This window comes from Embiotoca jacksoni, unplaced genomic scaffold (assembly GCF_022577435.1).
Source record: "Embiotoca jacksoni isolate LCO1_2020_lvr unplaced genomic scaffold, fEmbJac1.0.p SCAF_150, whole genome shotgun sequence".
Lineage (NCBI taxonomy): Eukaryota > Metazoa > Chordata > Actinopteri > Embiotocidae > Embiotoca > Embiotoca jacksoni.
In genome coordinates, this window is record NW_027185286.1 from 7365 (window position 1) to 77580 (window position 70216).

At 43.0% G+C, this 70216-nt stretch overlaps 6 protein-coding genes across 13 annotated transcripts in view; 4 read left to right on the forward strand and 2 right to left on the reverse strand.

Annotated features, from left to right (window-relative positions):
* The window catches only part of rnmt (RNA (guanine-7-) methyltransferase), a 5157-nt gene extending 1789 nt beyond the window's left edge, over nt 1-3368 (reverse strand). The window contains exons 1-6 of one of the 2 annotated variants that reach the window (XR_011178273.1): nt 2105-3368; nt 1389-1555; nt 1084-1213; nt 744-869; nt 240-355; nt 1-115 (exon numbers count right to left, since the gene is read on the reverse strand). The exon at nt 1-115 is cut by the window's left edge and continues 67 nt beyond it. Coding sequence is in view for 1 of the 2 variants with exons in the window: in XM_069149882.1 (XP_069005983.1) it covers nt 1-115; nt 240-355; nt 744-869; nt 1084-1213; nt 1389-1555; nt 2105-2153 (703 nt within the window). In the remaining variant the exon portion in view is untranslated. The remainder of the gene's footprint in view (nt 116-239; nt 356-743; nt 870-1083; nt 1214-1388; nt 1556-2104) is intronic. The other variant, XM_069149882.1, reaches the window with a different exon arrangement.
* A 3896-nt stretch (nt 3369-7264) lies between these two features.
* Nucleotides 7265-13685, forward strand: LOC138198456 (GRB10-interacting GYF protein 2). 2 transcript variants are annotated; one of them, XM_069149880.1, is made up of 9 exons: nt 7265-7378; nt 8790-8851; nt 8997-9023; nt 9328-9360; nt 9927-9959; nt 11504-11536; nt 12205-12234; nt 12332-12373; nt 12805-13685. In XM_069149880.1, the coding sequence occupies exons 1-9, from the start codon at nt 7368-7370 to the stop codon at nt 13014-13016; spliced, it is 483 nt and encodes a 160-aa protein (XP_069005981.1). In that variant the 5' UTR covers nt 7265-7367; the 3' UTR covers nt 13017-13685. The 2 variants fall into 2 exon arrangements, with proteins under 2 accessions (XP_069005981.1, XP_069005982.1); XM_069149881.1 differs by lacking the exon at nt 12205-12234.
* A 7084-nt stretch (nt 13686-20769) lies between these two features.
* Nucleotides 20770-36842, forward strand: stm (starmaker). 3 transcript variants are annotated; one of them, XM_069149888.1, is made up of 12 exons: nt 20770-20862; nt 22268-22326; nt 22866-22883; nt 23182-23214; nt 24320-24355; nt 25912-25947; nt 26167-26226; nt 31455-31484; nt 32334-33440; nt 34003-34059; nt 36295-36352; nt 36440-36842. In XM_069149888.1, exons 1-11 carry the CDS (start codon nt 20852-20854, stop codon nt 36303-36305), a joined length of 1458 nt encoding a protein of 485 aa, XP_069005989.1. In that variant the 5' UTR covers nt 20770-20851; the 3' UTR covers nt 36306-36352; nt 36440-36842. The 3 variants fall into 3 exon arrangements, with proteins under 3 accessions (XP_069005989.1, XP_069005988.1, XP_069005990.1); XM_069149887.1 differs by having other exon boundaries at nt 36295-36337; XM_069149889.1 differs by lacking the exon at nt 24320-24355 and having other exon boundaries at nt 36295-36337.
* Nucleotides 36843-42661: 5819 nt separating this feature from the next.
* LOC138198461 (papilin) lies at nt 42662-58967 on the forward strand. 3 transcript variants are annotated; one of them, XM_069149890.1, is made up of 27 exons: nt 42662-42695; nt 44148-44212; nt 44294-44365; nt 46138-46173; nt 46541-46603; nt 46920-46979; nt 47328-47390; nt 47609-47650; nt 48089-48118; nt 48281-48337; nt 48435-48482; nt 50651-50695; nt 51001-51045; nt 54227-54262; nt 54465-54506; nt 55183-55293; nt 55423-55449; nt 55605-55643; nt 55777-55842; nt 56489-56530; nt 56616-56648; nt 56740-56802; nt 57359-57424; nt 57516-57551; nt 57703-57738; nt 58189-58233; nt 58585-58967. In XM_069149890.1, exons 1-27 carry the CDS (start codon nt 42685-42687, stop codon nt 58617-58619), a joined length of 1314 nt encoding a protein of 437 aa, XP_069005991.1. In that variant the 5' UTR covers nt 42662-42684; the 3' UTR covers nt 58620-58967. The 3 variants fall into 3 exon arrangements, with proteins under 3 accessions (XP_069005991.1, XP_069005992.1, XP_069005993.1); XM_069149891.1 differs by having other exon boundaries at nt 54468-54506; XM_069149892.1 differs by lacking the exon at nt 48281-48337.
* A 1700-nt stretch (nt 58968-60667) lies between these two features.
* hsf1 (heat shock transcription factor 1) lies at nt 60668-69321 on the reverse strand. Of its 2 annotated transcripts, XM_069149885.1 has the most exons (15): nt 68956-69320; nt 68369-68477; nt 67614-67750; nt 67336-67460; nt 67163-67238; nt 66458-66519; nt 66298-66376; nt 64198-64316; nt 63944-64113; nt 63722-63866; nt 63483-63554; nt 62852-62957; nt 61601-61654; nt 61366-61411; nt 60668-61276 (listed from the first exon to the last, which is right to left on the reverse strand). In XM_069149885.1, the coding sequence occupies exons 1-15, from the start codon at nt 69073-69075 to the stop codon at nt 61095-61097; spliced, it is 1602 nt and encodes a 533-aa protein (XP_069005986.1). In that variant the 5' UTR covers nt 69076-69320; the 3' UTR covers nt 60668-61094. The 2 variants fall into 2 exon arrangements, with proteins under 2 accessions (XP_069005986.1, XP_069005987.1); XM_069149886.1 differs by lacking the exon at nt 63483-63554 and having other exon boundaries at nt 68956-69321.
* A 32-nt stretch (nt 69322-69353) lies between these two features.
* The window catches only part of bop1 (BOP1 ribosomal biogenesis factor), a 7744-nt gene continuing 6881 nt past the window's right edge, over nt 69354-70216 (forward strand). Inside the window, exons 1-2 of the mRNA XM_069149884.1 lie at nt 69354-69542; nt 69732-69985. Of these exons, the coding sequence (XP_069005985.1) occupies nt 69863-69985 (123 nt within the window). The 5' untranslated portion in view covers nt 69354-69542; nt 69732-69862. The remainder of the gene's footprint in view (nt 69543-69731; nt 69986-70216) is intronic.

Sequence of the window (70216 nt, forward strand, 5' to 3'; positions counted from 1 at the left end):
TCCTCAGCATCATGTCGGCCTTCTGCTCGCTCTCAAATGAGTAATGATACACAAACTGACAGCTGCAGATGTCAAACATCAGCTCGGGGTCGTCCAGCTTCTCTGACAGAACCTCCTGCACAGAGAGGTCATAGGTCACGTACAATCAGAAGTCAGCGTGGTTGTTTTTACTTTGATCATAGAACATGTGTTCTGTGACTCTACAGTGAGGAGAACAGATCTAGTTGGTGCAGTTCTACCTTGGAGCAGTCGGCCGTGATGAACTGAGCCTCGAACATTCTGTCGTTGAAGTGACTCTTTTTCTTCATCTCTTCATAACGACTCTGGCACTGCTCCACGGACACGCCAGCGATGTCTGGAGGCACAGAGAGAAACCGGGTCAACTCAGGAGGCACCGGGACCTGGACCAGGACCCGGACCAGGACCCGGACCTGGACCTGGACCAGGAACTGGGGCCATAGATTTGGCTTAACTGGTTGAATTTAGGCACTAACCAGTGATGGTTAGGGTAAACCCATAGATTTGGCTTAACTGGTTGAATTTAGGCACTAACCAGTGATGGTTAGGGTAAACCGTCTGGGCTCCATAGACTCCCAACATAAAAAGTCTGAGGTTGTTAAAATAGCCGTTTTTTAGGCTGAAAAAATGTGGGTTAGGGTTTGAGGACTAGTTGCAGAGGTTTGAGGACTAGTTACAGTTGGAGCCTGGAGAAATGTGATGGTAACATTAGAACCATTAGTTACCTGCACAGACCAGGTGATTGATCCCTCCTCTCCTCCACTTCAGTAGGTCTCCTCCTTTTCCACAGCCAAGGTCCAACACGGACACCGGCTGAGGCCCCGCCCCCCGCACCGTCTCCAAAATCTCCCCTGTACATCAAAGAAGCTGATCAACTTTAAAGTCTTTAATGTATGTCTGACAGCTGATCAGTGCAGCTCAATAACTGGGTCACCATGGTTACGCATCACCTGATCAGCAGGTAATGATAGTTAGAACCAACATACTGATTGATCACATGTAATACTTGGATACAAATGAACACATTTAGGATCAGTGCATTGATAAACAGTATTGATTAAATACCGATCATAACACTCTTGAGCCAGTTGTTAAAGTTCCTCATGAAGAAGATTCTGCTTCGACTTCGAGCCGCCAGACCAACTTCCTGCAGCCGGTTGTAGTGAGTCGCCACCTTCACACTGTGATCGATGCTCTGACAGATCAATAACACAGAATCAATAACACGTCAACAATATCACAGAATCAATAACACGTCAACAATAACATACATCCTACATGTATGCTGATGTCACAGCTGGTCCAAACAAACTGTTACATGATTTAAACAAACTGTCAATCAATAACAAACTGTCAATCAATACATGTACCAGCTTCTTGGTGCGTGACATCTGCTCTTCATCGTCCTCTTCCTCATGTCTCCTCTTCATCCCTGCCTTTTGTCCCAGCTGTCCTCGTCCCTCCTTCACTTCTCCTCTCAGCTCTCCTCCCTCCTTCACCGACTCCGTCTCAGCAGACGGACGCTCCATCGTCCACGCTGGAGACAGACAGAGGAGGAGACAGGAGGAGACATGAGACAGAGGAGGAGACAGTGCAGGTTTAAGTTAAATGCTAACTAGTGACGTTGCTGCTTCTCTTGTTTATAATTGGCTGTTTCTTTGATCTTTACATTTCCATATTTTTAAATCATGTCACGTGACATATTAGTTGCAGTGTTTACCTGTGTCTTCAAAATGTCTCTCGAGGATAAGTAAACTGAACTGAAGGGTTTTGTTTTCCACTGCATTAGATTGACAGAGTTTAAACAGGAAGTTAGATTTAACTGATTTTAAGTCGCGATACAAAGCTAACTTTAGCTGACGCATCAGGAGCAACACAAACCTGCTCCTATGTGTTAGGAGGCTAACAGCTAACAGCTAACAGCACCGTAAGTTCATTGAAACACCGGTGTCTTCAGTCTGAGATCAACTGGAACCAGCCGCAGCCACCGACAGGATTCAAACTGTCAGCTGACAGTAAAACAAACGATTGAACTCTCCGTTATCGTTTAAACATGTTAAAAGTCAACAAGCAGAACAATACTCACGATGCTCTGCAGATAGACGCGTGCACTCTAGCAGCTTCCGGGTGAGCATGCGTCATATTCCTGCGTCCCATCCATGATAACACCGACGATGTAAACAGACACTAAAAACACGTTTTATATAGAGTGTGGTAAAAAAAAGACGTATCAGAAAGGAGGTCTGGATTATGACCGCCGATCGGGCCAATACATCGATCAAGCACATTACGTCACGTTTATCCTCAGCTGACGGAGAACGCTTATTGATATTCTATTACTTCATCTGTGACACCAAACTCCATTAAGAAATCTATTAGTATTATAATTCGTGTTCATTTGAACGTGTATCAGACACGATGAGGCATATTGTGACGATGTTTACAGTGTGTTTATTATTTATAGTGGGGCGTCACAGCGGTTCAGTGGTTTTCATGGTCGCATCACAGTGAAAAGGTTCCGGGTTCGAATCCCGGCCTTCCTGTGTGAGTCTGCAGGTTCTCCGTGTGCCTACGTGGGTTCTCTCGGTTCTCCAGCTTCCTACCACCATCCAGAAACATGAACCTCAGGTTAACTGGTGGTTCTACAAAATGTCCCTGAGGTGTGAATGGTCTTTGTTTCCGTCTGTCTCTCTGTGTCCCTGTGATGGACTGACCACCTGTCCAGGTGAACCCCGCCTTCACCCAAGGTGAGCTGGGATAGGCTCCGCCCCCCGTGACCCTGTTCAGGATAAAGAGGGTGTAGATAATGGATTATTATTTAGTGTGTACAGTGTGTTTATTGTTTAACAGGTTATAGTACATTGTTGACAAGGTTATAACAGTGTCTATAATGTGTTTACATTGTTGTCAGGGTATTGTACTGTATTGTGGTGTACCGACATGTTGGTGTAGTGACCGTGAGCGTCCAGCAGGTAGAGCTGTGAATCCTCTCTTCAGGTGTTCAGACAGAAATTGATGTTTAAACTTTCCTGTACTTTCATATTAATCCAGCAGTGAATGTAAAAATATTTGATCATGTTGTGTTTGTTTTCTTCTATTTTCTCCTTCAGATAAAGAAAACCTCAAACTGTTAAATATGAATTGTAGTCATCTTGTGAAAGGCTTTGTTTGGATTAAAATGTGGAGCTGGTTCTGCTTCACTCTGTGGTGATTGAAAGGTTTGTCACACGGAGGCTGCCATACTGCTCGATGTAAACAGGAGGAACATGAAGATAGTTGGAGCTCAAAGTAGAGCAGCGTTTCATTTAAACTCAAACATTCGCCCTAATTTAACATTATATTTTGTTTTATATTACAGCTCATTCAAAATTCTAATAAATGGCTAATAACAGAGCACCTCACAGTCTCAGTTCTTCCTGACCGCTAACAGTTGCTGGTTTGTGTTTTCAAGCCTCCTGTCTGATTTTTCAGTCGTTACTATCTCTGTTTTGATGGTTTGGAATGGGAGTGTGTTGGAGCCAGCCCTTAGTGGCCCTCGATGGTACTGCATTTCAAGGCTTCACTTCACACCCGGACACTACAAACAGTTTTATTTTCAGTCTGTGGGATTTCCGTTATTAAATTTAAAAGTACATTTAAAGAAACTGTAGTTCTGCTTTCACAGCGTTCAGTTTTTATCCATGTTGTGTTTTTGCTCTGCACGGCCACAAGGACACACAAAGACTGACACCAACACTTCAGATATCATCACAATTTCAAACCTCAGATGTGTTTTAGAGTCGTGGTCGGTTCAGATCTACAAATGTTGATGCTGAAGAGGAAGAACCACGAAGACTGAGGCAGAAAGCACTAAAACGCACTCCAGGATCAAACATCATGTCCTCAGTGAGTCACCGTGAAGCTTTCAAACACATCCCCACATGAAACGGACCGTCTGCGATGGGGATCGTCGGTTCACATTTGACCTGCAGGAACAAGATGTTTGTGTGAAGGTCCGAGCTGACCTCTCAGCAGCTTGATTAAAGTCTCACCAGAACCCTCTCACCTGATCTGTTGGTGTTTGGACTGGATGAGTTGATGCCGACAGACACAGTGGGCTTCCCCATCAGATGATCCCGGATCACTTTCATGCAGTGATCCTGTCTGGTATGTCTGTAATTCATCCTGCTAATGGCCATCTGAGAGACCAGACGTATTCCTGAGTTGGCCGACGCTCCAGCTCACCGTCTTCCAGCTCAACTTTAAAGATCAGTTAGCACGAGTCAAGAAAAGTAATAACAGTCTGAATTCTTGACTTTAATGAAAAGAGACCGACATCTCAGAGGACACGTCCTTACAAGGTCGTTGTGTTTCTGTCATGTGACACATCAGGTGGGAGTTTACCTGCCTCAGTCAGAGTGACCAAGTCCACCACACACAGAGCTCAATTCATTTTAATACCTGCAGCGCTGGTCGGTGTATCTGTGTTCTCTGGTTCTGTTTGGGTTCTCTCGGTTCTCCTTAAAGTCAAACGTCAGGTACATTTGGTTTCTGATCTCCATGTGATACTCTTCAGCTTGGAGGTCACTGTAGGTGAACGTGGGACACCGCATCTTCATCATCACTTCTGTTAAGACGTTCATTATATTGTGTAAAACAGTTCTGAAGTAATGTTGACTGGTGCAGCACAGCTGGAAGTGTTACCTGCTGCTGATATGTGTGACACACCTGACAGGTTAGTCTTATCAACACTAACTGTTCACACCGTTGGTTACTGTGATGTTACACACTCTGGTACACAGATACACACTGTGGTGCACACTCTGGTACACACTGTGGTACGCACAGATACACACTGTGGTACGCAGATACACACTGTGGTACACTCAGGGCTGTCCGTCCTCCTGTGGGACGCACTGCGACAGACAGAAGACAGAGGGACGGATGAAAGGACGGAGGGACGGATAAAAGGATGGAGGGACGGATGAAAGGACGGAGGGACAGATGAAAGGACGGAGGGATGGATTAATGGATGGAAGCTCTATAAACATGTAAATCTGACCTTACAGTGTTTCAAAGCAGCGCTGCTTTAAAAAGCTTCTTCAGCCGTTCAGTCGACTCTCCGTTTACAAAAAGACGTTTCAGACAGAAGAGCCTTTCAGACCCAAATACCACACTCGCCCCACCCACCGCCACTGCTCTGCCCCCCCCCCCCCCACACACACACACACACACACCCCGCGCACCACGCACCCTCAGACCCGCCGACAAACATTATCACTGTGTGTGTGTGTGTGTGTGTGTGTGTGTGTGTGTAGGTGGAGGTGGGTGCGGGAGGTGGGGGGTTGTTCTCCAGGGACAGGAGCCATTTTACCTGCTTTTCCGTTAAAGCAGCAAACACACACGCAAACACCTGTTAAATGTGTGTGTGTGTGTGTGTGTGTGTGTGTGTGTGTGTGTGTGTGTGTGTGTGTGTGTGTATATTGTTTCTATTGTCAGTTTTTATTCAGACAAAATAAAACGAATTAATTATTATTAAAACATTCATAACCAAGGGAAACCGTGCTCTCTGATTGGCTCCCAAGGGTAAACTAGTAAACATGGATGACAAGGATAATAAAGTTTACAAAGCTGTAGGTAACCATAGCAACAGGATGGTGAAACTAACCTACCCATTACTAATTTATCAATCAGGACATGGAAGACAAACTCAAGATGTTGTTATACTTCATCAAAAAATTTATGAAACTGTCATAACAGTTCAAACATGTCCCACCAATCAGAGAACTGAACGGCACGCAGGGTCAAAGGTCAGGACACACACCTGTAAGCACCACACACAGGTGGGCTTTTATTTTGGTAAATGCAACCATTTTAAGTCTTCATCACACATATGACTCAGTTCTTCGAAACTGGTTCAGGTCTGTAGTGGATCAGGTCTGTAGTAGATCAGGTCTGTAGTGGATCAGGTCTGTAGTAGATCAGGTCTGTAGTGGATCAGGTCTGTAGTGGATCAGGTCTGTAGTAGATCAGGTCTGTAGTGGATCAGGTCTGTAGTAGATCAGGTCTGTAGTAGATCAGGTTCCAAGTGAAGCTTCATTGTTCTGCTCTGATTGTTCTCCAGGTTCAATCAGAGGATCTGATTGAAACTCGACCGGCTGCTAATGTGTGTGTGTGTGTGTGTGTGTGTGTGTGTGTGTGTGTGTGTGTGTGTGTGTGTGTGTGTGTGTGTGTGTGTGTGTGTGTGTGTGTGTTACAGGGGGATTCCCTGAACTATGAGGACGTCATTAAATTGCACAAAGCCGGTAGAGTGTGTGTTGTTGCGTTGTGTTGCTGCTGTTGTGAGGACCACTTTGTGTTTCAATCAGGACGTTTCTTTATTTATATATATTATGTATTTGAGTATATATATATATATATATATATATATATATATGTATTATATATAAGAGTCAGAATGATTAAAGTATTTATATATATTATATATATAGTCAGAATGACAAAATTATTTATATATATTACATGTATAGTCAGAATGACAAAATTATTTATATATATTATATATATAGTCAGAATGACTAAATTATTTATATATATTACATGTATAGTCAGAATGACTAAAGTTCTGAGAATCAGAAATTCTTTTTTCAAGTTTTTCACATCTTTTTGGTGACACAATAAACTTTTTCACACAAGAATGAAAATTCAGATGGAAGTTTGAGACATCAACAAACGATGTGTTAAATATGATTTGAATTTCTGATTTAAATAAATAGAGTAAAATAAATAAAGTTTACTCCTCTCTAGTGTCGGCAGGTCTGCCTGGGTTCAGATTCAGAATTCATGTTCGGGGTCCTCACAGATCCGGAAAAACTAACCCATGCGGGAGTCTTCTTCACCTTCTCGTCAGGAACATGAACAGAAATCTGAAACTCACACACACACACACACACACACACACACACACACACACACACACACACACACACACACACACACACACACACACACACACACACACACACACATCAGCAGATACACACTCACACACATCAGCAGATACACACTCTCACACATCAGCAGATACACACTCTCACACACACACACATCAGCAGATACACACTCACACGCACAAACATCAGCAGATACACTCACACACACACACACACACACACACACACACACTGTGGTCCGTCCTCTGTCTTGGTGACATTTAGGCAGATATATAAACCGCCGCCAGACGCTCAGATCCAACGAGTCCTGCAGAGCAACACCGACATCCTGTAACACTCACCTGTCTGCCTACCTGAGTGTTCACCTGTCTGCCTACCTGTCGTACTGATCAGGGATCTGTCTGACCTCACAGCATCATGCTCACCAGGTACGTTCGTTCTCGTCGTTTCATCGTCTCACAAAGATACAAAAAAAGAAAAACAGAAACAGTGAAAAATGCTTTTTATCTTTGTGACGTTTTCAGTTTCAGAGTCACAATTTTAATTTGGAGTTAGTGTGTGTGTTAGTTTGTGTGTTAGTGTGTGTTAGTGTGTGTGTTAGTGTTTTAGTGTGTGTTAGTGTGTGTTAGTGTATGCGTTAGTGTGTTAGTGTGTGTTAGTGTGTGTTAGTGTGTGTTAGTGTATTAGTGTGTGTGTGTTAGTGTGTGTTAGTTTGTGTGTTAGTGTTAGTGTATGTGTTAGTGTGCGTTAGTGTGTGTTAGTGTGTGTTAGTGCGTGTGTTAGTGTTAGTGTATGTGTTAGTGTGCGTTAGTGTGTGTTAGTGTGTGTTAGTGCGTGTGTTAGTGTTAGTGTATGTGTTAGTGTGTGTTAGTGTGTTAGTGTGTGTTTGTTTGTGTGTTAGTTTGTGTGTTAGTGTGTGTTAGTTTGTGTGTTAGTGTGTGTTAGTGTGTGTTAGTTTGTATTAGTGTGTATTAGTTTGTGTGTTAGTGTGTTAGTTTGTGTTTTAGTGTGTATTAGTGTGCGTTAGTGTGTGTTAGTGTGCATGTTAGTGTGTTAGTGTGTGTTAGCGTGTGTTAGCGTGTGCTAGTGTGTGTCAATGTGTGTGTTAGTGTGTGTTAGTTTGTGTGTTAGTGTTAGTGTATGTGTTAGTGTGTGTTAGTTTGTGTGTTAGTGTGTGTGTTAGTGTTAGCGTATGTTAGTGTGTGTTAGTGTGTGTTAGTTTGTGTGTTAGTGTGTGTGTTAGTGTTAGTGTATGTGTTAGTGTGTGTGTTAGTGTTAGTGTATGTGTTAGTGTGCGTTAGTGTGTTAGTGTGTGTTAGTTTGTGTGTTAGTGTGTGTTAGTGTGTGTGTGTGTTAGTTTGTGTGTGTTAGTTTGTGTGTTAGTGTGTGTTAGTGTGTGTTAGTGTGTGTGTTAGTGTGTGTTAGTGTGTTAGTTTGTATTAGTGTGTATTAGTTTGTGTGTTAGTGTGTTAGTTTGTGTGTTAGTGTGTATTAGTGTGTGTTAGTTTGTGTTTTAGTGTGTGTTACTGTGTGTTAAGTGTGTGTTAGTGTCCTAGTGTGTGTCAGTGTGTGTTAGTGTGTGTCAGTGTGTGTGTGTCAGTGTGTGTGTTACTACGTGTGTTATTGTGCGTTGGTGTTACACAACTCAATCTGTGTTCGCTAACTCAGGGTCAAGGTTTGGAGGCCAAAGGCCAGCAGATTTCTGTGGTAAAATATTTTTCATGAATCTGAAATTCATCTGAAAATTTGTCTTCATGAAGAAAATCAGATTTAAATTCTGTACGAGGGCCCTGAGGGGCCACAAAGGTCCCCAGACTGAAACGTATGTTTGTGTCGTAGGAACGTTGTTCTTCTGTTCTCTCTGTTTGTCGTCCTGGTGGAAGGAGACCTTGACTCCAACGGTAAGAACCCATCTGAATAACATCTGAACAAACTCATCAACATCTATCCTGATGGACGACCTCATCAACATCTGTTCTCATTGATAATCTGATGAAAACATCTCTGACTGTTTTGGAATGTAACAAAACTGTTTTCTGTTTGCAGATGCTGGAATACAAGCCATGTCGACAGGTAAATCACCTGTCTGTCTCACCTGTCTGGTTAACCTGCCTCTGCCCCATCTGTCTCTGCCCCACCTGTCTCTGTCTTACCTGTGTCTGTCTCACCTGCCTGGCTAAACTGTCTCTGTCTCACCTGTCTGTCTCACCTGTCTCTGCCCCACCTGTCTCTGTGTCAACTGTCTCTGTCTCACCTGTCTGTCTCACCTGTGTCTGTCTCACCTGCCTGGTTAACCTGCCTCTGTCTCACCTTTCTGTCTCACCTGTCTCTGCCTCACCTGTCTGTCTTACCTGTCTGTCTTACCTGTCTCTGTCAGATAAAGATTCAACATCTGATGAAGCCCCTACAGGTGAGCCACAAACTGTCTGTGTTAAAGTGTTCAGGTGTAGATGTTTTTAAAACTTTAGCGGCTTGTAATAAGAACATGAGTACAGATGTTTTCAGCCACATGTGTAATCTGTGTCTGAATGTTGTCTGACATTTTCTGGATTCAGTTTTCAACTCAGTAATGAAGAGTATCAGTAAGACAGGTGATGAGATCAGGCACGCAGATAAACAGTTGTATCGTCTGCATATCAGTGAATCTGCATTAAAATAAAGGGCAGTTTTATATGTTCATACTGGCTCGCTGCAGGTGTAAAAAATAAAACAGAATATTTATCATCAATATAAAGTAACAATCTTCAGTTAAACTAACAAAGACTTCCTGTATAAACAAACCCAGTAATTGACACCCAGAGTTAACACTCAGTTTACTGTTTCTTCCACATGCGGCCCAGTAGGTTACAGAGACGGTTCATTAACATACCAGAGACAAGCAGGATGAGATCAGCGGCGCCACCTGCAGGCCTGATTGTGAACATCAGTTACTGTTTAACACCAGATATTCTGACTGAACTGTTGTTGTTTTTTCAGAGAGCATGAACGCTGTCTCTCCTGATCAGCCCGGTAAGACCACCGCTTACAACCTCTCCGTTATTTTCATTAGACTTGAACACATCCAGAATGTGTATTAGAAGCACTGTATGACATGTCTCTAAAAACACTGTGGCAACAGGAAGAACCATGTCTCCTCCTGTCAGAGACCTTCTCACATTCAGAGATTCGGACCCTAACCCTCACACCAACACCTCACAATTAAATAATCTGATACCAATCGATCGGGTCCTGACGGTTCAGGTTGTGAATTACAAAATATTAGACATTTATAAATGTGAAATGCATCATAGATGTTTAACAGACGGAGCATTAAAATTAATGAAGGTGTCTCACTGTGTTCAATATCTGCAGATTCAACTTCTCCTATTTCTCTTCTTGTTCTTTAGCTTATTCACATGTTAGCCTCCAACTGTTCAGAGCCCGTGCTAAATATTCAGTCATTAACATCATGTGGTGTCCTTTAAGTACAACCACAAGTATAAGCTGGTTTGTCCACAGCAGGACAGCAGGCAGTATTAAAATAATAGCACTGTGTGCATTAATACAAGATTGAAGCAGATATTTAACTGTCATCAAAAGTTACTTTCCTACTTGTTATTTGCAGGAAATGGTAAATATTTCAATTAAAACTTTTACTAAATTATACAGCAGTGGTTAGTAATACTTAACTGACATGTGCTAAAAATATCATAACTACTTGTCATGTGTTGCAGTCTCACCAGTTACATGACCTGTGGTCACGTGTCAACATGTCTGATGCAAACAGTTTATTCAATCAGGATAGTATGTTTTTTTTAATCAGTAATCTCTAATATTCACGAATGAAAATGTTCCCATTCTGACGATGTTTAAAATTTTACATTTCTATTTATCTAAATATTTGAATCCCTGAATTATGGAGGAGGATCATCAGGTAGGAACATGATGAAAATGATGATGATGATATCAGGTGACAACAACCACCTGAACATCATCTAAACATCAAATTACTGCTCATATATTTCATGTAAAACAAAGTATCTTTCCAACATTCACAATATCATGAGAAAAAAATACTGTTCACCTGTTTATTTGTTAACCTGTTTATACTGTTGACCTGCTTACTTGTTTACCTGTTTACCTGTTCATCTCTTTACCTGTTCATCTATTTGCTTGTTCACCTGTTTACCTGTTCACCTGTTTACTTGTTTACTTGTTCACCTGTTTACTTGTTTACCTGTTCACCTCTTTACTTGTTTACCTGTTTGCCTGTTTACTTGTTTATCTGTTCACCTGTTTACCTGTTCTTCTGTTTACTTGTTCATATTTTTACCTGTTCACCTGTTCAATCATTCACCTGTTTACCTGTTCGCCTGTTCATTAGTTCACCTGTTCACCTGTTTACCTGTTCACTCATTCACCTGTTTACCTGTTCACCTGTTCATTAGTTCACCTGTTCACCTGTTTACCTGTTCACCTGTTCATTCATTCACCTGTTCAACTGTTTACTTGTTCAACTGTTTACCTGTTCGATCAATCACCTGTTCACCAGTTTATTTGTGTTAATGTTTCAGACACCCTCAGCTCCAGCTCAGAGACAGCAGAAGGTGAGAACAACTTTCTGATTTTATAGTCTGAGACCAGAAAACTTCATCTATCTGAAAATGAATTTTACATGAAGCTGAATGTATTTTAAAGTGGATTTTGTATCTTTACCTGAAAATATCTTTGTTTAGAGTTAAAAACTCATAATTTTTAACAGGATAGGTTTACGTTCTCTCAGACAGTCTCCTGAATCTTCAGATGTAAATGTGAAGTGGGAGGAGCTTCCACATTTTAACCATTTCAACATTTCTTGAATCCAGCATCAGATATCAATGTTCTCGTGTCCTGCTTATGTAAGTCAGTAAACAGTTGAGTTGGCTTCGGATTAGTGCAAATTTGGTAACAGAACACTGTGATTTTCAACATGATCTGAGGAATACTGGCATATTTAAAGGATCAAAGTAGATTAAATAACAAATGGTTAAAGTCTGAGAAGTTACAAATCTAAAGACTGCCTCCAACAAATATCCAGTTTTTAACCGCGTTAACATCCTTGTGATGTTTTTATGTCAGGAGTAAAACAATCAGTCAACACTGCATAAAACATTCTGTCTCTGAACTGCAGTCTCTTTAAGACTTTAAGTCAATCAAACTTAACTGTCATCATGTCAAATGTATTGATCCATTCTGTACTGATCCATTCATTCATTTGAATTGAAATTTTTTGTAGCTCCAGCGGCCAATCAGCTGACAGCATCTGGTACATCCTGCTCTGTTTTTTTTATCTTCCGAATATCTGATCAAATCTTTGTTTGTTGATTGATTGATTGATTGATTGATTGATTGATTGATTTCAGAACCAGCTGTAGCTGCTGCAAACAGTGTCGAGGAAGACGATGGTGAGACAAAAACACACTGAACATTGTTATGCGTCAGTATGTTGACGTTTGACCCTTTCGGCATTCAGAGTTCTTCTTGGCTGAGTGTCGACGATAGTGACACTCATATATATATATATATATATATACATTGTATTTGCAGCCGAGTTATTGACACACCTGTCACATGGGTACATCTGCACATAGCAGCAATTCTCAGGCAGACATTTGCTGCCCTCCTTTGAGTCTCCCCTGTTGAACAAAGGAATAACATGCACAAAAATAAGAATAAATACCATATTTGCAATGATTGCAAAGTCAAAACACGTGTAAGACTTTACTGAGTAAATCTCTGTCGGGCACATATGTTTGAAATACCTGAGCAGGTCAAATTAATGTTCACCTCCATCTGTTTGACAAAAGTCTGCCTCTGTTTAAAATGTTTTTTGCAGAAGACGAGAGTGCCGACTCTGATGAAGGAGGGAAGAAAAAGTTCAGCTCACGTTTAGCTAAACCACAGAGCCCCGCGCACATTCAGCAAAGCCCCGCCCATGTCATTCAAACCCCCGCCCTCCTGCCGCAGCCAATCATTCCTCAGCCAAAAGCTTTGGTGAGGAGCCGAACATCCAAGAGACGATCCAGGACCAACCGGCGCCAGATCTAAAACAGCAACACGCAATGCACACACAGACAACACACACACACACATACAAACACATGTGATCATGTATTCAAACACAAATATACAGTACTGTATGAACACACATGTGGAGGGTCAAGTTGAAACACGCAGCAGGTTCAAACTCAAGTCTGCAGACACAGAGCCATCTGATTGGTCAGCTGATTGGTCATGTGATTGGTCACCTCATTCGTCAGCTGATTGGATGCCCAGAATGAGTCCAGGTATCCAGGTGGTCTTTATTGGGGCAGCACGTTATTTTTAAAACAAAATAAATTTACTTTCTGCGAGTATTTAAATTTTTTTTTTTTTTAAGTGATTTTAATAAATACAAATGTTTTGTGACTCTTTAAGTTCAAAGACTGACTGATAGATTGTCTACTCTGGCCTTTTATGTACTTATATACACATCGGCCCCTGATATGTGGACGGGTTTTGACCCCTGATATGTGGACGGGTTTTGACCCCTGATATGTGGACGGGTTTTGTCCCCTGGACTCCAGTAGACCTCAGAGTATTAAACCTGCTCAGTTTATCTGTTTCCTGTTTTTTACTTTCATTCTAAAGTTTGTGACTGAAACATGTAAACAATGTGATGTTCACTTCCTGTTTGTTCCTTTTATCTTATTTTAATAAAGTTAAACTGAACATGAACTCCACCTGACCTCTGACCTCAGCTCTTTCTGCCCAGTGTTTCTCCTGCAGCTGGTTTCTACAGCTCACAGATATCAGCTGCACCTTTCTGCACATGCTCAGTACACACTTACGTGCATGACATCATCAGAGGACATGTGACTGACCTGTCCATCATCATAGGACATAACTGACCTGTCCATAATCACAGGACATGTGACTGAACTACAGTCCACTACATTCATGGTCAGGTAAGATGTATCATGGTGTGCTGGACAGTTTGTCTTGCTTCAGACGGAGACAATAAGAAATAAAAGTGTCTCATCTTCTGAGTGTCTACAGCGTCTGTCCATCTCTGCTGTAGGACGATATCAAAGTACAGAATCTCCATGACATGAATCTAGATCTCAAAAAGACAAAGAGGACTGTGTGTCTCTGAACATTGTCCTCCACAAGAGACGTCTTATGTTCTACCATAACTGATGTCACTGATTGGACAGGAGGTGGCGCTTTTTTACCTTCTCTGTTATCTGTTATCAGGACTAGGTTAGGTCGGCAGCATCAGTTACCATGGCGATACAGCCCACTAAAAAGTGAACGGACTTCGTAGTCCTGAAAACCCGGAGTTAAAGCTAGAGTTATCATGGTAACAGAGTCCAGATCTTGAGAGTCAGTTTCGGTCACATCGCTGGAAGATCATACAGTGTTTATGTTGTTGTTGTTTACAACCTGAACTTTAATATAAAACAAACAGGCCAGCAGGTTGTTGAGTCACATGATGGAAGCTAAGACATAGTTCTGGTCTGTAGCGCCTCCCAGAGGAGAGAAGATGAATTGATTCATGTTAAGTCCAGAGGGACATTTACTGACTCTAGATGTGTCTACATCCTGGATGGAGGGCATGTTCCTGTAGTCCCGGATGGAGGGCAGGTTTCTGTAGTCCTGGATGGAGGGCAGGTTCCTGTAGTACCGGATGGAGGGCAGGTTTCTGTAGTCCCGGATGGGGGGCAGGTTCCTGTAGTCCCGGATGGAGGGCAGGTTTCTGTAGTCCTGGATGGAGCGCAGGTTCCTGTAGTCCTGGATGGAGCACAGGTTTCTGTAGTACTGGATGGGTACTGTATGGGTGGCAGGTTTCTGTAGTCCTGGATGGAGGGCAGGTTCCTGTAGTCCTGGATGGAGGGCAGGTTTCTGTAGTCCTGGATGAAGGGCAGGTTCCTGTAGTACTGGATGGAGGGCAGGTTCCTGTAGTACTGGATGGGTGGCAGGTTTCTGTAGTCCTGGATGGAGGGCAGGTTCCTGTAGTCCTGGATGGAGAGCAGGTTCCTGTAGTCCTGGATGAAGGGCAGGTTTCTGTAGTCCTGGATGGAGCGCAGGTTCCTGTAGTCCTGGATGGAGCGCAGGTTTCTGTAGTACTGGATGGGTACTGGATGGGTGGCAGGTTTCTGTAGTCCTGGATGGAGGGCAGGTTCCTGTAGTCCTGGATGAAGGGCAGGTTCCTGTAGTCCTGGATGGAGCGTAGGTTCCTGTAGTCCTGGATGGAGCGCAGGTTTCTGTAGTACTGGATGGGTACTGGATGGGTGGCAGGTTTCTGTAGTCCTGGATGGAGGGCAGGTTCCTGTAGTCCTGGATGGAGGGCAGGTTTCTGTAGTCCTGGATGGAGCGCAGGTTCCTGTAGTCCTGGATGGAGCGCAGGTTTCTGTAGTACTGGATGGGTACTGGATGGGTGGCAGGTTTCTGTAGTCCTGGATGGAGGGCAGGTTCCTGTAGTCCTGGATGAAGGGCAGGTTCCTGTAGTCCTGGATGGAGCGTAGGTTCCTGTAGTCCTGGATGGAGCGCAGGTTTCTGTAGTACTGGATGGGTACTGGATGGGTGGCAGGTTTCTGTAGTCCTGGATGGAGGGCAGGTTCCTGTAGTCCTGGATGGAGGGCAGGTTTCTGTAGTCCTGGATGGAGCGCAGGTTCCTGTAGTCCTGGATGGAGCGCAGGTTTCTGTAGTACTGGATGGGTGGCAGGTTTCTGTAGTCCTGGATGGAGGGCAGGTTCCTGTAGTCCTGGATGGAGGGCAGGTTTCTGTAGTCCTGGATGGAGGGCAGGTTCCTGTCGTACTGGATGGAGGGCAGGTTCCTGTAGTACTGGATGGAGGGCAGGTTCCTGTAGTACTGGATGGGTGGCAGGTTTCTGTAGTCCTGGATGGAGGGCAGGTTCCTGTAGTCCTGGATGGGTGGCAGGTTTCTGTAGTCCTGGACGGAGGGCAGGTTCCTGTAGTCCTGGATGGAGGGCAGGTTCCTGTAGTCCTGGATGGGTGGCCGGTTCCTGTAGTCCTGGATGGGTGGCAGGTTTCTGTAGTACTGGACCTGATTCCTGAATCAAACAGACTCTGAACTGGTTCAATCTGACTGATCAGAAAATGCAAACATAAACTGAAACATCATTCTCTATGTTGATACTGAAATTAGATTAAGGAGGGTATACTGTGTGTGTGTGTGTGTGTGTGTGTGTGTGTGTGTGTGTGTGTGTGTGTGTGTGTGTGTGTGTGTGTGTGTGTGTGTGTGTGTGTGTGTGTGTGTGTGTGTGTGTGTGTGTTGAACCATATTTGTTTGGTTGAAGTTTGTTGCTGCAGAAACGAAACAACAGCCGTTAGAAAACAAAACAGACCTTCAGCCTCCTCCTCCTCCTCCTTCTCTTCCTCTCTCCAAATGCAGCCGTATTTTATCACTCCCCTCCGACACACACACTCTGGCAGATTTATCTCGGTCTTTTCTCTCTTTGTTTCTGTCCTCAGTTGAACTCAGAGCTAATTCTGAAGAAAGTTTCTCGTTTCAATTTGTTTTATTTTTAGAAAATAAGAAAGAATGAACATCTGTCTGTAACATCTGTCTGTAAATGTCGATAATGTCCGTCTGTAACATCTGTCTGTAACATCTGTCTGTAACATCTATGAGTCTGTAACATCTGTCTGTAACCTTTGCTTGTAACATCTGTCTGTGACATCTGTCTGTAACATCTATCTGTCTGTAACATCTGTCAGTGACGTCTGTCTGTAATGTCTGTCTGTAACATCTGTCTGTAACATCTGTCTGTAACATCTGTCTGTCTGTAACATCTATCTGTCTGTAACATCTGTCAGTGACGTCTGTCTGTAACATCTGAGTCTGTAACATCTGTCTGTAACATCGGTCTGTAACATCTATGAGTCTGTAACATCTGTCTGTAACCTTTGCTTGTAACATCTGTCTGTGACATCTGTCTGTTAGTAACATCTGTCTGTAACATCTATCTGTCGGTAACATCTGTCTGTAACGTCTGTCTGTAACGTCCGTCTGTAACATCTATCTGTCTGTAACATCTGTCTGCAACGTCCATTTGTAACATCTGTCTGTAACGTCTGTCTGTAACATCTGTCTGTCTGTAACATCTGTCTGTAACGTCTGTCTGTAACATCTGTCTGTCGGTAACATCTATCTGTAACATCTATCTGTCTGTAACATCTGTCTGTAACCTTTGTCTGTAACATCTGTCTGTCGGTAACATCTGTCTGTAACATCTATCTGTCAGTAACATCTGTCTGTAACATCTGTCTGTAACATCTATCTGTCTGTAACATCTGTCAGTGACGTCTGTCTGTAACGGCTGTCTGTAACATCTGTCCGTCTGTAACATCTGTCTGTAACACCCATCTGTAACATCCGTTTGTAACATATATCTGTCACACCTATCTGTAACGTCAATCTGTAACAGCTGTCTGTGTATCTACAATAAAACAACAAAGAAAGTAATGAAACGTCAGTAGGAAGTCGATCAGTTTATTTGTGTTTGAGGAACTAAAAGAAGAAGAAAAATTTCTGGTTTGGTAGGTTGAAGTGTTTTTTCCCGGAATGTGACATACGAGGAAATACTGCAAAAAAAACACACACACTGACTCAGAGTGATGAGAACACGCTGACCGTCACATGTTCCTCAACACACTCATGAAAATTCATCAAATGGAAATATGACCAGTGTCTTGGTCCTCAGTTCTGGTATTGTTCGGGATCTTGTTCCTGGTCCTGGTCCTTTTCTTGGTCCTGTTCTTGGTCCAAGTCCTGGTCCTGTTCTTGTTCTTGTTCTTGTTCTTGTTCTTGTTCTTGTTCTTGTTCTTATTCTTAGTCCTGGTCCTGGTCCTTTTCTTGGTGTTGTTCTTGGACCTGTTCTTGGTCCTGCCCATATTAAAACTGTTTCCTGTCAGTCCCAGTCTGTGGATTCCTACCTGCTCTGAAACCCAGTCGAAGTCATTCCAACTTGTCCAACAAGGTTTGAGACGACTGTGTGAATGTGAGTCATTATATAATAAAGGTATAATTCAGTAATTAATTGTGTTCAAATGTGTTTTAGTTACCGAGGAGACAAAACTGCGACACAAAATCCTCCAATAAATTAAACTGTTAATCACAGAGAGACTGAGGGGAATGAGGGGAATCAATACATCTCAGATATTTAATGTTGAGTATATTTTTACATGATAATCATATTCCTCTCAATCAATCAATCAATCAATCAATCAATCAATCAATCAATCAATCAATCTTCCTCCTGAGGTCCAAAGTGTCACTTTTCATTATTTCTGGATAAAGTCTTTATGAAATTCAAATGAATTTGTTGACTGAAGATGAAATCGACTTTTTGTTGTTTCACATATTGTTTTTTTAGCAGTTAGTGAAACACCTGAAACAAGTGACATGTTCAGTTCTGTGTTTTGTTTGGTCAGTGTGAAGGTCATTTGACAGGGTTCAGGAGGTCAGGGATTCCACTCATGTTGACAAAACTGTCAGAAAAAATCCCAATAAATAAATAGAGTTTTATCTGAAGCTGTGAAAACACTTTCAGTTCAACATGCTGGTGACATGTTTTTAACCGGCAGGAAATATGTTGCTCTTAATAGACTGCTTCTCAGCAACTCTTTGTTAAGATTGTCAAACCAGTTCACCTCTGAGAACAACTTCATACCAGGAATATACCACACACACACACACACACAGTGTGCGTCTAATTTCCTGGTAGGAAATGTGACTCCAGGCAGTTTACAGTCGGACTGATTAACGTCTTTGATTTGTGGCACATTTTCTACATTCCTTTTTTAAAAAGGTTGGGACTCTGTATTAACGGAAAAAAAAAACCTGTGATGATTTGTAAATCACATAAACTCATATTTAATTGAAAATAGACAAAAGACAACACATCAAATGTTGAAACTGAGAAAGTTTATAAATTTCTGAAAATATTTGCTCATTTTGAATTTAGTGGCAGGAACACATCTCAAAAAAGTTGGCACAGAGTCAACAAAAGATAAAAGAAACACCTGATAGAACATCTGACGTCTAATGAGGTTACCATGGCAACAGATCAGTAACATGATTGGGTATAAAAATATCATTTCAGAGAGGCAGAGTCTCTCAGCAGTGAAGATGGGGAGAGGTTCACCACTCTGTGAAAGACTGTGTTGGAAAATAGTTCAACAATCTAAGAATAATGTTCCTCAATGTAAAATTACAAAGATTCTGTTGCTGAAATCACTGCATGGGCTCAGGAACACTTCTGAAAACACTTCTTTTCAGGGAAGGTCTTGTTTATTTCAGCAGAACAACGTCCAAACCACATTCTGCACGTATTCCAACAGTATGGCTCTCTAGTAGAAGAGTCCGCTGATAAACTGGCCTCCTGCAGTCCAGACCTGTCAATCATTGAAAACATCTGGAGCATCAGGACATGAACAATACAACAAAGGAGACCCTGAACTGTTGAGCAGCTGAAATCCTCTGTCAGGCAACAATGGGACCACATTTCACTTTTAAAACTCCACAAACTGGTCTCCTCAGTTCCCAAAGGTTTCCAGAGTGTTGTTAAAAGAAGAGGTGATGCAGCTCAGTGGTGAACATGATCCTGGAACAACTTTATAGAGATGTGTTGCTGACATCAGATTCACAATGAGAAAATATATTTGATATAAAACAATAAAATGTCTCAGATTAGATATGTTATCCTTGGTCTATCTTTAATTAAAGATGAGTTTCAATGAATTATTTCCATGTTACGGGGTTGTACAAAATTCTGATCAGGAAGCCATACTTGGAAGAAAATTTGCTCCAAACCAGGTTTAAATTTTGTCTGAATATAGTTTAAATCGGTTTTAAATGTGCTCTAAATGCAGAGTTAAACTGGACTAAGTTTAGTTTCAGTGCTACATTAGCCAATTCTGTGTATTGAGCCTGGTTTGTCAAACCTGCTGTGTGATTAGGCTTAGAAACATTTTGTGGGTCGCATTATTCAACATTTATCTTTTCAGTTGTCAATTACATTACAAAGTTTTTAATTACATATGATTCAAATATGATAAACTAATAAATGTGAAGCTAAATCTCCAACACACACACACACACACACTCACACACACTCACACACACACATTCTCACATTCACACGCACACAGACTGAATAAAGGAGCGGTGAAGTGCGACGAGTCATGATGATGCTGTTCAGAGAACTGAAGTGAAGGTGAATTGTGGGAAAATTCGGTAACCATGGCGGCAGGTTCTGGAACGAGGAAGAGTTTTAAATCTAAAGTGTTCAGTAACAGAAGATCAGATGTATTCCAGCATTTAGACCCGTCCTCAAATGGACAGACCAAACCTGATGGATGGAGCAAAGGAAAGCAGTCTGCCGAGAACCTGAGAGACGTTCAAAAGAAAAGTGATGTGGAAAAAGAGAAAAACACGAGCGCGATGTGACTACTTTAAATGAAAATAAAGTAGCATGTGTGTTAAAATAAATGATATGAGTTTATGGACATTTGAATCTCAAACTAAATCAAATGAAAATGACCTCAGGGACCCAGAAGTTAGTCATCCAATCCAAACATTCAACTTTGATCAACACTGTAGAACTGAATGAGCGTATTTAGAGGATTAAAGTGAAGACATGCAGGTGATCAGAGGGAGGGATGACTGGAGGAGGAGGAGGAGTGAAAAGAAGGAGAAGGAGAAGGAGAGGGAAGAGGAGGAGGAGGAGGAGGAGTAGTAGGAGGAGGATATAAAGCTGCTGCCCTGTTTCGGCTGAGTTCAGAAAGTCGACAAACACTGAACATTGGTCTCCTTAAAGTTGGATTTGTGTCGACCAGTGAACAACAACAACAACAACAACAACAACAACAACAACATGCTGCGTTGGTGAGTTCCTCTATATTCTTGTCTAAACTTCATTCAGCTCAGTTTGTTAATTTATTCTCAGCTGCAGATGGAAGACAGAAAGAAACGCTATCACCTGATGACTTTCTGTCAACTTTCCATTTTGGGACTTTAGACTTTTTTCCTCTTTGACATTTCAAATTAAAACATTTTTTTGACTGATTGGCAGGTTTAAACATTTTAAAATTTGTTCAGTAGGGAGCTGAAAACATTGTTCTCCTGCTGACGTCTGTTCAGATTTATGAGTTGTGTGCTGAGAACAAAGCTGCTGCATGACAAACAGTCTTTCACTCTATGAACCTTAAAGCTGTGTGAGCCGGTGTTGTCTTGCAGCTCGTCTCTCTATACGTTGGAAAGAAGAGACGCTTTGTTGTTGCTCCGCGGATGGAACACAAAGAAGCAGTCATTTAAGCCGTCGGGCTGCGGACCGGTTTCACCTGACTGCACCTGAGATTCATGAGCTCACATCCATCACCTCATGTTCCCTTCAGGTTCCATCAGGTTCCATTAGGTTTCCATCCATCCATCCATTATCAATACCCGCTTTATCCTGAACAGGGTCACGGGGGGCGGAGCCTATCCCAGCTCACTTTGGGCAAAGGCAGGGTTCACCTGGACAGGCCGCCAGTCCATCACAGGGCCAACATGTAGAGACAGACGGAAACAAAGACCATTCACACCTCAGGGACATTTTGTAGAACCACCAATTAACCTGAGGTGCATGTTTCTGGGTGGTGGGAGGAAGCTGGAGAACCGAGGGAACCCATGCAGGCACAGAGAGAACATGCAGACTCCCCACAGGAAGGCCCGCATTCAAACCTTTTCGCTGTGAGGCAACAATGATAACCACTGCACCGCCCACCCATTAGGTTCCATCATGTTTCATTAGGTTCCATCAGGTTTCATTAGGTTCCATTAGGTTCCATTAGGTTCCATCAGGTTCCATGAGGTTCCATTAGGTTCCATCAGGTTCCATTAGGTTCCATCAAGTTCCATCAGGTTCCATCAGGTTCCATCAGGTTCTATTAGGTTCCATCAGGTTCCATCAGGTTCTATTAGGTTCCATTAGGTTCCATCAGGTTCCATCAGGTTCCATCAGGTTTCATTACTAATTATGTTTACAAACAAATTATGTTTACAAACCAAATTTATTTGCATGTTCATACAAACTTTGTTTACAAACAAATATGTTTACAAACAAGCTTTGTTTACAAACTGTTTAAAAAATGCTATGTTTACACACAAACAGTTTTTATATTCTCAGGTGTTTGAAATATTTTTCATTATATTTTGTATATTTCAAGACGTTGTTGTGTCATGAAGGAAAATAAGATGCTAATGTGTGTGTGTGTGTGTGTGTGTGTGTGTGTGTGTGTGTGTGTTGCAGGTGTGTTGTGGTGCTGCTCTCTGCTCTTGCTGCTGTTTCTTTCGCGGCTCCAGTCCAAAGTAAGTTGTGACATCATCATTAATCAATACTGTTTTTATGATTAGTACACAATTTTGTTCATTTATAAATTTTATATTGATTATTTACTTCAGTCATGTTTGAGAAATGCTTATTTATATATTTATAAATGTAAGGGCATCAATCACTGTAAATATTTTGCTACATTATTATTATTATTATAATTGTTATTCGTGTTATCATAATTGTTATTATTATTATTGTTATCATTATTATTGTTAATATTGCTATTATTGTTGTTATTATTGTTGTTGTTGTTATATTATTGTAATAATATTATCATTATACAGTTTACAACTCAAACTAATTTTGGTTTATTTGTTTTTTTCGTGTTGTTTTAAAGTTTATTGGTTTTTACTTTTTCCATATTTAGCAGCTGTTGTTTATAATAATATAATTTTTAAATAATATTGGCCAGTTATGACTTTGGTAAATGACAGTATGGTGCAGACATACAAATATTAACAGTGTCGACGATAATCAGTCTCATCTCATGTTTGTTGTTTATTTTTGCTTCCAGAGGAAACAACAGATGACGGTAAACATCAGTTAATCAATCTGTCTTTGGTTCAGTTGGAACTTTGACCTTTAACCCTGTGATGTCACACCCTCTGGTGACATCAAAACCAGTGGAGTCATAAGAAGAGAGGAGCAGCCAATCAAAATACAGCATTGCAGTGATGCTGCTTCAGACTGTAAAGTGCAGCCAGCTCCCCCTACAGGCCGGGGTGGTCATTACAGGGACAACCTGAACAAACCAAACTCACCAAAGAATGTTTACTTTTACATCTGGAGCAAAATAAACGCAACAAATGTGTTTTTCTCTTCTGTTTCAGAAAGAAGTGCAGCACTGCTGGCACACCTGAACGGTAACACACACTCACACACACACACACACACACACACACACACACACACACACTCACACACACTCACTCACACACACTCACACTCGCACACACACTCACTCACACACTCACACACACACACACTCACACACACACACTCACACACTCACCCACAAACACACTCACACTCAAACACTGACACTCACAGTCACACTCACATACTCACACACACACACACACACACACACAAACACACTCACACACTCACACTCACACACACACACTCTCACACTCTCACACACACACACACACACACACACACACACACACACTCACACTCACACACACACACACACACACACACACACACACACACACACACACACACTCACACTCACACACACACACACTCACACACACACACTCACACACTCACCCACAAACACACTCACACTCAAACACTGACACTCACAGTCACACTCACATACTCACACACACACACACACACACAAACACACTCACACACTCACACTCACACACACACACTCTCACACTCTCACACACACACACACACACACACACACACACACTCACACTCACACACACACACACACACACACACACACACACACACACACACACACACACACACACACTCACACTCACACACACACACACACACACACACACACACACACCCTGAAGCAGGGTCACCATCCAGCATCTCTGTATCAGATTCAGTCAGACGACGTTGAGTCCTCCACAGTCTCACCGTCAGCACATCTTCTACATCATAAAAAGCTCCGCCAACTACTACTCAAATTGATTCGGCAGTTGGCGGAGCTTTTTGATCTGTTATCTTGAACTCAAACTGCTCTGTAGCAGGTTTGGTCTGCAGCATCAGATACCATGGTGATGTATCCCAGTAAGAAATGAAGCTTCATAGTCCTGAAAACACAGGGTTAAAAGTTACCATGGTAACCTCCGATCCTGCTTCAGAGGACAGATCTCAGAATAGTTGGTGAATCACAACTTAATCCCAGATACAGGTTTAGAGAAACAGCCCTCAGATGTGTTTGTGTTGATTCGGTTGGTGTTGTTGTTTTTGTTGTTGTTGATGCTTTAGGAGGCAGCACAGATCAGCCTGTGACCGCCCAGCCAGGTAACATACAAGTAATATATGACACACATGACATGACACGCATGTTTATATATACGTCTGTCTCCACAGACACTCCTGAGAGCATAGAACAACCTGTCTGTCTGTTCACCTGTCTGTTCAATTCAATTTTATTTTAATTCAATTCAATTCAATTCAATTCAATTCAATTCAATTCAATTCAATTCAATTCAATTCAATTCAATTCAATTCAATTCAATTCAATTCAATTCAATTCAATTCAATTCAGTTCAATTCAATTCAATTCAATTCAATTCAATTCAATTCAATTCAATTCAATTCAATTCAATTCAATTTTATTTCTATAGCGCCAAATCACAACATAGGTTATTTCATGGCACTTAACACATTAAAGTCCTTACAGCAAGACTTTACAACATTATACAGAGAAACCAACAATTCAACAATTCCCACATAAGCTAGGAGGGAAAAACTCCTCTTTAAGGGAGAAAAACCTCCAACAGAGTGAAGAAAAACTCCCTTTAACAGGAAGAAACCTCCGACAGAACCAGGTTCAGGGGTGGGCGGAGCATCTGTTAACAGAACCAGGATCAGAGGTGGGCGGAGCATCTGTTAACAGAACCAGGGTCAGAGGTGGGCGGAGCATCTGTTAACAGAACCAGGATCAGAGGTGGGCGGCCATCTGCCTCAACCAGTTGGGGTGAGAGGAGAGCAGAGAGAGAAAAGGACAGCATAGAGATAGAAGAGAAGAACTGTTGGTGGAGACGACAAGCGCAGAGCAGAGACATGCAGCTCCATGACGGGACATCTGGAAAAGAAAGAACAGAAACTACGTGAGCGAAGGAACTGAATGGAGACAACAGATAATAATAAGAAACTATGGGAGAGAAAAAGATGGTGTGGTATGAGTCAGTTAAAGAGTAGGAGGAAAGAAAAGAAGCTCAGCATGTAACGAGGTCCCCCAGCAGCCTCGGCCTATAACAGCATAACTAAGGGTTGGTTCAGGTCTACCTGAGCCAGCCCTAACTATAGGCTTTATCAAAAAGGAACGTTTTGAGTATAATCTTAAAGCTAGAGAGGGTTTCTGCCCCTCCAACACAAACTGGGAGCTGGTTCCACAGGGGAGGAGCCTGAACACTGAAGCTCCGCCTCCCATTCTACTTCTGGAAACTTTAGGAACCACAAGTAGACCAGCGTACTGAGAGAGAAGTGCTCGGCTAGGATTATATGGTTCTATAAGATCTCTAAGATATGATGGAGCCTGGTCATGTAGAGCTTTGTAAGTCATCAAGAGAATTTTAAATTCTATTCTTGATTTCACAGGAAGCCAGTGAAGCGAAGCTCAAACTGGAGAAATATGATCTCTCGTTAAATCCCGTCAGTACTCTTGCTGCAGCATTTTGGATCAGCTGCAGGTTTTTAATGAGTAATTTGGACATCCTGTTTGTCTGTTCATCTGTCTGTCTGCTCACGTGTCTATTTGTTCATGTTTCTGTCTGTTCATCTGTCTGTATGTCTGTCTGTTCACCTGTCTGTCTGTTTACCTATCTTTGTATTTACCTGTCTGTGTTTTTCAGTTCCTGTAGAATCAGATAAGACGACTGAATCACCAGGTCAGTACATCATTCACACCGGTTCACACCGGTTCACACATTCGGTTTAGGTTTAGTCTGCAGTAGGTTTAGTCTGCAGTAGGTTTATTCTTCTTTAGGGTTAGTCTGCAGTAGGTTTAGTCTGCAGTAAATCTTTGTTCCCTCTAACTAAATTCTGCTGCTCACCAAAACAGCACAGGACAGCTTCTCTACTGAAGATGATTTCTATTGATTATTTAGAGACGTCAGCCAGTTCAGACGACAACGATGACATAAACTCCATGATGGACAACACTGAAGGTGAGATATCAGCTCCATACATGTCAGTCTGTGGTGATGTTTTATGTTTATTAATTGAATTGAATTGAATTGAATTTTATTTATATAACACCAAATCACAACACAGGTTATTTCATGGCACTTAACACATTAAAGTCTTTACAGCAGAACTTTACAATATTATACAGAGAAACCAACAATTCATCAATTCAACAATTCCCACATAAGCTAGGAAGGGAAAAAAACTCCTCTTTAAGGGAGAAAAACCTCCAACAGAAGAAAAACTCCCTTTAACAGGAAGAAACCGCCGACAGAACCAGGATCAGAGGTGGGCGGAGCATCTGTTAACAAAACCAGGATCAGAGGTGGGCGGAGCATCTGTTAACAGAACCAGGCTCAGAGGTGGGTGGAGCATCTGTTAACAGAACCAGGATCAGAGGTGGGCGGAGCATCTGTTAACAGAACCAGGCTCAGAGGTGGGCGGAGCATCTGCATCTGTTAACAGAACAGGCTCAGAGGTGGGCGGAGCATCTGTTAACAGAACCAGGATCAGAGGTGGGCGGAGCATCTGCCTCCGGTTGGGGTGAGAGGAGTTCAGAGAGAGAAAAGGACAGCATAGAGACACAAGACATCAACTGTTGGTGGGTGGACAATCACAGAGCGGAGACATGCAGCGCCATGACGGACATCTGCAGAAGAAAGAACAGAAACTACACGAGCGAAGGAACTGAATGGAGACAATAAGAAGAAACTATGGGAGAGAAAAAGGTGACATTAATGAGATGTGATAGTGAGATATGAGTTATAGAGATTTAAAGAGTCCGAGGAAAGAAGCACAGTGCATTATGGGAGGTCCTCCAGCAGCCTGGGTCTACAGCAGCAGAACTGCAGGCTGGTTCAGGTTCACCTGAGCAGCTCCAACTACAAACTTTATCAAAAAGGAAAGTTTTGAGTGGAACCTTAAAGCTCGAGAGGGTTTCTGCTCCTGAACACAAACTGGGAGCCTGAAAACTGAAACTCTGATTTATATCCTGCTGGTGGAAACTCTGGGAACCACAAGTAGGCTGAGAGAAGATCTCTGTCAGGATGATGTGGTTCTATAAGATCTGTCAGGATGATGTGGTTCTATTAGATCTGTCAGGATGATGTGGTTCTATAAGATCTGTCAGGATGATGTGGTTCTATTAGATCTGTCAAGATGATGTGGTTCTATAAGATCTATCAGGATGATGTGGTTCTATAAGATCTGTCAGGATGATGTGGTTCTATAATATCTATCAGGATGATGTGGTTCTATAAGATCTATCAGGATGATGTGGTTCTATTAGATCTGTCAGGATGATGTGGTTCTATAAGATCTCTGAGATAAAATGGAACCTGGTCGTGAAAAACTTTGTAAGTCAGCAGGGGAATTTTAAATTCTATTCTTGATTTCACAGGAAGCCAGTGAAGAGAAGCTAAAACTGGAGAAATATGATCTCTCTTGCTAAATTACATTACAATACATTAAATGTCTTTTATCTGACGCTTTTATCCAAAGCTACTTACAATAAGTGCATTTCAACATGAGGGTACAAAACCAGAACAACAAGAATCAAGAAAATACAATTTCTTCCAGAAAGCCAAGCTACAAAGTTCGATCAGTAAGTTCCATTTTAAGATACTAAAGTTCTACTGTTCAAGGTAAAGTCTGAAGAGGTGTGTTTTTAGTTTGTGATGGAAGATGTACAGAGTTTCTGCTGTCCTGATGTCGTTGGGGAGCTCATCCCACCATTTAGGAGCCAGGACAACAAACAGTTGTGATTTTGTAGAGTGTTTAGCTCAGTGAGGAGCAACAAGCTGATTGGTAGAAGCAGAGCGGAGGGAGGGGCTGGGATGTAAGGTTGAACCATGTCCTAGATGTAGACTGGACCCGATCTGTTCGCAGCATGGTACGCAAGTACCAATGTTTGGAAACGGATGCGGGCAGCTACTGGTAACCAGTGAAGGGAGAGGAGGAGGAGGAGGAGGAGGAGGAGGAGGAGGAATGGAGTAGTGTGAGTGTATTTCGGGAGGTTAAAGACCAGTAGAGCTGCGGCATTCTGGATGAGCTGCAGAGGTCAGATGGTACTTACAGGTAGACCTGCCAGGAGGGAGTTACAGTAGTCCAGACGTGAGATGACCAGAACCTGGACCAGAGCCTGGACCAGAGCCTGGACCTCCTTCTGAGTGGGAAGAGGACGTATTCTCCTGATGTTGTGCAGCATGTATCTACAGGAACGTGTTGTTGCAGTGATGTTGGCAGTAAGAGAGAGTTGACTGTCGAGTGTCTCTGAGGTTCTTAGCAGTCAGGGTCGGGGATAACAGAGTTGTCCAAGGTAGTACCGTCAGTACTCTTGCTGCAGCATTTTGGATCAACTGCAGGTTTTTAATGAGCAATCTGGACGTTCTAACAACAAGGAATTACAATAATCCAGCCAAGAAGTAACAAACGCCTGAATTAGTTTTTCTGTGTCACACTGAGGAAGGATTTTCCTGAATTTATTAATATTACGTAGATGAAAGAAGGCAGTTCTGGAGATTTGCTTTATCTGGTGGCTAAAGGACAAATCCTCATCAAAGAGGACTCCAAGGTTCCTCACACTGGTGCCCGAGGCCAATGTTCCTCACAGTGGTGCCCGAGGCCAAGGTTCCTCACAGTGGTGCCGGAGGCCAAGGTTCCTCACAGTGGTGTTGGAGGCCAAGGTTCCTCACAGTGGTGCCCGAGGCCAATGTTCCTCACAGTGGTGCCCGAGGCCAAGGTTCCTCACAGTGGTGCTGGAGGCCAAGGTTCCTCACAGTGGTGCTGGAGGCCAAGGTTCCTCACAGTGGTGCTGCAGGCCAAGGTTCCTCAGAGTGGTGCTGGAGGCCAAGACGACATCATCCAGAGGAACTAAGAGATCAGAGAAAGAGTTTCTGAGGTTTTAAGGACCAAGTACAATAACTTCTGTTTTGTCTGAATTTAGAAGCAGGAGATTGTTGGTCATCCAGGCCTTTATGTCTTTCAGACATTCTTCAAGTTTTACTTACTTATTTGTTTCATCTGGTTTTATAGAAAGATTTAGCTGCGTGTCATCTGCATAACAATGGAAGTTTATGTAGTGTTTCCTGATGATATCTCCTCAAGGAAGCATGTACAGTGGGAAAGTATTGGGCCGAAAACTGAGCCTTGTGGCACTCCATCACTAACTGTAATTTGTCTGCAAGACTCATTGTTGACATGGACAAACTGAAATCTATCTGATAAGTAGGATTTGAACCAGTCTAATACAGTTCCTTTGGTCCTCATAACATCTGCAGATCTCTGTAATAAAATTGTGTGATCGATCATATCAAAAGCAGCACTGAGGTCCAGAAGAACAAGTCCATTATCTGTGGCTGTTAGAAGATGTTAGTAACTTCCACCTGTGTTTCTGTGCTATGATGAACTCTAAAACATGAACATCTTCAGAAACAGATCATTCCTCTGGAAATGAGCACAAAGTTGATTCACAACAATGTTTTCAAGGATTTTAGAAATAAACGTCAGGTTGTAAATTGGTCTGTAGTTTCCTAAAACAGCTGATCAAGAGTCGGCTTTTTAAGTGAAGGTTTAATTACAGCCACTTTAAAAGCCTGTGGTACATAGCCGGTTACAATAGATAGGTTGATCTGATCTAATATGGAAGTATTAATTAAAGGGAAGACTTCCTTAAAAAGTTTAGTTGGGATGAGATCTAACAGATAGCTAGAGGATCCAGATGAAGAAAAAATTCTAGTTAACTCAGAGAGCTCAACAGGAGAGAAATGTTCCAAGTTTACATCTGGTCTTACGGTTGCTTCCGAGGCTGCTGTTGCTTAGCAACACATCAGTGACAGTAACAGGAAGGGTCTGCCCGATTCTCTCTCTGATAGTGAGACTTTTATTGGTAAAGAAGTTAATGAAGTCATTACTGCTGAGAGCTGAAGGAATAGAGGGATCAACAGAGCTGTGACTCTTTGTCAGCCTGCTACAGTGATGAAAAGAAACCTGGGGTTGTTCTTGTTGTCCTCTATTAATGATGAATAATATAAAGTTCTGGCCTTACCAAGAGCTTTCTTATATAATATTAGACTCTCCTTTCAGGCAGGTGAAATTCTTCTAAATTAGTGGAACTCCATTTCCTTTCCATCTTTCTAGTCGCTGCCTAGCAGAGCGTAGTTCTGAGTTGTACCATGGAGACTACTTCCTCTGGTTCATGACTCTCTTCTTCAGAGGAGCGACATCATCTAGAGTTGTAGCAGAGATACTGCAGTGTTTTCTACCAGATGATCCACTTGTGTTTGATTAAAGTCAACGTAGCTGCTTTAACACACCGTCATCGAAGAGGAGAAACATGAAACTGCTTCCTTAAACTTGGACACATCATCATCAGACAAACATCTGCTGTGATGGGATTTATTCACACATGCTGTCCTCCATTACTGGAACTTCACATGTTAATAAAAAGTAGTCCGACAAAACAGGGTTTTGAGGAAATATGATTACATTTTCAGCAGCAGATGGAGGGTGTGGTTACCACAGTGAGAAAGTTCATTTACATGCTGAACCAACTGATAAATGGCTTCTGTAGATGTAAAAAAAAAAAATAAAAAACTGAGGACCACCAGAGACCAAACCAGTCTGTCTGTTAGTGTATGTCTGTGTATACTGATATGTATACTGATCTAGATGGTATTTACTGAAACTAGTACCACTCATACTGATAATGGCTCTGCTACTGCAACTTACATTATTGTCAATGACAACTATTGTTTCTACTGCTTGTACACCCACTACTATGATAACTACTATGACACCTACTTGGTACTTGTACATACTGTTACTAGTTACAACTATTACTGCTGCCACTGGTGATACCATGATACTAGTACTATGATACTAATACTATGATACTAGTACTATGATACTAGTACTATGATACTAGTACTATGATACTAATACCATGATACCAGTACTTATACTGTCTCCACAGAAGCAGCTGAACCTGCTGAAGTTAATGTCATTTTTTATGTGCCGTCTGGTTTCTTTCTTCCTTCTAGCCTTACAGATGTTGATGTTGTCAGATGTTGTCCATTTCAAGACTTCTGTCTTCTGACAGTAAAACAACTGAGTGAGACTGAGAGGAAGAAATGAAACCTGAGGAAAGAACGAGAAATTTCAATTCACTAGAAACATAGAAGGAAACAGGTTTTTGTGTTTTGTTTTTCAGCTCCGTCAGAGTCGGCCGAGTTAACTGAAGGTCAGTGTTGTTTTATTTGACATAATGTCTCTGTTGGATGGAAAACTGAAGCATTAAAAACAGGACTCATTTAGCCTTTTACCCTCTTTGACTCTGGGTTGGTAGAAAATGTTATTATATTGTAGTGATATTCATAATCAGGATGTGATTAACATAGAACCATAGTTATTATGAATAATATAAGGAAGTAATAAAACGTACAGGCTGAATTAAAGGCCCGTCTCTATGTTAGCTATGTAAGTATGATAGAGGTCATGTAGGTGTGACACCTGAGAACATACTACATGCTAGGGTTCATGTGACTACAAACATTTACTTTCTACTTGTTCATGTTTCCTCTATAGATGATGAATGATAAGCGGTCCTGTCATTATGGGGACGTTTCTTAAATGTGTTATTCTTTAAAATCACTAGATCACCACTTGGTTTCCAGCTTTCACATCTGCATTTTTAGTTTGTAGATATAAAGTTAAAAGTTTTTCAATGTGATACTGTTGATCATTTATTAAGGCATCTCTTCAACATGATGACATCCTGTAGAGACAAACGTGCATCACATGACCTCCACAGTCACAGCGCTGAAACCAGCTCATATGGTTTCAGATGTGTTGAAGCTCGGCATATGTTTGAGCACCTTCAAAATAAAAGCACCAGTGGACCAGCTCCTGCAGCTGGTTGGAGGATAGACAGTTAAAACTGTTATGAAAGCAGAAGGAGGAGTCCTACATTTAAAACACTTCTCTGTGTCCAATGTTTTATTTACACAGGATTCAGACTGACCACAGATTACTCAGCCTCATGACGAACATGATCAAATATTGATAATCGTTACATATTTGTAATCCACAGATACTAAAGATTCTGCAGTCGTAACAACAGATGACAGCGCTGCCACTGACGACAACTCTGAAACTGAAGGTGACGCAACCACAGGATACAAGGAGGACGAAGGCCTCGATGATGACAACATGCCAACAGAAGATGAAATGGAGGGCGAGGATGCTGGGAGTGAGGAGCCGACAGGGGAGGACATATCCAATGAGGAAGGAGATGAAATCAGCGAACAAGAGATTTCAGAGGAGGAAGAACCAGAAGAAGGTGAGGAGGATGAGCCTACAGAGGAAGACAGCAATGAAGGCGATGATGACAGCGTGAATGACAAGGCGGACGGTGAGACTCCAAGTCAGTCTGACAGTGACGGCAGTGATGTGGACAGCAACACTGACAATGAAGATGCAACTGATGAAAACAAGGAGGACGTTGAAAAGGAGACAGAGGACACCGATCATGATGACTCTGCAATAGAGAAAGAGGAGACTGATAAGGAAGATTCTGCAAAGAGTGGAGAGGTTGACCAGGATGAACCTACGAAGGAGGATGAAGTTGACCAGGATGACTCTGATGACTCTGATGAGTCTGATGAACCTAAAAAGGAGATTGAGGTTGACCATGATGACCAGGATGACTCTGATGACTCTGATGAGTCTGATGAACCTAAAAAGGAGATTGAGGTTGACCATGATGACCAGGATGACTCTGATGACTCTGATGACTCTGATGAGTCTGATGAACCTAAAAAGGAGATTGAGGTTGACCATGATGACCAGGATGACTCTGATGACTCTGATGACTCTGATGACTCTGATGACTCTGATGAGTCTGATGAACCTAAAAAGGAGATTGAGGTTGACCATGATGACCAGGATGACTCTGATGACCAGGATGACTCTGATGACTCTGATGACTCTGATGACTCTGAAAAGGAGGTTGAGGTTGACCATGGTGAACCTACAAAAAAGGAAGTGGACACTGATCACGATGAGGAAGACTCTGACATGGTGGAGGTGAGCCAGGGTGACTCTGCAACAGAGGATGAGATCAAACAGGAAGTCTCAGATAAAAAAGAACCAGAAGGACCCGGAGAGCCAACTCCAGATTCTCTCGACTCCCCTGAAGGTAAATTGTGTTTCATGACCTCATGTACTTTATCTTTAAGAACTTAAATGTTCAGGAACAAGAAGGTTCAGATACAAACTAGAAATCAAGATTCAAAAATTAAAGGTCATAATGAAAGATGTCCAGGTGAAGAATTCAACTTAATGCCAATTGAAAAATATCAAATATCAAGATAGATATTTAAAATAATAAATTAAGATTTCAGTGATAAAGGTCCAGAACTGAAAAGTGAAGATAGAAAACACCACAAAGAATTAAAGAATCAAGATTTAAACTTCACCTTCATCATCTTAAGAATTGAAGATGTTTATGTTGAAAATTTGGATGGTAACTGAGCTACACCTTCATCGGCCGACTTGAAGTGGTCCAGAAAAATAATTCAAGACGAACACGAAGTGAAAATAAAAAGAGAGTGAGAACTCTGAGTTTCTCAGAATAAACAAGGTCCAGATGACTGATTTGGTTCCAGAAGTTAAAGATCATGAAGTCAAATCTCTGCATTAATCTCGGAGAAGCGACGTTGCTGCAGATTTTCATTTTCATCATGTTGTTTCTGTTGCAGCGACACCTGCTGACCGACCTGACCAATCTGATGACTCCATGCCCATCGCCACACAGGGTAAAGTTCCTCCTGTGATATCACACTGCCTTATAGCCAATCACATTTGAGATCACGGGTTGTTAGTTCTCAGTCACCCTGTGGGTCCGCCACCTGAAGGGATGGGCATCGGTGGCAGACTGGGCCAACCGGTCCTTCCAAGGCTGCCTTACTGCAACCGTCTGTTACTCAGACAAAGACTCTGGCGGCTGTTTGTGCACATGCAGCAAACAGCAGTCGAGAGTATTCAACCTGCCTGCAGTCTGTTAGGGGGGCTAGGGTTTTGAGTCCTCGAAAGGGAACCACCTGGGGGGTCTGTGGTTCTTCTCGGGGACTTCAGGGCTGCATCCTTACCCACTGCTACGGGTACTGATGGAGGTGGTACATCCCATTCTGAGGGTAACAGTGGAGAAACCTGGAGGGGTGATGATGGACTCCTGGGAGAGACACAGATTATTCATAACAAACTCCATGTTGGAGCATGAGGAGGTTCTGAAGTTCATTTGGTACAGGTACAGGTAGGCTCATTGTTGTGGTTGAATCTTCTGATATGTGGCCGTATGCATTGTTCACTGGTGTAGAGATGAGCCGATAGATCCCAACATGAGGGTGAACCTAGGTGTCTGGGAGGGACCCCTGTCTGGGGGGTCGGGACCTCCCACCTCCAGAGGAGCGTCTTACACATCCAAAGGGAGGTTGGGCATCCAAGTGGAGCATGTTGACATCCTTCACTATTCACTAGTGTTTGAGATCAGAAGAACCTGCTGGTGGACGTGGGGGTGGGGGAAGTCCTCAGGGATCTTCTGAAGCAGCAGACCGGTACTGGCATACCAGCAGGAGGTGGGAGGAGTATGGAAGAGACCAGGGAACAAGACTTACCCGAGGCTGTTCTCGGTGGGAGGGTGACTAGACATATCGTCAGGCAGCGGAAGCAGCGTGTTGAGACACTCCTGAGCTGGACCAACAAGGGTTCTGTTGGAGAGTCTAAAGCCTCGCGGGGACTGTCATCATGTCTCTGAGGTTGTTAAGAAGCACCTCCCTGGGTGGATGAGATGCTAAAGGCTTTGGCTTGGTTAACATGCCTCCTCAATGGGACAAGGAGGTTGGGGACAGCAGCTGTGGACCGATACATTAGGATGGTGGTTCCCGTAGAGGGTGCTCCTAATATCGAGGTGTCAAGACTCTCAGGCTGAGAAAACCAGCTCCGGCTGACTGTCGAACCTCAGATTCAGGAGGACCAATGAGGATCCGGTCCTGGTCGTACAACAGATAACCAGCTACCCTTAAAGGCATGGAGGACTCTTTGCTTTCCAACACAACTGTAGTTGTGTTCATATTCTTGGCAGAAAGTCAAACACGTTTCCGGTGGGTGTCGTCCACCAGCAGGTCGTCACCAAGTCACCAAGTCTGTTTATGATTTGAATGGACCGGATCTCAAAGGATGATGTCATGACTGTCAGACTGTCATGTTCAACATGTCGTGGGGAGGTCAGCACCTCAGAGTCTGCGGGTCGGTGAATTGTTCCTGAAGCTTCAGTATGTCGGGTCAGACTGACAGGTGATTCGGTGCAGCTTCAGCAGTAAAGCAGGAGTTGTATCGGACTGTTTTGGTAAAGACAAGCTGAGTTGGAAGGTGAAGCTTTCGATGTAATGGTCGGTCTACGTTTGAACCCTCACCGATGATTCTGATCTTTGGGTCATCAGTGAGTTTCCTCTGCAGGACTCAGTCTCAGAGACAGGGTCAGGAGGTCTGAGGAGAACCGCTGCCTCTTCAGTTCAGGTGGTTCAGGTTCTGATCAGCATCCTCTCGGACTCCTCCCATTGAAGGTTTCTGGACCCGTCCAGCTGGTAGGAGACCCCGGGTCGGAACCAGAACACACTGGAGGGATTATAGACCTCATCTGGTCTGGGAACGCCTCGGATCCTCCAGGAGGAGCTGGAACATGTTGGAGAGGAGAGGAGAGGAGAGGAGAGGAGAGGAGAGGAGAGGAGAGGAGAGGAGAGGAGAGGAGAGGAGAGGAGAGGAGAGGGAGGTCTGGACTAACTTGGTCCGCCTGATACCACCGAGACCGGACCGGGTCATAGGAGCAGGGATAGAGATTAACCAAATAAACTGGATTCAGAGTTTTTGGCAAACTGGTATCTTGTATCTCTGAGAGAAATGTGAAGGGACACGAGGATTCTTTAGCTTATTTTTTATTTAAGGGACAAACTGATGTAAAACTGTCTGTTTAAATCTGTCTTTTGTCCTTCTAGCGCCAGTGTAGATGCTCGGCCTCTGGATGCTCAGCGGCGGCAGGTATCATCACACGATGTAATTACTGAACACCGATCGAGTCATTCCAGTCCAACATCAACATTAATAGTTAAGAAACTGTGTTTGTGTCTTGTTCCCTGACAGAAATAACCCCACCGTCCCCACAGTGGAATACAGTTGCCATGACAACAACGATCCATCAGCTTCCTGTTTGTTTTGACTCCCCAGCCGGCTCCTGATTGGCTGTTTGTGGCTGCTTTAGATTTCCTTAATGATATCAAACAGAAATGTGTCGTCCACCAGTCGACTGTCTGCATCTCTGTGTCCTTTAACCTGTCTCACTGTCTTCCTGTCTGTCTGCAGAACCATTAAAACCAGCTGCTGATCTGAGATCTGCTCTGTGTGTCTGATTTCACGCATTAACGTGTACATACAGACCATCGTTTACATCGCAGACACTATTGACTTTTTTTTAAAAGGAGATGAATGACGAGCACTCATTGATTGTACACAGAGAAACTGCTAATAAAGTTTGAACTGTCAGAAACTCACGAGTCGTTATTTCAATGTTGTTTCTGTGAACTATTTATAAAATTATTTCAGATATCGATCTTTAATAAACTAAATGTGTAAATGTTAAACTATTTCTTAGGTTAAATTTTATAGAGACAGTTTGTTTTTTCTTTGAGGAACATTTAGAATAAAACTGGAGATCACCGATGACCTGCAGTGTGAAGGTCACATGACAGATGGAGACCGCGGAGGGCGTCAAAGTTTGTCTAATATTACTGGTTCACTAAAAGGAACATTTATAATTTATAACAACAAATATGTGAACGTGTCCAATATTTATTCTAACTTCTCATATCAAACATATTTTACATGTCATTGGTTGTTAACTATGTTGTTCTTGGTCATCTATTTTGAATGCAGCCTGCGGATCCATAGGTTAGCATAGTTAGCATTGTTAGATAAGACATTAATAAACATTCCTATAACCAACTTATTTCATCTTTGGAGATGAAGTGTTCCTGTAGGACAGAAAAAGAAAAGAAGCTCCAGACACAAATGTCTGTGAAAAAAAATCAACTAAAATGACATGAAGTCTGTCAATTAACCCGTTTTTTTTTTTTTTATCTTTCTTTTCTGTTTAGTTCATAAATCAAACAATAATTGAGAAAAACAAAATAAATTTCCTGGAAATCGTGCCTTGGACTGACTATTATTATTGTCTGTAAGTTCAAAAACCAATGACAATTAAAACTGCAAGCAGTGATGTACGGGCCCTTGCACTCCGGCGCGCCGCCTCCCCGACGTGCAGCGCGCGAGGGACCGCGAATACCTGCTTAAAGTTGCCGTTTGGCCATGCCCACTCGCGACTCCACTAGAATACGAAATGTTTTGCTGGGAGACATATGTGTATCCACTTTCATGAATTTTTGAATATGATAAAACCTCCAAAAAGGCAAATCACTTTACGTAAGAAGAAGAACGTCCAAGAACAAGAACATTTTTACGAAAAACAATAGGGCTTTCGCACCGATGCCCTAATTATAACAATGATAATCAACTAATTTGAAAAAATTCCTAAAAAAAATGATGGAAAAGACCAATCAGGGTTGGAAGCCAGAGATTATTACAACCACTTTTTACTAAACTAAAACTACTATATGTAAAATTTCAGAAAAAACACAGTGTGCAATCCTCATTAAAATCTTCAGTGCTACATCTTTTTTTTCTATTTCTCTATTAATGCACATTTTACCAAAACTGGACATTTATTTTGAAAGACAACTTATTTCTAGTAGGTCAAACCACTGCAGTTATAAATATCCAGGAAAAATAATTCATAGTTACATTTCTCGTTGTCACCCAAAAAAAAGACATAATTTATCAGATAATAAAAACATCAGGTTCAATATCACTTCAGACTGAAAACAACATTTTTAAATAAAACTTCATAAAACACAGTTAATACATCAGTGTCCGAAGCTCCGCCCCTCAGGTGTCACCTGGAATCACATGACTGAACAGAAACGTGTCACGGAAAACATCAGTCCGTGCCCTCGACACCTGTCAATCAGCATTTAGTTGCTACTTTGGACCTGCGTTTTCACCTGTTAGGTGGGCGGGGCTTCAGTTCCATAAAGCATTCTCTGTTTTACAGGAAACCACGGAGAGCCAGTCGGACCACATTCCTGATGTTTTCACGTTTTCATGTTCTCACGCCAGCCGCTGTTCGTCATCATTCTTCCGTGTGTCAGGTTTGCATTCACACCCTGCAGCACATTCTCCCAGCACGCTTCCCGCAAAACATTCACCGCAACAAATTCACCGCAACACGGTCACCGCAACAAATTCACTGCAACACATTCACTGCAACACATTCACTGTAACTCCCATTTACCTGCAATCCGTTCACCAGGTTTTTCTTGTTTTTCTCAATTTTCTCTCGTGGTATCTCACCTGTTGTGTCACATGTTGTCTAACCTGTTGTCCCATCTGGTGTCTCACTTGTGTTTGGAGTTATTTTTGTTATTTTGTATCTGCTGTCTCACTTGTTGTCTCACCTGTTATTTTACCTGATATGCTATCTGGTTGTTACTTCCTATTGCAGCTCCAATCATCATTTCAACCAATACTTCCACATTTGTTCATTTCATATTTGACAATAACGTAAAGGACTGTTAGGCCTGTTGATGCTGACACCTGCAGCTCATTCCAGGTGAGTTGGAGGGGGCGGAGCCACATTCCCTTGTGCCACAGGTTGGTGGTGTGGAAGGCTGACTCCAAGATGCAGACGATGAAGTTTCTCTGAAACGATGAATGAAAACTGACCTGCAGGTCCTCAGAGGTTAACTGACTCACACACACACACACACACACACACAAACCAAGTGTGTATGTATGTATGGGGGGGGGGGGGCTTTCCAGATAAAGGGTGTTTGTTTCAAAAAGAACCCTGATTGGTTAATGGGGGTCGTGACCAAGGCCGATGGAGCCTGACATGACTGTGTGTGTGTGTGTGTGTGTGTGTATGTGTGTGCGTGTGGTGTGTGTGTGTGTGTGTGTGTGTGTGTGTGTGTGTGTGTGTGTGTGTGTGTGTGTGTTTTTGTGTGTCATGTAAAATAAAACTGTGTGGAGGTGAGTTTCACACGAAGGCAGCTGATAGGTGGATATCTGTGAGAAGAGATTTACCTTTACCTGAGACACACCTAAGCAGAGGATGAGGAGGAGGATGTTGGTGAGATAAACATCAGTGTGACAATTCCCCCTCAGAGCACGTTGAATTTAAAGGGTTCTTCTTCATTGTTGCTTCAGTTTGTGTGTCTGATCAGCGGGTTCTTACTGCTTGACTCAGCGGGTTCTTACTGCTTGACTAAGCGGGTTCTTACTGCTCGACTAAGCGGGTTCTTACTGCTCGACTAAGCGGGTTCTTACTGCTCGACTAAGCGGGTTCTTGGTGCTCGACTCAGCTGGTTCTTACTGCTCGACTCAGCGGGTTCTTGGTGCTCGACTCGGCTGGTTCTTACTGCTCGACTCGGCTGGTTCTTACTGCTCGACTCAGCGGGTTCTTACTGCTCGACTCAGCGGGTTCTTACTGGTCGACTCAGCAGGTTCTTGGTGCTCGACTCAGCGGGTTCTTGGTGCTCGACTCAGCGCGATCTTACTGCTCGACTCAGACTGTCCCACAGCTCTTGGTTTCAGGATCAAAGTCCAGGTGAGTTCCAGTCATTCAGAACTAAGCCGGACCTTAAAGTGCCCCTAATTCCTCTTCTGGAACTGATCCCAGAGTCCAAACCAGCTCCAGCTCGGTTCTGGTTTCAGGACGCTCTGCTGCAGATGGATGCTGACTCATGTTCTGCCCTGATTCCCACGGACAGCAGGAACTTCACTTCAAAATAAAAGCACAGAAGGTCATCAGGTTTTCAGACACACAACACACACAGACACACAACAGACAAATAACACACACAGACACACAACACACACACAACACAGACACACAACACAGACAGACACAGTAGAATAGGAGGCAGAACCGTCATCTTTCAGATCTATGGGTTCCTGTGGAACCGGCTCCCAGTTCTGGTTCTCCAGTGGAACCGGCTCCAGTCCTGGTTCTTCAGTGCAAGAGGGAGAACAGATGTTAACAGATGTTCTCCACCCCCGGTTCTGCTTCTGTTGGACGGTTGTTCCTGTTTAAGGGAGTTTTTACTTGTTGACCTGTTGGTTCCTCTGTGATGTTCTAAGGTTCTGTTGGAAGAACTTTACTATGTTCGAAGCTTTGAGGTAACATTATAAAATAAGATAGTGTCACAGACGTGTTCTTATCAATATTATTTTTTAGCGTGTTGATGGAACGTCACGGTTCTGTCTCACAGTTTCACGTGTTTTTTTTTCTCTCTAACGAGAATCTCTCAACTTTCAGCTGAACAATACGAGTCTGTTTTTAACCAAGACGTTAATTAGAAGTGAAACCTGAGGAGAAGGAGAAGAAGAAGGAGGAGGAGGAGGAGAAAGAGAAGAAAGAGGCAGGAAGAGGAGGAGGAGGAGGAGGAGGAAGAAGAGGTGGAGAGATGTACATTAATACAGTTTAATCTTCTGTTGTTCATAATAATAATAATAACAGTAATGTGTGTGTGTCTCTGATCGTGAACTAGAACCCAGGTTACAGTCGTAACCGCCTACGTTTCCTTTCACAATCAAAATATTGTTACCAGATCTTTTCAGAATAAAGGAACATGGATCCGTGGTGACTGGGGCTAACCTCTGATTGGTCCTTTTTTTTTATTAAACTGTCAATCATGTTGTTTTCTACAATTGCCAACTAAAAAAACATAAAAATATATTATAAATGTGTGAAATTTACTTTATCAAAGGGTCACTTGAAACATATGGAACCGAAATAAGTTATTACTCTGTTTACTTGCAGCTCACCTGGTGGGATAACGGAGGACACGTCACAGGAGGACAGACAGGAGGAAAGACAGGAGGACAGACAGGAGGACACGTCACAGGAGGACAGACAGGGGGACAGACGGGAGGACACGTCACAGGAGGACAGACAGGGAGAGAGACAGGAGGACAGACAGGAAGACGTCACAGGACGACAAACAGGGGGACAGACAGGGGGACAGATAGGAGGACAGACAAGGGGACAGAGAGGAGGACAGACAGGAGGACAGGGTTAGCATCACTAACAACAAACAAAAAATGAAACACATGATTAGAAATAAAACATTTTCAGAAATTACAGATAATTGATCAAAGTTCACTGAAATAACAAACAACCAGTACATCCTCTCCTGCCCCAGTGCATGATGGGGTGCCCTGCAGCATGGATATACACACTGAAAAACTTTAAAGTAACAGTAGTATCTATTCAATGTTGGGGAAAGCAGTAAATGCAGTATTCGTAGTATTTGTACTTACTGTTAGCAGTGTTTGTAGTACATGTAGTTTTTATTAGCAGTAGTGTTTGTAGTATTTGTATCTTTTATTAGAAGTACTATTTTTAGTACTTGTAGTTTTTATTAGTGTTTGTAGTATTTGTATATTTTATTAGTAGTAGTGTTTGTAGTATTTGTAGATTTTGTGGTTTTCTTAGCAGTAGTGTTTGTAGTACTGAGGTTTTCTTTGCAGTAGTGTTGTAGTACTGAGGTTTTCTTAGCAGCAGGGTTGTAGTACTTGAGGTTTTATTTGCGGTAGTGTTTGTAGTACTTGAGGTTTTCTTTGCAGTAGTGTTGTAGTACTGAGGTTTTCTTTGCAGTAGTGTTGTAGTACTGAAGTTTTCTTTGCAGTAGTGTTGTAGTACTGACGTTTTCTATGCAGTAGTGTTGTAGTACTGAGGTTTTCTTTGCAGTAGGGTTTGCAGTATTTGAGGTTTTCTTTGCAGTAGTGTTGTAGTACTGAGGTTTTCTTTGCAGTAGTGTTGTAGTACTGAGGTTTTCTTAGCAGTAGTGTTTGTAGTACTTGAGGTTTTCTTTGCAGTAGTGTTTGTAGTACTGAGGTTTTCTTTGCAGTAGTGTTGTAATACTGAAGTTTTCTTTGCAGTAGTGTTGTAGTACCGAGGTTTTCTATGCAGTAGTGTTGTAGTACTGAGGTTTTCTTTGCAGTAGGGGTTGTAGTACTTGAGGTTTTCTTTGCAGTAGTGTTGTAGTACTGAGGTTTTCTTTGCAGTAGGGTTTGCAGTATTTGAGGTTTTCTTTGCAGTAGGGGTTGTAGTACTTGAGGTTTTCTTTGCAGTAGTGTTGTAGTACTGAGGTTTTCTTTGCAGTAGTGTTGTAGCCCCGCCCCTCCTTCTCTCTGCATAAATATGCGAGCTTGAAGGAGCTGCAGCTCTTCAGCGTTGCTTTAGTTCAACAGAAAACCTCTCAGACAGCAGCATGCTGCCACCGTGAGTACTGCTCTTTACACTACTAACTGTACTGCAAATACTGCTGCTCATACTGCTGATTATACTGCCAATACCAATAACTATACTCCAAATACTAATAACTGTATTGTAAATACTACTATTCTGCAAATACTAATAACTATAATGCAAATACTACTATACTGCAAATACTAATAACTGTAATGCAAATACTACTATACTGCAAATACTAATAACTATCCTGCAAATACTGCAAATACTAATAACTATACTGCAAATACTAATACTGCAAATACTACTATACTGTAAATACTAATAACTATACTGCAAATACTAATAACTGTAATGTAAATACTACTATACTGCAAATACTAATAATTATACTGCAAATACTTATAACTGGACTGCAAATACTACTATACTGCAAATATTAATAACTATACTGCAAATACTAATAACTAAACTGCAAATACTAATAACTACACTGCAGATTCTACTATACTGCAAATACTAATATCTATACTTTAGATATTAATAACTGTACTGCAAATACTACTGTACTGTAAATACTAATAACTGTATTGCAAATACTAATACCTATAATCTTAATTGTTTTTAAATGTCCTTTTCTTTTGCCGTCTGTTTTGATGCTTTTAATGGTTTTATGTGAAGCACTTTCAATTACTTTGTTGTTGAAATGTGATGTACAAATAAACTTGCCTGGCCTTACCTATAAAGCAAATACTAATAACTATACTTCAAATACTAATAACTATACTGTGAAATATAATAACTATAAGGGAAATACTCATAACTTTAGTGCAATTAATGATGCTTATAGTGCAATTATTTCTGATTATAATGTAATACCAATTATACTACAAATTCTACTCATTATACTGCAAATACTCCTAATTACACAGTAAATACAACTAACAATACAGCCAATACTGCTGCTTATACTGCAGATATGACAGTTTATTCTGCAATTACTGCTGATTATACTGCAAATTATACTTGTTATACTGCACATACTGCTGAATATACCACTGATTATATTGTTAATACTGATAATCAGTACCACTGTTGTAGTACTGAGCATTACGTTATGTATTTAAAATATATTTGTTGTCATAACTTTGCTTGATCCTGATTCGACACAGATTATTTGATAGATTTATTGACTAATATTTATTAACAGGTTGTCTTTCAGATCCGATCACCCTTAATGTTTACTGTTTGAACGAACCAATTAGTATTCAGTGTTCTTCATCCATATGCTGACAGCTGTTTGACAGATACAAGTTTTACCTTTCTGTTACGGGATTATTGAATACATAGATTTTGTGTTTGATGACAGACATTCTGGTTTTAATTTTCTTGGTCTGGTATGAAATGATTGGAGGAAACTGTTGACTGGTGATCAGTATTTATTCGATCTGATTAATGCACAAATCTGCTCTGTCATAACAGAAACCTATTGATAGTGTCGATGGTGGTCTTTCTGGTGACAACGGTTTCTACGGCTCCTCTGGAGGGTAAAAATAAACTTTTCATTCAAACTGATTAGAGTTTTGCATTTTTCGCGTGGAGATGAGAGTTTCTGTTGTGTCTTCTAGAGAAGGAGCAGGAGGAGGTGGAGGTGGAAGCCCCAGAGGAGGGGGAGGGGGAGCTGTCCGAGGAGGAGGAGGGTAGGCCTGTGTGTGTGAGACCTACTTTTATTATGAAAAAGTAGATTCCTGTTAAAGTACCCGTTAAGTTTGATATCAAAGTTTCTCCTGCAGACAAATAATAGTGACTGAGGACTGTAGAGGACATCACCTTGAAGGTTTTTTTGGTTTTCTGACATTTTTAGATCAATTAATCAGTGAATTCATTGATTAATTGAGAAAATAATTGAAAATAATAATGTTCTGCTGCTTCTGACCTCCAGTGGATGGATGAACAAACCATTAACTGTAACTTCAACCCAAAGTAATACTGTGCAGAGTCTAGTGGTGAGGTTAGAGATGTGGTGGTGAGGCTGCTGTAACCATGACAACCACCGATCACTAACCCTGACCACGGGTTGATGCTGTAACCACGACGACCACCGATCACTAACCCTAGCCAAGGGTTGATCCTGTTACCATGACGACCACCGATCACTAACCATAACCACAGATTATATCTGTTTCTCCCTCATTAACTGGGTGTTTTTTGTTCCAAAGAAATGTAATGTTTTCATCTTTACTTTGAAGACCAACAAAAAGCAGAACTGATCACCAAAGGTTTTCTTAATTTCATATAAAATGTCTGATAACATTACCTTTGACTGCAACGCCCCCTTGGGACAGTGCTGCTGGTACTGCAGCTGGTCTCTGAGCAACGATGCCATCTTCCAAATAATGTACTTCCCTGAGTACACTTACTTTTGTACTACATATTAGTACTCTGACAAGTTAGTACTCTGACATATTAGTACTCTGACATGGTTAGTACTCTAACAGGTTGTTACTGTTACATGTTAGTACTCCGACACATTAGTACTGTTACATGTTAGTACTGTTATATGTTAGCACTGTCACATGTCACATGTCAGTACTGTTACATGTTAGTACTGCTACATTTGTGGTACTTGAATGTTGACAGGTTGATGTCTCACACTGTCGTTCTTCACTGGCAGTAAATAACTGTAACACCTGAACATATCACCTGTCAACACTCTACAGCTTTAATTATTTGACACCGAATTCTACACAGTAAACAAAGTGTGTTGTATGTGTCATAAATATTCAATTTATTATTAAAAAATCAGCCACAGGTCTGACTACACATACAAGGTCGGTCATTAAGTTCAGAGAGTTTTCCACAAAACATGTGGATCAATGACTGTGAATACTTCCTACACTCTGAACTTATTGATCCTCCGTGTGCATCGCTTTGCTGCGTTCAGGAACACTCTGAACTTATTGATCGACCCTCGTATACAGAAAACCGGACAAAGCAGGAATAAGAAACAGAGTTATAGATGTAGATGTATGTTCATGTGATTTTGTGCATGTATGAGAGAAAGTATGACTTTTGCAGGGATGAGATGAGGAAACAAGGGAAGAAAGGGTGAAATTAAAGTAAGACTGTTTTAAAAACCCTGAATCGTCAGTAATCAAAAAGTTTGTCTGTTGAGATCAGAGATCTCAGCGTCACGTCAAAGTCTCTAAAACACCGGCAGACGATTGGTGTCAGTGCGAGGCCCCGTGATGACACTTTAAACCTTCCACGAGAAGCAGCTCGGATTTATTCACAGAAACTAACCTGGTGGTTTCCTGTCGTCACTGGTCGGTGTGTTACAGGCTTCGATCTGACAATAAACGGTCATAAAAGAATGGATATTAATGATGATAAGAAATCAACAGGTAAATATAAAAGCTGTTAAACGTATCTTTAATTAGAGAAATAAGTGTTGGATGTCTTTTCTTTCCAGATGATGATGACTCCAAGAGTCAGGATAAGATTGAGGGTGAGAGGCTAAAACACACTGTGACCTTTGACCTTTAACTTTACCTCCTAAACCTGCATAAACACAAAGAAATCAAAAGTTTAAACAAAGTTCTTCTTAAAAGTCAGAGGTGATATAACTGAAATCAAGTTATCTCCGTTTTAGCATATTGTGATGTGATCATATGACTGAACTTTATTCTATTTTAATGAGTAGCAGTAAAGAAACCTTCATTTAGACTCTTATTTAAAGTCCAGAAGACTTTAATCACACTGATCCTTCATGAATGTGGTTTTCATAAATTCTCAGTTTTCATTCATCTGATAGAAACAGAAGTTTCATTCATGGTGAACACCTGATACCCCCCTCCCTTCCCCCCTCCATGCAGGAGCTCTTGGCCTGCAGCAGCAGCAGACCACCATGGTGGCGGCAGCGGTGGCCGGAGGTTCAGGTGAGTCGACCCCGATCAGTTTTCCCTCGTGAACAGTTTGTTTGTTCCTGTTCAGGTTTAATACAGATTTCTGGCTGGTTTTCAAACCAGAAACCTGATCCAGGATCAGGATCAGCCCGGACATTCTGCAGGTGTCAGGTTACTGCAGGTCAGGGGGAGGAGCCACAGCACCACCTGCTGAAACTGATGTGAACTGCAGGAAGAACACTGAAACTGAACTAATGATGATGATGATAGTGATGATGATGATGAAAACTGAGACTCTTTGAAGTGTGAACTTTGTCTTTAATGAGATGAAATGTGTCTTTACCTTCAGCATCCATCGCTCAGGCAGCAGGGGGAGGAGCTCCTGATGGAACAGCTGGAAGCTCTGCAGGTACACAGGATTATTAAACTACAACATGGAGAGCAGCGTCACAGAAGCCAGCAATTGGTTGGTGTTTGGTTGGGGGTTTGCTGGGGGTTGGTTGGAGGTTGGTTGGGGGTTTCAGGTAACTCTTACTTCCTTCTTCATTGGTCAGGTGACCAAACGGACCTGAAATCAAAGGTTCTTGATGCATGCTCAGTAATCCAGCTAGAAAATCACAAAGTTCGATCAGGTCGTGTGAGGGAGACACCTTTCACAAGAGCTGCAGAGTCATGACCCCAGAGGGGGATCGATATCTTATAATCCATTTAACTTTTCTTTAATTAATTAAACACACTCATCAGGTTCTCCTTTCAGGTTCTATGGGTTCTGCAGCAGCTGAAATGTTGGTTCTCTCTGCAGGTCACACGCATCCTGCAGGTAAACAACAACTGATTTAACGGATCATAAACATTTCGAAGAGTGTAAATCACATGTTTCGTCACCTCCTTATGTCAAGTAACTTCCCATATTAACTGGACAGACTGTTCACCTGTAGTGAGTCTCTTGTATTTGTCATTTTGTATTTGTGTTTATTGATGTAACAACAACAATAATAATACAATTAATTAATAATATTAATAAATCTGTGTTTTCAGGAGCTGAACTACCTGCAGCTTCATCTCAAGCAGAAACAAACGGTAAAACATGGGAAACATTACTTCACTCAGTCCCTTCTGTCCAGGTGATTCAGCAGCAGCTGTTTGGTCCACTCAGCTTAATGTGGCTCTCTGATTGTTCAACAGCAGAGAAACGAATCTTTTTAACATCATGTTAAAATCTGTACGGAAACGGCAGAATGAACAGAAACCTTTGAGATTCTTCTCGGATCAAATTTCTCAGACAGAAAATGGAAACAGAGACGAACTGCCAGCAGACGACTTCCATCTCAGAGCTTTCGACCACATCGCCAGGCTTTCTTCAGCTACGTGCTCAGCTGTTATCATGTAAACTGAGTCACACTTTGGTGATGGTGCTTCCCTTCATGACTTTGACTGAGGGAACCAAGAAATAGGAATCACTTAGTGATCAGGCAGAAAAGAAAAGATGAATATTTCAACGTGTGTTTGTGTTCGCAGGTTCTGACGGAGTCGACTCCGAGTCCAACGGTGAATATCTTAATAATCACTATCAATGCAGGCTGATCAATACAGGCTGATCAATGCAGGCTGATCAATAACTCAGACACACACACAGGTGGTGTCTCATGACACGCAGAAAAAAGACATAAATGTGTCAATAAAGTTGATTATTGATTGTTGTTTGTTCAGGTAACGGACAAAAGCTCTTGAATGGAGGAGGAGGAGGCGGAGCCGACAGTCAGACAGGTGTGTCTGACTGTGTGTGTGTGTGTGTGTGTGTGTGTGTGTGTGTGTGTGTGTGTGTGTGTGTGTGTGTTTACCGCTTTCTTTCTCGCTCTTCCAGATGTTTTGGGATCGCTTGGGGGTGGAGTTTCTCATCTGGATTATACAGGTGAGTGTCCAGGTGTCTGTGTATCTGTGTGTCGTCATTTCTTCTGCTGTCTGTATCGTGTAGGTTCCTCTTCGACAGATATGATTATTGAATACTGATAATTGATCCTTTCCTGGGTCGACCCGGGTCTCCTACCAGCTGGACCCTCTAGTGGAAGGAGTGCAGGAGGATCCTGATCAGAACCGGAACCACCTCACCTGAAGGAGCAGCGGTTCTCCTCGGACCTCCTGACCCTGTCTCTGAGACTGAGTCCTGCAGAGGAAATTCATCTCACCTGCTTGTATCGAAAGTCCCGTTCTTTCAGTGACGACCCAAAGATCAGAACCCTCGGTGAGGGTCCGAACGTAGACTGACCGGTTCATCAGCTCTTCTTCACCGGAACGGTCCAGTACAACACATTCTTTAATCCACCTGTCAGTCTCCCGCTCCATCATCACTGTGAACAAGACCCAACATACTGAACCTTCGCTTCAGGAACTCCATCCCAACCTGAAGGAACGTTCCACCATGTTCTACCAGAGAACCAGAACCTCAGAGTCCGAGGTCCTGGTTCTCATCCCATCCACTACACAGTTGGCTGCAAACCAGCCAACAACATGATGAAGGTCATGTGAAGTCCACAAAAATCACATCATCTGCAAAACACAATGAATCAATCTTGAGACCACAAACCAGACATCCTACTCAGTCCACGAAGATTTCGAACCGGATCAGTGACGATGGGTGAGGATGGGAGAGGCCACACCCACCAGACACGTGTCTGACTTATTGCTGAGAATACAAACTCTATGGTTGTACGTGGATCCAACCATGACCTCTAAAGGCCAACCATGACCCCTAAAGGTCAACCAGGATCCCTAAAGGCCAACCGTGACCCCTAAAGACCGACCACGACCCCTACAGGCTGACCATGACCCCTAAAGGCCAACCATGACCCCTAAAGACCGACCATGACCCCTGTAGGCCGACCATGACCCCTTAAGACCAACCATGACCCCTGTAGGCCGACCATGACCCCTAAAGGCCGACCATGACCCCTAAAGACCGACCACAACCCCTGTAGGCTGACCATGACCCCTAAAGGCCAACCATGACCCCTTAAAACTGACCAGGACCCCTAAAGGCCGACCATGACCCCTAAAGACCAACCATGATCCCTAAAGGCCGACCACGACCCCTACAGGCCGACCAGGACCCCTAAAAGCCAACCATGACCCCTAAAGACCGATCACGACCCCTGTAGGCCGACCAGGACCCCTAAAGGCCAACCAGGACCCCTTAAAACTGACCAGGACCCCTAAAGACCAACCATGACCCCTAAAGGCCGATCACGACCCCTAAAGACCGATCACGACCCCTAAAGGCCAACCAGGACCCCTAAAGACCGACCACGACCCCTGTAGGCCGACCATGAAACCACAGTAACCCAACAAAGTTGAAGGGTTGGTCCACTGCTCCACAGCCAGAACCGAATCTTTGAGCAGTGAAATCCTGACAGTTCGAGGATACCCTCCGTTCCCGCTTTTCACTTCAGGAGGACTGTGGGCCAGCTGGAACCACAAAGGCCTTCTTCACCTTGACGACTTGTCTCACCTCCCGTTTTCCCCAGCGGGTCATGGGTTGCCATGGCAACAAGCACCAACAGGCTTTGGACCACAGCTTTTAGCCCCCATGTCTACAGTGGAGGTCTTGAACGTGGTCCACTCTAATTCCATGTCCCTGACCCCTGGGATGCTGTAGGAGCGCCTCCAGAGATCTCCAGGACATACCTGACTAACCGTTCCACTGGTCCACTGGTCCACTGGTCCCCTGCTCCACTGATCCACTGATCCACTGATCCACTGGTCCACTGGTCCACTGGTCCCCTGGTCCACTGGTCCACTGATCCACTGGTCCTCTGGTTCCCTGGTTCCCTGGTCCACTGGCCCGCTGGTCCACTGGTCCCCTAGCCCGCTGGTCCCCTAGTCCGCTGGTCCCCTGGTCCCCTGGTCCACTGGTCCCCTGGCCCACTGGTACCCTGGCCCACTGGTCCACCGGTCTAGGAATAATGTGGGAAAAAAGGCTGAAAACACAAAATCCTTAAAGTGTTTTTAAAAGAGGAGTCCACTGGTTTTCATTTCTGTCTTCTTCTTCTTCGTCTTCGTCTTCGTCTTTTTCTTCTTCTTCAGGAATCATTGACCCGTCCAGCCACGACTTCCTGCTCGGCCTGATGGGTAAGTTTTATCTGATGACAGAGTTGTAATTCATTTTGAAGCTGCGGTGACGTCAGATCCATATTTTTCTAAACAAACTCTGAAGCACTTTTATATGAATATACAGCTGCTCCACTGAGAATTTGAATTATTTCTGTAATTCTACCAAACCGCTGCAACTTTGATTCAGAGATAAATACCACCTGTGCAGGTGTTCAAGCTGAACAAACACAAAGACGCTGTGTCAAAGGTCAGAGGAAGTTATTTATTTCACTTTAATGTTTGTTTGTTTGTTTGTTTGTTTGTTTGTTTGTTTATGTTTTCAGGTGGGAGTGATCCTTTCAACCCAGATGGGCATGTCAACATCCCAGGTTTGATATCAGATCTTATTAGGTTTAGATCAGGACAGGTGTAGATCAGAAAAACCTCCAACAGAGGGAAGAAAAACTCCCTTTAACAGGAGGAAACCTCCGACAGAACCAGGATCAGAGGTGGGCGGAGCATCTGTTAACAGAACCAGGCTCAGAGGTGGGCAGAGCATCTGTTAACAGAACCAGGCTCAGAGGTGGGCAGAGCATCTGTTAACAGAACCAGGATCAGAGGTGGGCAGAGCATCTGTTAACAGAACCAGGCTCAGAGGTGGGCGGAGCATCTGCCAGAGCAGAGACATGGAGCTCCATGACGGGACATCTGGAAAAGAAAGAACAGAAACTACGTGAGCGAAGGAACTGAATGGAGACAACAGATAATAATAAGAAACTATGGGAGAGAAAAAGATGGTGAGGTATGAGTCAGTTAAAGAGTAGGAGGAAAGAAAAGAAACTCAGCATGTAACGAGGTCCCCCAGCAGCCTCGGCCTATAACAGCATAACTAAGGGTTGGTTCAGGTCTACCTGAGCCAGCCCTAACTATAGGCTTTATCAAAAAGGAACGTTTTGAGTCTAATCTTAAAGCTAGAGAGGGTTTCTGCCCCTCCAACACAAACTGGGAGCTGGTTCCACAGGGGAGGAGCCTGAAAACTGAAGCTCCGCCTCCCATTCTACTTCTGGAAACTCTAGGAACCACAAGTAGACCAGCGTACTGAGAGAGAAGTGCTCTGCCAGGATTATATGGTTCTATAAGATCTCTAAGATATGATGGAGCCTGGTCATGTAGAGCTTTGTAAGTCATCAAGAGAATTTTAAATTCTATTCTTGATTTCACAGGAAGCCAGTGAAGAGAAGCTAAAATTGGAGAAATATGATCTCTCTTGCTAAATCCCGTCAGTACTCTTGCTGCAGCATTTTGGATCAGCTGCAGGTTTTTAATTAGTAATTTGGACATCCTAACAACAAGGAATTACAATAATCTAATCTAGAAGTAACAAACGCAGGAATGAGTTTTTCTGCGTCACGCTGAGGAAGGATTTTCCTGATTTTATTAATATTACGTAGATGAAAGAAGGCAGTTCTGGAGATTTGCTTTATATGATATCTAAAGGACAAATCCTCATCAAAGATGACTCCAAGGTTCCTCAGAGTAGTGCTGGAGGCCAAGACGACATCATCCAGAGGAACTAAGAGATCAGAGAAAGAGTTTCTGAGGTGTTTAGGACCAAGTACAATAACTTCTGTTTTGTCTGAATTTAGAAGCAGGAAGTTTTTGGTCATCCAGGCCTTTATGTCTTTTAGACAGGGTTCAAGTTTTACTAACTGATTAGTTTCATCTGGTTTTATAGAAAGATATAGCTGAGTGTCATCTGCATAACAATGGAAGTTGATGCAGTGCTTCCTGATGACATCTCCTAATGGAAGCATGTACAAAGTAAAAAGTATTGGGCCGAACACTGAGCCTTGTGGAACTCCGTAACTAACTCTTGTTTGTCTGGAAGATTCATTGTTGACACGGACAAACTGGAATCTGTCTGATAAGTAGGATTTGAACCAGTCTAATGCAGTTCCTTTAATCCTCGTAACGTCTTCTAATCTCTGTAAGAAGATCGTATGATCAATCGTATCAAAAGCAGCACTGAGGTCCAGAAGAACAAGTACAGAGACGGGTCCATTATCTGAGGCTAATAAAAGGTTGTTAGTAACTTTCACCAGAGCTGTTTCTGTGCTATGATGAACTCTAAAGACTGAAAATCTTCAAACAGATCATTCCTTTGTAAATGGTCAAAAAGTTGATTCACAACAATGTTTTCAAGGATTTTAGAAATAAACGTCAGGTTGTAAATTGGTCTGTAGTTTCCTAAAACAGCTGATCAAGAGTCGGCTTTTTAAGTGAAGGTTTAATTACAGCCACTTTAAAAGCCTGCGGTACATAGCCGGTTACAATAGATAGGTTGATCTGATCTAATATGGAAGTATTAATTAAAGGGAAGACTTCCTTAAAAAGTTTAGTTGGGATGAGATCTAACAGACAGCTAGAGGATCCAGATGAAGAAATAATTCTAGTTAACTCAGAGAGCTCAACAGGAGAGAAATGTTCCAAGTTTACATCTGGTCCTACAATTGCTTTCAGGGCTGCTGTGCTTAACATCACATCAGTGATGGTGTCAGGAAGGGTCGGCCCGATTCTCTCCCTGATAGTGAGACTTTTATTAGTAAAGAAGTTAATGAAGTCATTACTGCTGAGAGCTGAAGGAATAGAGGACTCAACAGAACTGGGACTCTTTGTCAGCCTGCTACAGTGCTGAAAAGAAACCTGGGGTTGTTCTTGTTGTCCTCTATTAATGATGAATAATATAAAGTCCTGGCCTTACGAAGAGCTTTCTTATATAATATTAGACTCTCCTTCCAGGCAGGTGAAATTATTCTAAATTAGTGGAACTCCATTTCCTTTCCATCTTTCTAGTCGCTGCCTAGCAGAGCGTAGTTCTGAGTTGTACCATGGAGACAACTTCCTCTGGTTCATGACTCTCTTCTTCAGAGGGGCGACATCATCTAGAGTTGTAGCAGAGATACTGCAGTGTTTTCTACCAGATGATCCACTTGTGTGGGACTAAGATCAACGTAGATGTCTTCCACTGCTTTAACACACGGCATCGAAGAGGATAAACATGTAACTGCTTCCTTAAACTTGGCCACGACATCATCTGACAGACATCTACTGTAGTGGGATGTATTCCCACATGCTGTGTAGTCCATTATTGTAACTTCAGATGTTAATAAGAAGTGGTCCGACAAAACAGGGATTTGAGGAAATCCTATTACATTTTCAGTTTCCATCTCATAGGACAGAACCAGATGGAGGGTGTGGTTACCACGGTGACGGGGTTTATTTACATTCTGAGAAAAGCCAATAGAATCTAATAATGAGCTGAAAGTAGAACTGAGGCTGTCGTTGTCCACGTCAACATGAATGTTAAAGTCTCCCACTATCATCACTTTATCTGAACTCAGCACTAAATCTGATAAAAAGTCAGAATTCAGTTAGAAACTCTGAATAAGGACCAGGAAGAGACCGAGACAGGTGTAAATCGGTTCAGGTGTAGATCCGTTCAGGTGTAGATCAACACAACACCACGGCTGATAAATTGTCTTGTTGATTTTCATGTCTTTTTTCTGACAGATCACATGACTCCACCCACTCATCTGGACTCTCCAGGTATAATATAATTTATCATTTATCAGAAGTACTAATGATCATCTTTCACATTGATCAGATTTATTATTGATCAGATTTATTATTGATCAGATTTATCATAGATCAGAATTATTATTGATTGGCTGTATTATTGATCAGCTGTACTATTGATCAGATTTGTTTGTTTGTTTGTTTGTTTCAATGATCTCTTCGGGCGTGACAGCAGCTCCATCTGCAGATCAGAGCAGTCTGGACTCACCTGCAGGTACTGACTCCGCCCTCACAGGTGTCAGGTGTTTAAGGATCAATAGTCAAACATAGCTCAAACTTTGTTGAACTTAATTGAATTATTGAGTTTTCAGTGACTCTCCTACTTTAATTTTGGGTGGTGGATCAGCCGGAGGGATGCTCTGCTGTGATTGGTTGTTACAGAATTTGAACCTTTCCGCATAAATGTAAAAACTTCAAAACAAAATGTGACTCACCCAACATCCTCCTCAGCCGTGACATTTTTCAACATCTTTAGACTCAGAATGAATATTGTATCCCAACAATGTCCATCTGAAGTTTCTGCTTTTGTTCCCGACGTTGCAGCAAAAATAAATCACGGCATCGTGATTCTTGATTTGTATCAGCATATTAATTATTAAATGTATTTATTATAAATATTATTATCAAATGTTGACCGCTGTTACACTAATTAACAACATTAAACACATGAAACCGGTCATGTTTTTAATCAGAGGTGGAGAATCACTTATTTAGGCTCAGGGGTTAACCCTGCAAGGCAGACTGAGATCCTGGACACAAGAAGAAGCTCCGCCCACTCTGGTCAATGACCAATAGAAAAAACACAGACACGAAGGCAGAGGGGGAGGAACACCTCCGGCTGATCCAATCTAGCACCAACCAGTAATATTTTCTGCTTCCTGGTGATAAAGATGCAGGTCATCACTCCGACATCAACCAATCAGGTCCAGACCACACCTCTCTTGATGCAGGACCCGACCAATCACTGTTAAGTTCTGTCTCAGGCTCCTCCCACTCTGCAGGTAAAGGAAAGAGTTTTACTCTGAAAATCACATTTACCTGCAGCGTTTATTTAAGGTAACAACTATCTATTGTGTGTTAACACATAACCAACATCATCATCAATCTATACATTCTATATTTTATTGTAGATGGAGCCGACTCACCTGATGCGAACGGTAACACCTGTATCTTTATTTCTTTTTCCTTTTCTGTTCAGTTAGAAGCATACTGCTCTGAAAGTTGTTGTTCATCAGTCCTGTAAATATTTATATATTTACATATATCAACTTATCAAGTGTTTCTGACACCAAATCCACTTTGTCCTGTTTAGGGAACGGTCGACAGACTCTGTTGATGGACACGAACAGAGGTAAACCTTCACCTGTTGTACACAGAACACACCTGGACACACCTGGACACACCTGGACACATCTGGTCTCAGGATTTCACGTTAATTGTCGTTGACCAGGTTGCCTCTGATTTCTCTGCTTCTGTTTCTGCAGCCGTGACAGATCGACTGGTTTCCTTCAGTGATCTTCAGACTCAGAACCTCCAGACCGAGCTCACAGGTACAGTCTGATACCTTGATTATCATCCATCCTCGTCCATTAAGTAGTAATTTCACTGTGATTCTTGTGAACACTCTAAACCCTGCACAGTCTAAACCCCGCCCACTAATATTTGGGAACCAGTTGCAGGAAAACAGTCAGTGACATCGCTAACCGGTCTTCACTGTTCTTTTAACGCTCATCCAAACCAGGTCGGTCCGGTTCGGTCAAAGTTGAATGAAACTTGGAGAAAACTGTTTTACTAAACAACGTGCAGATTGACGTAAAGAGTCTACGACAAAAGTTCCATGAGTCACAGAGTTGTTCACGATAAACTTCTGGTTCCTTCTATGACAGATTGGGCGGAGTCCGAGCAGTTTTAGTTCTACTGATTTAATTTCATTTGTTCAAGATTGGTGAAAAATGTCAACAAAAAATGAAAACAACTCCATTTTGAATCGTTCCTGTGGGTCCAAGAATCACCACATTTACTCAGTTTGTACGAAAACAATACAAATGAAACCAACACAAACAGTCATTCACAATGATGTCACACGATATACGTGGATTTGATGCATGTCGTCCTAAAGCTGTCAATAATACACAGGGAAGTGTTACCTGCAGTATACCACTGAGTCAGTAAATGTGATGATGATGATGTCACCAGGTGGAGCAGAGTCGGTGACCGGTCTTCAGATCGACCTCACAGGTGAGTCCAACCGACAGATCAATAAATCAATGAATTGATAATCAGTTTCTCACTGATTGAACTGACTGTGTCCTTATTGATCCAGCTTCAGGTCTTGGACTAGGCCGTGATGTCACAGGTAGAGCTTGTTGCTATGACAACCACAGTTCAACACCCAACAATAGCAGATTGTTTCAACTTACTTCCTATCACATGATCATTCGTTACAGAGTCGTCGCCCATCATCCTTCACACAGACACTGTAGACGGACTCACACACACACTGAACTCAGGTACACTTTTCTGTCTATTAACCTGTCTGTCTGCTCACCTGTCTGTCTGTTCACCTGTGTGTCTGCTCACCTGCCTGTCTGTTAACCTGTCTGTCTGTTCACCTGTCTGTCTGCTCACCTGCCTGCCTGTTAACCTGTCTGTCTGCTCACCTGTCTGTCTGTTCACCTGTCTGTCTGTTCACATGTCTGTCTGTTAACCTGTCTGTCTGCTCACCTGTCTGTCTGTTCACCTGTCTGTCTGCTCACCTGTCTGTCTGTTCACATGTCTGTCTGCTCACCTGTCTGTCTGTTCACATGTCTGTCTGCTCACCTGTCTGTCTGTTCACCTGTCTGTCTGCTGACCTGCCTGCCTGTTAACCTGTCTGTCTGTTCACCTGTCTGTCTGCTCACCTATCTGTCTGCCCACCTGCCTGCCTGTTAACCTGTCTGTCTGTTCACCTGTCTGTCTGTTCACCTGCCTGCCTGTTCACCTGTCTGTTTGACTGCCCACCTGTCTGTCTATATACTGTATCTGTTTGTCTGACACGCTTCCTGCTGTCTTTATTTCTTTATTTAGTTCCAGGTATTTACTCCCACACAGACCTGGTTACTGTGACAACAGACTCCACAGGGACAGATACAGGTAAGGCCTGCACTCCAGTATGGCTGACCATGAAGCAGCAGACAGGTCAAAGGTCAAAGGGCAGGCATTGTAAACTGTCTGTGTGTTTTAGTTCCAGCAGATCCAACAGGAACGCCACTTGACTCCAGTAAGTAACATTTGTTTTCACAGAAGAACAGTTTCAGTCCAGTGTTCTTCTTCTGCTGTAGAAATATGAGTTTGTGTGTGTGTGTGCTTCTGTGTGTGTTAATACACACTAAATACACACGGAGTATGTTTTAATATGTGTTTGTTCACAGGTCATCCAGCTGTGACGGATCACACACAGATGGCTGGTAAGTTTTACAGATGTTCACAACAAGAGTAGATTTCATCTGAAACCAGTTAAAAAAAAAACTAGTCTGAAACCAGTTCAAAAAACTAGTCTGAAACCAGTTAAAAAAAAACTACTCTGAAACCAGTTAAAAAAACTACTCTGAAACCAGTTAAAAAAAACTAGTCTGAAACCAATTAAAAAAAAACTAGTCTGAAACCAGTTAAAAAAACTAGTCTGAAACCAGTTAAAAAAAACTAGGAGTCTGAAATAAGTTCTGGTTTGGGCTGGTAGATCTGGTTCTGGTTTGGGCTGGTAGATCTGGTTCTGGTTTGGGCTGGTAGATCTGGTTCTGGTTCTGGGTTCTGGTTGAAGGATGATTTATAGGATGTTGGTTGAGGAGGTTTGTGTCTGAGATCAGGTGCTGAAGGCTTGTTCTTTCGCTTTTCTTGGTTCTGCTTGTTCTCTGCAGGTTCAATCACTGAACAGTACAACCCATCTGGTCAGGGTCCTGAAGGTTCGTAACACTCTGACCTTTGACCTCTGCAATAGAACATTAAAGTACATTACAATGTTAAAGTAATGAATGTCAGTAAAAGTAATCACTTATTGTCATTGCTGTTTTTCAGTTGTTTCCGTATTTTCAGTTTTTTCTGTATTTATTTATTTTTCTATTTATTTTTTCTGTATTTTTTTTTCTGTATTTTCTGTCAAACTGAATTTCACATCATCACAGATCGACATGAAAACAATTTCTGTAAAACAGACGAACAAATATTCCCGACTCAAGATGAAGCTCCGACTTTTAATGTAAAACTCGATCGATAAAAGGAACATGAGAATCAAACGTCTTTGTTTTGTGTTTCAGGTGCAGAAAATGTGGAACTGGAGGATACCTGCTGACTTCCACATCAAGCCACGAGTTCGATTCCTGCGCTACAGATTCCAGTGCACCGCCCAATCAGCATGGCCCAGGAAATCTGATCCCTCCCACTAGCTATAGGCTCCGCCCACTGAACAGCAGCAGCTCATTGGTGTTTTTTAAATATTTAAAAATGTTGTTTATAGACATTTATTTTGTTTTAGAGAATCGCTGAGAAGGGAACTGAATACAAAATAAAGTTTCAGCCGAATCTCAACTGTTTGGTGATTCTGTTTTGACCTGATGACATCATACAGGATGTGACATCATCTTCATTGTAAAATGTGATTTTAAACTTTCTACAATAAATGTTTTTGTTTATTTTGAACATCAAACAGAGAACTTGTCTTTTATCCAAACTTGATCATCGACAGGAAGTCACAGATTAATTGTATGTCAATTTTATTATCACCATGACATCATCATCCCCTCTGTATCTAAATGATAGGATCAGCTGTGTTCAAAACATTTGTTTTGCAGTCACAATATTTTAACATTTTCTCTGATCTTTGACCCCAAAATAAAAACAAAATAAAATGCTGAATCACAGAACCGAATTCATGAAAAAAAAAAAGCAACTGTCTGTCCTTCTACATTTAGGCATACATGTAACACGACAATTTATGTGTGTACCAGTGTAACTGAACTACGAACCTGGTATCACAGCTGTCTGTGATCAGTGATGAACTGAACTCTGGATTCACACCTGGACAGGTAACGACAAGGAGACAGAAAATTGATGTTGACAGATGAGGAAAACACTTCACCATTCAGTCAGGTGGACAGTAAACAATGTGTAACATGTAGAGTGTAATCAGATTAACATGTAATCAGATTAACATGTATAATTAACATCTAGAGTGTAATCAGATTAACATCTAGAGTGTACTCAGATTAACATGTATAATTAACATCTAGAGTGTAATCAGATTAACATCTAGAGTGTAATCAGATTAACATGTAGTGTAATCGGATTAACATGTAGAGGGTAATCAGATTAACATGTAGAGTGTAATCAGATTAACATGTACAGTGTTATCAGATTAACATGTAGAGGGTTATCAGATTAACATGTAGAGTGTAATCAGATTAACATGTAGAGGGTCTACTATATCAGGTGAGTCAGTCTTTACTATATCAGAATAATGTATAACTGAATAAATACAGCACATAGAAACACTAAACTGCTCAGCTAGCTCAGTCTGGTTGGAAAAAAGACATCTGATGAACAAAGATATCTGATGAAAAAAGATATCTGATGAACAAAGATATCTGATGAACAAAGATATCTGATGAACAAAGCTATCTGATGAAAAAAAGATATCTGATGAACAAAAACCAAACCGGTCCAGCTAGCCGCTGCTAGGATTGTAAGTGCGTGATTATCCGTGGTGTTACGGTACGGGTGCTCGGAGCAACCAAAAAGGACCAAAAGAGACCCGACTTCACCAAATGGGTCATTTAATAGAACTATAACAAGTAGAAACTACATTATATTACATAGTATATTAAATTCAGTTCTAATTCTATATAGGAGGTGGAGTGATGTTTCTAGTGATGAGCAGGGTGTGATGTCATCATGACCACCCAAAGAACCCGAACCACCCGTAGGACCCGAACCATCCGAAGAACCCGAACCACCCGAAGATCCCGAACCACCCGAAGATCCCGAACCACCCAAAGAACCCTAACCACCCGAAGAATCCGAACCACCCATAGAACCCGAACCACCCAAAGAACCCGAACCACCCAAAGAACCCGAAGATCTCGAACCACCCAAAGAACCCGAACCACCCGTAGGACCTGAACCACCCAAAGAACCTGAACCACCCAAAGATCCCGAACCACCCGTAGAACCCGAACCACCCGTAGAACCCGAGCCACCCGTAGAACTCGGACCACCTGAACTGACCCTCACGTTGGACCACCTCAACACTGCAGGTACCAGTCTCTTTCTTGTCCAGCTGCAGCACAGGTGAGTTGGTTTCCATGGTAACGAGGTGACGGGAGGAAGACAAACACTCGTAACTTAAATATTCAAATTCTTCTTTATATTTATATTTTACACATGAAAACAAAGAAAGCCATAAAATGTGACTTCCACATGCAGAACACGGAGAACCGGGGTCACATGCTCCTGACGGTCTCTGATTAGACCGACAGGTCATCATGTGACTCCGGATCTCTGAGCATCACACTTTTTCTTTTTAACAGCAAACAAACAAACAAACGATTTAATTTAAGCAGCAAAGAAGAAAACTCTAAAATAAAAAGAGTAGAAGAAGAAGACGGGTATATAAACGGGTTAATATCAATCAATGACATCTGCATAATAAAAACATGACCTTTGACCTCATGATTGATCTATAACTGATGGATTGATTTCATCATCTATTGCTCAGTGTCCTGTTGCTATGGTAACTAAGGAGTTGTCACATTCCTGATGAGGTCAGAGGTCAGAGGTCAGAGTCTAGGTGGGCGTCACTCAGCAGGGAGGCTCCCGGGTCATCAGTGGGTGGGTCATGGCTGAAGAAAGGCTGCGCCTCCAGCTCCAGTAGGGACGGCAGGTCGGCCCCGCCCTCCCCGAGGCTGATTGGTTCAGACATCTGAACAGGCGTGTATTGGACCAGCTGTTTCCCTGCACCAATCAGAGAGCAGCATGGTGTCACCATGACAACAGGTATGTTGTGAGGAGTAGCTGTCTCTATAAAGGTGTGTGTCTGTTACCTGTGTGGCTTTCATCACTTCCTTTAGGAGCTTCTTCAGACAGCAGCTGACAGGAAACAGTGACATCACAGTCAAACAGGTGTGACATCATCAACAACACAAACACCTACACAGAAATGACCTCACACCTGTGCATCCACCTGGGCCCTCAGGTAACCAAATCATCTGCTCTTATTCTGAAAATCACTCAGACAGAAAGTGGATACAAAATGAAAGTCAGAAATGTTGAACTCACCGTGTCCAGACTGTCCAGGTCAAAGTCTCCGGGAGGACAGGAAGTACTGAAGAACTGAGGACACACACAAACACAGAGTTAACAGGGAAACACACACGCGCGCGCGCGCACACACACACACACACACACACACAGAGTTAACAGGGACACACACAGAGTTAACAGGGACACACACACACACACACACACACACACACACACACAGAGTTAACAGGGACACACACAGAGTTAACAGGGACACACACACACACACACACACACACACACACACACATACAGAGTTAACAGGGACACACACACACACACACACACACACACACACACACACACACACAGAGTTAACAGGGACACACACACACAGTTAACAAGGAAACACACGTACACACACACACGCGCACACAGAGTTAACAGGGAAACACACACACAGTTAACAGGGACACACACACACACACATACAGAGTTAACAGGGACACACACACACACACACACACACACACACACACACACACACACACACAGTTAACAAGGAAACACACGTACACACACACACACACACACACACAGAGTTAACAGGGACACACACACACACACACAGTTAACAAGGAAACACACGTACACACACACACAGAGTTAACAGGGAAACACACAGAGTTAACAGGGACACACACACACACACATACAGAGTTAACAGGGACACACACACACACACACACACACACACACACACACACACACACACAGAGTTAACAGGGACACACACACACACACACACAGTTAACAAGGAAACACACGTACACACACACACACACACACACAGAGTTAACAGGGACACACACACACACACACACAGTTAACAAGGAAACACACGTACACACACACACAGAGTTAACAGGGAAACACACAGAGTTAACAGGGACACACACACACACACACACACACACACACACACACACACAGAGTTAACAGGGACACACACACACACACACATACACAGTTAACAAGGAAACACACGTACACACACACACGCGCACACAGAGTTAACAGGGAAACACACACACAGTTAACAGGGACACACACACACACACACACACACACACGAAGTTAACAGGGAACCACACACACACACACACAGAGTTAACAGAGAAACACACGCACACACAGTTAACGGGGACACACACACACACACACACAGTTAACGGGGACACACACAGAGTTAATGGAGACACAGACACATTAAGGAGACAGACTGACCTCGATGAGCGGAGACGAGTCGAAGGTGAAGCTTTGTGAGTTCAACACATTCTGAAGGTTCTCCAGACTGTTGTCAATACTGTCCACATGATCAAACAGCTCTGACCTGAGAGACAGACAGGAGGACAGAGACAGGTTTGTTTCTTTGTTTGGTTCTTTAGATAGTTACTGGGACTACTTTCAGCGGTGGATTGATCCACACTTTGTTTGGTTCTTTAGATATTTACTGGGACTCCTTTCAGCGGCGGATTGAGCCACACTCGGTTTGGTTCTTTAGATAGTTACTGGGACTACTTTCAGCGGCGGATTGAGCCACACTTTGTTTGGTTCTTTAGATAGTGACTGGGACTACTTTCAGTGGCGGATTGAGCCACACTCGGTTTGGTTCTTTAGATAGTTACTGGGACTACTTTCAGCGGCGGATTGAGCCACACTTTGTTTGGTTCTTTAGATAGTTACTGGGACTACTTTCAGCGGCGGATTGAGCCACACTTTGTTTGGTTCTTTAGATAGTTACTGGGACTACTTTCAGCGGCAGATTGATCTAATGCACATGAGAAAAGAAAACTGTCAAGCGTCTTCACAGGTATCGTTCATAATGTTATTGATCGTTAAAGATTGATTGATTCACTTGTCAGTTTGTGTCGATACGAAGCGCCAAACGTCAGGTGAGAGTCCACCTGCAGAGGGAGAGGGGCGGGGTCTGAGGGAAACACAGAAGGTTTAGTAACACACCTGATCAATAACAGATCCTGAAACCAACGAATGTTTGATCAGTGATTGGTTGATCTGTACCTGCAGTCACCTGACAGTGTCACACCTGTGTCCAGGTGAACACGGGCGAACACGGGCGAACACGAGTGAATTTACCTGTCGATACAGGCAATGGTCTGACACTTCTGCTGGTGTGAGGCGGGGCCAGAGTGTGATGTGGTGCCAGAGGCAGGTGATTGTCTGGTTGGGGCTGGTGGGAGGAGCCCAGTGGAGGCAGAGCTCATCACAACAATGGGCGTGGCTACAGAAGAGACGGTCTGTATTTATTTGCTGACCTCACTGATAATCTGATCAATATACCGACCCAGGTGTTACTACCTGCTGAGGGGGTGGTTGGAGGAAGCTGCGTCTCGTTGTCCTGGAGGATGGAGTTGATGAAGGTGGTGGGGGAAAGGGGCGTATCCACAGTGACAACTCCCTCCAGAATAGGACACACCTCCACCTCGGGACTGGACGGCTCCTCCTTGATGTCCACTGATTGGCTCTCTCTGCAGGTAAGTCAGGCAGTATGATGGACGTCTGAATGATCAATCACTGACTGAGTACAGGACATTGCTCTGATTGGTCCTCACCCTGGGTCTGTCCAATCACTGACCACATCGTCTAAAGGGGGTGTGGCCACCTCTGTGATGTCAGAGATGATGGGCCCTGAGGTCAGCGGGGAGTCGGCTGAGAAGAGACTGGCTGCAGCCTGCAGAGACGGGAGACAGACATGACTCACTGACGACCAATCACTGATCAACACACTGTGATCTGTGGTCTCTAACTGTTACCTGTCCTGTTACCTGTTAACTGTTACCTGTCCTGTTAACTGTTAACTGTTACTTGTCCTGTTACCCGTTACCTGTCCTGTTACCTGTTAACTGTTACCTATACTGTTAACTGTTAAGTGTCCTGTTACCTGTTCTGTTACCTGTTACCTATCCTGTTAAGTGTCCTGTTACCTGTCCTATTACCCGTTACCCGTCCTATTGCCTGTTACCTGTCCTGTTACCCGTTAACTGTCCTGTTACCTGTCCTACTACCTGTTACCCGTTACATGTCCTGTTACCTGTTCTGTTGTCCGTCCTGTTACCTATCCTATTACTTGTTACCCATCCCATTACCTGTTAACTGTTACCTGTCCTGTTAACTGTGCTGTTACCTGTTAACTGTTACTTGTCCTGTTACCCGTTACCTGTCCTGTTACCTGTTAACTGTTACCTATCCTATTAACTGTTAAGTGTCCTGTTACCTGTCCTGTTACCCGTCCTGTTACCTGTCCTATTGCCTGTCCTGTTACCTGTTACCTGTTACCCGTTACCTGTCCTATTACCTGTTCTGTTACCTGTCCTATTACCTGTTACCCGTTACCTGTCCTATTACCTGTTACCCGTTACCTGTCCTATTACCTGTTACCCGTTACCTGTCCTGTTACCTGTCCTGTTAACCGTCCTATTACCTGTTACCCATTACCTGTCCTGTTACCTGTCCTGTTACCTGTCCTATTACCTGTTACCCGTTACCTGTCCTGCTACCCGTCCTGTTACCCGTTACCTGTCCTGTTACCTGTTACCTGTCCTGTTACCTGTCCTATTACCCGTTACCTGTCCTGTTACCTGTCCTGTTACCTGTCCTATTACCTGTTACCCGTTACCTGTCCTATTACCTGTCCTGTTACCCGTCCTGCTACCTGTCCTGTTACCTGTCACCTGTCCTATTACCTGTTACCCATTACCTGTCCTGTTACCCGTCCTGTTACCCGTCCTGTTACCTGTTACCCATTACTTGTCCGGTTACCTATCCTGTTAACTGTTAAGTGTCCTGTTACCTATCCTGTTCACTGTTAAGTGTCCTGTTACCTGTTACCCATCCTGTTACCTGTTACCTGTCCTATTATCTGTCCTGTTACCTGTCCTATTACCTGTCCTATTACCTGTTACCCGTTCCCTGTCCTGTTACCCGTCCTATTACCCGTTACCTGTCCTGTTACCCGTTACCTGTCCTGTTACCTGTCCTATTACCCATTACCTGTCCTGTTACGTGTCCTGTTACCTGTCCTATTACCCGTTACCCGTCACCTGTCCTGTTACCTGTACCTGTCCTGTTACCTGTTACCTGTCCTGTTACCTGTCCTATTACCTGTCCTGTTACCTGTTGCCCGTCCTTTTACCTGTTACCCGTTACCTGTCCTTTTACCTGTTACCCGTCCTGTTACCTGTCTTATTACCCGTTACCTGTCCTATTACCTGTTACCTATTACTTGTCCTGTTACCTATCCTGTTAACTGTTAAGTGTCATGTTACCTGTTACCTATCCTGTTCACTGTTAAGTATCCTGTTACCTGTTACCCGTCCTGTTACCTGTCCTGTTATCTGTCCTGTTACCTGTCCTATTACCTGTTACCCGTTCCCTGTCCTGTTACCCATCCTGTTACCCGTTACCTGTCCTGTTACCCGTTACCTGTCCTGTTACCTGTCCTATTACCTGTTACCCGTTCCCTGTCCTGTTACCCATCCTGTTACCCGTTACCTGTCCTGTTACCCGTTACCTGTCCTGTTACCTGTCCTATTACCCGTTACCTGTCCTGTTACCTGTCCTATTACCCGTAAATTCCTTCCTGAGCTGAGTTGAACTGCTTCTGCCTTAAAATCTATATCGTGATGCAAACAGGTGAGTCTGAGGCAGGTTACCTGCATGTGCTCCAATGAGAAGGGCCGGCTGTATTTGGGCAGGGAGTGGGTGGAGCTGGAGTCGTTGAGCATCAGAGGACTTCAGACAGAGACAGGAGTTGGTGAGTATGATGACCAGCAGCTGGAAACATGTGAATGTGTCTATTAGTGGTGAACTTACATCTTCCTCTTGACTCCCAGGATCCTGTTGGACTGGACCAGAGACACCAGGAACTGGATCAGCTGCAGACAGACAGCGAAGCATTACTTCAACTGAAAGCTAAGCTAATGTGCTAATATGGTTATGTAGCTCCCGTTAGCATCATGCAGCATGTGTGCTAACAGACTCCTATAGGCTGATCCGTGTGGTGACACACTGTCAGGTCAGCATGTATACCTCGTCCTCAGGTGACCTCACACCTAATCCTCCCCATCCAAGAGAACTCTGTGTACACAACGGTACATCCACTGCATTCCACCGTGTTGTACCGCGTTTCACTGTGTTCTACCACGTTCTACTGTTTCTACTGCGTTCCACCACCTTTCACTGTGTTCTACTGTTTCTACTGCGTTCCACCGCATTCTGTTTCTACTGCGTTTCACTGTGTTCTACCACGTTCTACTGTTTCTACTGCGTTCCACCACCTTTCACTGTGTTCTACTGTTTCTACTGCGTTCCACCGCATTCTGTTTCTACTGCGTTTCACTGTGTTCTACCACGTTCTACTGTTTCTACTGTGTTCTACTGCATTCTACCGTGTTGTACCGCGTTTCACTGTTCTACTGTTTCTAGCGCGTTCTACTGCGTTTCACTGTTCTACTGTTTCTAGCACGTTCTACCATGTTCCACTGCATTCTCCCAGTACTCAGGCCCACATGTCTGTACCTTGTTGACGACCTTCTGTTGCTGAACGTGTTTCTGTCTCAGACTGGCCACCTCCCTCCACAGAGCCTCGTTCTCACTGGAACACATGAAAGAACAGGCTTCAGTCTGCTGGACTGATGGCAGGAACCCTGTGAGGTTCTAGTTCTAGGTCTGGTTCTCTTTGCAGTTCTTACTGTTTCATGGCGATGATCCTTGAGTCGATGGTTTCCTGTTTTCCCTTCATCACCTGGACATCGCCCAGGATTTTGGTCACTTCATCTGAAGAGATCTTCACTTCTTCCTGACGTACAGATGACACCTGAACCAATCAGATCAGCGATACTGTTACCGTGGAGAGCATGGACACATCGCAAAATGGAATTGTAGCTGCAGGTTTATAGGTTTCTTTTTCCGCCTGCTCGGTTTATATTAATAATAAAAAAAATATACAGGTGTTCTCAGGTGTACGTACGTTGGTGACTTTGCGTTTAATGTTTTCCAGCAGGTGTTCTTGTCCCCTGATGAAGAACGGGTGCTGGAACTCGGTGTCGTCTCTCTCTGGTTTCACCAAACCACCCTGCTCGATGTGCACCACCTTACGGAACCCATCTGAGAACATCAGCAGAGCTATCAATAAACTACCCCCACCTGCTCCTCACCATCTGCTCCTCACCTCCTCCTCACCTGCTCCTCACCTGCTCCCACCTCACCTGCTCCCCACCTGCTACTCACCTCCTCCTCACCATCTGCTCCTCACCTGCTCCCCACCTGCTACTCACCTGCTACTCACCATCTGCTCCTCACCTGCTCCTCACCTGCTCCCACCTCACCTGCTCCCCACCTGCTACTCACCTCCTCCTCACCATCTGCTCCTCACCTGCTCCTCACCTCCTCCTCACCATCTGCTCCTCACCTGCTCCCCACCTGCTACTCACCTCCTCCTCACCATCTGCTCCTCACCTCCTCCTCACCATCTGCTCCTCACCTGCTCCCCACCTGCTACTCACCTCCTCCTCACCATCTGCTCCTCACCTCCTCCTCACCATCTGCTCCTCACCTGCTCCCCACCTGCTACAGGTGTTCTCAGGTATTCCTCACTTAAGTGTCTGAATAACTGATCAGTTGTTGTTTATATATTGATCAGTTGTTTATATATTGATCAGTTGTTGTTTATATATTGATCAGTTGTTGTTACTATTGAGAGCAGCAGTAACAGCTGATACTCACACATGTTGAGCTGCCTGATGAAGCTGGCCATGTTGTTGTGCTTGAAGAACTTTGGTAGAACCTCTTTAGAGAACCGACCCTGATCGAACACATGGAAGCTGGTTCCACTCTGACACAAAGAACACAAACCAATGGATCATGGACCGTTAACATCTTCCACACTGAACGGTGATGTGTTATTGATCAGTGATCACAGTGTATTGATCCTCTCTGACTGATCAACATCACAAACCTTCTCAATAAAATACAATCTCAATCCATCCTTTTCAAAATAATACAACTTTCTGTAAACGTCATAAAAACATCTGAACCAATCAGCTTTTAGATCCCATAATGCCTTGCGGCCGCGAGGTTATTGTTAGCTAGGCTAAATGACGTTAGAGCAAATGGGGCTCAAAGTCGGACAAAAATCGAACCGGCTTGATCGATCGGCGGTGATCGACTCTGATCACCTGGTTCCGGTACCTATACGGCCATCTGTTAGCTGTGTGGTGTGAGGCTAACTGTTTACATCCAGTTGAATTTGTGAGGACGCTGCCTGCTAATTGTTAGCAGTTAGCTCTGCTCAGGGAAGCTAACATGCTAACCGGGCTCCAGCAGATCAGCGGGTCGGTGTCCGGGTCCTCCACCAGGGTCCAGAGCTTCGTTAGGAATGCCGGGACGTTCCCGCCGCCCAGCACAGCACCTCCTCCTCCTGGACACTCCATCAACAATCCCAAATCAAACACACAGCGGAGCTAATCTGAGCCAAGATGCTAACAGTTAGCCCGCCGCTAGCGCCATCCTCAAAGAGCCAAACACACAAATGAACTGCGCTGCGTTAGAGGACACGGTCCGGTCGGGACCACAGCTCGGTCCTGGACTCTGCCGGGCTCGGTTCTGGACTCTGCCAGGCTCGGCCGGTCTCCAGAGGACTCTTTAAACTCAGCAGCGGAAAATTCCAACAAATCCGATCAAACTAACAACTGCGTAGCCAGAGAGCGGGCGCACACTGATGGCGTCACAACAGAACGTAACGTCAACGTTTGGTGGCGTTGTGACGTAGGAGACCGTAATCCGGATAATTTCTAATTAAAAACACCGACTGATTTAAAGAACCTTCCTGGGATTCATGAAATAAAGAGAATTTTATTTGTAACGGAACCGGAACAAGGTTTAAACAACCAACAGACACGTAAGCAAACCGTCATGTAACAACATACAACATGTATGTAACATGTAAACACGACATCTATGTGAGGAGGATGTGGTTCTGGAATAAGTCCTGCTATAAATAAAGAGAACTTTATTCATAACAGAACCGGAAAAAGGTTTTAGTAACTGACATGTACATAAATAAACGCCATGTTTGTGGCCGTTTCAGGAGACTTTAACCGAACTGGAACCTTTAATCAGTATGTTGCTCTCCGGAGCAGCAGGAGGCGGTAATGAGCCGATCAGCTGGAGGCCAACCTCCGGAAAACAAGACGAAGAAGAAGAAGCCAACGTGGTCTGATGGAGGAGCGCAGCAAAAACATGCTGAGCAACGAACCGAGAGAAGGGATGAAGAAAGTCCGCGAGAAGACCGTCAAGAAGAGGAGTAACGAGGAGGAGGACCGGGACCGGGACCGGGAGCAGGTGAGAAACTTCAGACTGACTGGGTGAACAGGGGAGAAACTGGCGGCGAGCCGTTAGCATGCTAACCGGTGCATGGAAACACGCTGCTGTGTGTTGGAAGAAGAAACGTGTTGAAAAACGGGATTAAGAGAAACAGCAGAATTTTGCGGATTAGCAACATCTGTACCGTGAGTGCAGCTCTCATGGCTGATAGTTCAGATGGTGAGAGGGATGATACAGAGAAATATAAAC

Excerpts from the sequence above, each read along its gene's own strand:
- hsf1 (XM_069149885.1), bottom strand. The coding sequence starts at position 69,075 with ATGGAGTGTCCAGGAGGAGGAGGTGCTGTGCTGGGCGGCGGGAACGTC. Across the intron at positions 63,867-63,943 it reads TCCAACCACCCCCTCAGCAG|CCACGCCCATTGTTGTGATG; the intron begins GTAGTAACACCT and ends TCTCTTCTGTAG. Across the intron at positions 63,555-63,721 it reads ACCATTGCCTGTATCGACAG|ACCCCGCCCCTCTCCCTCTG; the intron begins GTAAATTCACTC and ends TGTTTCCCTCAG.
- LOC138198461 (XM_069149890.1), top strand. Across the intron at positions 44,213-44,293 it reads TTCTACGGCTCCTCTGGAGG|AGAAGGAGCAGGAGGAGGTG; the intron begins GTAAAAATAAAC and ends TGTGTCTTCTAG. Across the intron at positions 56,531-56,615 it reads TCTTCAGATCGACCTCACAG|CTTCAGGTCTTGGACTAGGC; the intron begins GTGAGTCCAACC and ends TTATTGATCCAG.
- stm (XM_069149888.1), top strand. Across the intron at positions 23,215-24,319 it reads ACTGCTGGCACACCTGAACG|GAGGCAGCACAGATCAGCCT; the intron begins GTAACACACACT and ends TTGATGCTTTAG. Across the intron at positions 24,356-25,911 it reads GCCTGTGACCGCCCAGCCAG|TTCCTGTAGAATCAGATAAG; the intron begins GTAACATACAAG and ends TGTGTTTTTCAG.
- LOC138198456 (XM_069149880.1), top strand. Across the intron at positions 9,361-9,926 it reads ATCTGATGAAGCCCCTACAG|AGAGCATGAACGCTGTCTCT; the intron begins GTGAGCCACAAA and ends TTGTTTTTTCAG. Across the intron at positions 12,235-12,331 it reads CAATCAGCTGACAGCATCTG|AACCAGCTGTAGCTGCTGCA; the intron begins GTACATCCTGCT and ends GATTGATTTCAG.